Raw genomic sequence first — 59,527 nt, forward strand, 5'->3', positions numbered from 1 at the left:
GATATTAAAAAAAAAAAAAAAAAAAAAAAAAAAAAAGAGGTCTTTCGATAGGCAGAATCGGCGTGGCGACCAAATGCAAGGAAGGGGATTGATTGCCTTTGCTCCCCCGCCACTGGTTATGAGGATAAGCAACCAGCTAAAGTCTCAACCCACGGGGACCGAAGAAGAGGAATAAGATGAAGACGAAGAAGTAGAAGAAGAAGCAAAGAACAAGAAGAACGAGACCCCTAAATCAGAATTCGGGCTGTAACAAAACGGCGACTAAAGTTCTATGTTGACGATTTCTAGAGGCGGTGACGTTCTTGTATTTACTTTCGGTTGCCTTGACAGTACGTCACCGACACTTGATTGACCATTGGTTGTAAGGAATAAGCACCACCCTGGGTTATTAATTAGTAAAGTAGTACACCGCAGTAACTACATATGTATCTTAAGTATACTGTTACGGTATTTCAAGGGAGTAATAAAACGATGAATGAAGAACAAAAGCTCTTAGATGTATTACCAATATAGAATAAATCATTTGCACCAAGCAATAATTATAAAGAGTGATTCTGTTCTAAAAAATCTGGATGAGAGATGAGCAGTCAGGAATAAGTAGATATCACCATCTAAGTATTTCACAATGCAAGTAGAACATTTGTCATACATAACGGCAGCTCAGGAATTAGGTAGTTATGCATCGATTAAATAGTAGACCGGATTTAGAGTTTCATAGTTGACTTTAGGTTAACACATTCAATGGAAATAATTAGATGACGACCAATCGGCGCATCACGAGGTCTTCCCAGTCAAGGTTCATCGAACCCACCATCAGGGCAGTGTCTTCCATTTCCATTACAATTTCATTTCGTTTTTCCTCTGGCCATCTTCTTCGTTTTAATCTAACTACTCTAGGCGGGATGCTACATTAGTAACGAATTTGGGCTTTTCCTGTTCTGGCCTACCATTTCATTTGATACCATATTACCATTACCAGTAAATGACTGCCCTATCGTCGACGGTAGAAAAGACACTCATTGAATACACCCCAACTCGCTGTATCATACCTCTCACACTGGTATTAAACTCTCAACCATCCCTTTGCGGGCCAGGAATCGCAACCATGTTCTTATAGCTGGCCCGTAATCGTACCTCCTCCCCGCCGCATAGTCGTCATCCGCGCGCTGGGTTTGCTGCTCGTCCCGAATCGCTGCTTGCAACACCTGCTGTTCATTGCACAGCTTCTGTTGCAACTCGACGATTTCTTGCGCGGACAACAAATTGTACCTCTCCAATACCACCGGAACAATTGCCTGGTCGATAGACTCCCTTGTTATATCAAAGGACTTTTCCGGCCCCAGAATAGTGTTTTCAAGGATAGAGCTTGCAAGGGGCAATTCTGGGTGGGCCACTGCAGAAGCTTGGGTAGTTAAACGCTGATTAAGCATCTCCAGACACTTTATATTGACGGCTAGTTTACCAATAAGGTCTACAAGCGGGTCCCTAACGAGACTGAGGATTGAGAATTCAATCTGATCTTCTTCATATTCAGTCATCCTGGTGATAAGGTGCGGTTTTACCATGCCCAACCAATCCTCATTGGGGGTACAGGGTCCTGTGACTCACGTCAGCGATTTGTTCCGTAGGCTTCTCATGCCGTCCTTCACGTACCCAGTGCCTGGGGCTGGCGTTCCAGGCCATCGAACTTCCAGACTTTCCCCAACGCAGGGACATACGCGATAAAGTGGAACCCTGCGTCTATTTCAGTTTCATCGTGATTGCCCTTACTTGAACGAGAACACCTAGATGTCGCCTCATGTTTTAGTTGAAAATCTGAATTGAGCATATCCATCTTCCTATACTTAAGGTCAGATACACCCCTCGTGGCGAAAAGAAACGATGAAAGGCTTGTTAGCGAAATCCAACCTTGCAAATGAATTATGTATTCGTTTGACAAAATCATAATTACTGATCGCATCTCCTCTAAGCGCAGGAGTAAACGGCATCGTAAAGTCCTTGAAATGCTGTAGGTTATCCCCGAGCTCGATGCCCTCTATATTATTGACGATGTTTAGTAGGGCCACACTAGCGCAAGCATTGCTGGCGGTCTAATTTAAAACTATCAGCAACGAATTCTTCAGTAGTGTTAGAGAAAGGCTGGAGGCAATGAGTCAAACCGACCTGATTTGCAAACCAAAGCCCTTCTGGGCAGCTCGCTTCTTGCTTTTCGGGGTCATCTTCCCGCCAACGAAACAGGAAGATCAAACCATAAACAGGCTTGCTATGCGGCCAAAGATGCTTCGGTTAGTAGAAAACGGCGACCATGCTCAATATTCCTTACTTTAAGAATGCCATCATCTCTTCATCTAGTGATACAACTTCTTGCACTTTGACACCTTTCACCCCGAACTCTCGCAGCATCACATTAAAAAGAGCCTTATAGAGGGTTAGCACAAACAGGGAAACCGATTACCAATAATAGCAATTACAGGCTCAGACTCCAGCTCACAAAAGCCATTCCAGCTTTCCTTCTCCTGTGCGGTTGCTGGCCGACATGGGTCGTTAGCGGCGTTATCTAAGTGGTTGGTCATGGTTGGCTGACTATTCAACCGTCGTCGTTTAAAACCCAAAGCCATCCGTGTCATCAATGTCCTCGAGAGTATTGAGATGCAGAGATTCGAGAGATCGTAGATGCAATGCAAATATGAAGGACTAGGGTCTGGTATATGTTAGATATATTACCATCAAGTAGGCTAGGTTATCGTAAAAGAAGCGTTACTATACTGCCCGCCGTCATAAATGAGGGGCGGTTAAGGAGAGAACTTAGGTCATGAAGGGATCAAGACGACTAGATAGCTAAAGGGTAAGACGATATAAACCAACAACCAATGGCGCCAAAACAGAAAAAGGAAGAGAAAAGGAAGGGGGCTGGTGCTTGTAAATCCTGAGAACACTACCGAGGACAACGTGCGTCTATAGCTGACAGGTTAAAGTCGTGAAGTACTTCAAGTTAGCATTTGATAGGTATGTACTACTAAAGCGTTGCTACCCATAAGCTGGCCTGACCGCCCATACCGGTGGTTCCGTTTCCCCATTGGCTGAAGCTACCTCGCACGCGACTCCACGCGTTGAAGATTATTGTCGGACCTGCGTCCTTGCACAGTGATCTTTTTTTCCCCCTTCTGCTTTCTCTTTTTATTTGCGCTTTAGCCGACTTAGCCTTTCAAGTCGGTTTTGAGATCGATTTTCAGTGGGTGGCGACAGGTAAAAAAAGGTCTTTGTACGGTATCTGTACCTAACACAAGGTATCACAAGAGTGCAAGGACCTTCCAGACCGGCTAAAAGATAGAGGACCTCTTTTCTACTGAAGGTACGCTTGTATCGGCGCTTAGACCTATAATAGTGAAGAGTAGTTTGTTATTTTGTGCATTCCCAGATATGCTGACTGATTGTATAGGTGATATCAGTAGACCGTGGGTGCCCCGCGATCACAGCATGCCATGAATGACACTCCTCGACTTCGGTCTGCTTTCCCTCAGACTCCCCAGACGTCGCAGAAATCGCGAGCCTTCTACACCTCTCCTTCTAAATCCAAGCAGCGTGATACAGGACTGCGACAGTCCTCAAAGGCATCGCCGACAGCCCAAGATGCGACTTTGCCACTTATCCCAGTTGAGCTGATAGATGCACCATCTCAACGACTCTATATAGTGGCTTTTTATGTCGCGCTCAATGCTTGGCGGCTTTATGAATCTTGGAAAGCCTCGGATGATTTAGATGCAACCTGGCTATTTCTGAAGTGGGCTTGTATTGATGGAGTGTTCCTTTTTGGGCTTCAGGCCTTGCGCATACCCTGGCTAGAATGGGCTTTTCCTACAACCCTTGCAATTTTCCTGATACATGTCGTCGGCAATGTATTCCTCATGTTTCGGATTCCGGTGTGTGGAGGCCCCTCCCATAACAATGGTCAGACTAACTAACGTTGACTAGATCCCAATTGGTGCCTGGGTATCAGGAATAGTCAAATTAGCCTACGATAGAGAGTTGTCGATATCAGAACGGAGTGTTAAGCCAGGTGATATCATTCATAATGCCTCACTCATACTGGGAAAACAAATAGTTCATATACTGCCTGAAGGGTGCGATTCCCGCAAATTTTTGCTTTTCAGTCCAAAGTACTAATGATCTTAGATCTGCCGTGCTGAATCCAGACCAGACACCTCTCTGTATAGATTCAGAGAAAACCGCTGTCAATTTGCCCATTCGAATCAACCAGACCGACCCTATCTTGATAGAGCTATTCCGCTTGGATTTTACTAGCGGCGGCAATGAAACGATAACGATATCTTCAAAGCAGCTGAAGCAGATGAAACGCCAGGCAGGCAAGAATCACCATGGTTCTGACACTGATTTGCACCGTGATCTTCTACTTCCGATTCGGCGGCCAGGTATATACCGTCTCCAAAGGGTAATAGATGAGTCCAATCTTGACGTTCGTATGCGAAGGTCAGATGCACTTGTTGTATCATGTCCTCGGGCATCAATTAAAAGTTCCCACACCCATAAGTGTAGAGGCGAGCTGTCTAATTTGGTCCTGACGGTCGAGGGCACACCGCCGCTGAAGATCAAGTACAGCAGACAAATAAATCGTCGTGACCGGGGCTTCTCTTTTCAAAATATCCAACCAGATTACTTACGGTCACCGTTACTGGGTCAGAGGAATATTGGCACCCTTTTTAGTTCGCCAGAGCCAGACGTTGCTTGGGCCCAGAGCCAAATCATTGAAGTACCGTTGAACGAGTCACTGAACCTCGGTGGGAAGTGGCTTTATGCGATTGAAGAAGTACATGATGGCTGTGGTAACGTTGCCAATTATACAGCATTTTTGGAAGAGGTCGATCGACTACCCACAAAATCCTTGTCCCAATGGCATCAGTTCTCTGTCCATGAAAGACCCCGGTTATCTTTGTCTGGATGCAATGACCAGCATTTCATAGAAGTTGCACGAGGGGACAGTGTGGATCTACCTGTCAAGTTTCACCAGTCGGGTCAAGGGTATGACGAAGATGGGCCTTTTTCTATCATATATTCTTTCAACAACGATCACGACACTGCTGGCGATATGCCTGGTAAAGTCCGAGAGCTGTCTTTGAAGAGTCTGAGCCAAAAACCTCAAATAAGAGATCCAGGGTGGTATGTTTTGGACGCTATTTCTAGCCAATTCTGCTCGGGCGAAATTTTGGAACCATCGTCCTGTTATTTACATAACCCTCCCGAACCTGAGCTGGCTATCAAGTATGAAAAGATTTTTGACAAATGCGCAAACAACCCGGTCGGCCTGTTGGTCGATTTAGATTTGACTGGATCCCCACCGTTCCGGCTCCGGTACGTCGTTGAACATTCCAAAGGCATTGAGACCAAGACTCAGTTGATTGAGGGGTTGCGGACTCAGCTGGACCTCACTCCGTCTGAAGCGGGTTTCTACCGCTATCGCTTCTTAGATATCGCAGACACAGTGTACGCTCCGCGACCTCTCAAAGATAAAGCCCCCGTTCTGGAGCAACACGTTAAGCCTCCTGCTTCTGCTCATTTCCTTGGGTCTAGAGAGGTGCGGAAGGCTTGCTTCGGTGAACCTGTGTCTGTGGATGTAGCCTTGCTTGGTGAAGCGCCATGGACTTTGCAGTACGAACTTGTTCATAATGGCAAGAAAACCAAGTACGTTTTGGAAACAGAGAGGGAGGTGTCGAGCATCGTGACCGAAAAGCTCGTCAATGGCGGCGAATACAACCTTGTGTTAACGAGTGTCAAAGACCGGTCAAACTGCAAACGAATTCTGAAGGATAGTATCCAGATCGACGCTCGACCAAAACCGCCACAAGTATCTTTCGGGGAGATCGAGAAAAGTAGGAAATATTCTGCCTTGCAGGGCTCTAAAGTCGATATTCCCCTCAGGTTGAGCGGTGAGCGACCATGGACTTTGAAGTACAAAACAAGCTATGATTCTCTAGTTGTTGAGAAGACATTCTGGCAGGAGAACAGCGCTTTGGCTGTGGGACACGAGGGGCGTTATGAACTCCTCGGAGTGACTGATGCTTCCTGTCCTGGATCTGTTGACCAAGCTGCTAAGGTATTTGAGATTTCCTGGATACCTCGCCCGCGGATTACTGCCGTGGACGGTTCTCCGATAGGAGCAGGCGGGCACAAAGAGAAACGCGATGTTTGCCAAGGACAAAATGACAATCTCGAGCTTCGATTGTCAGGTAATCCGCCATACAGTATAAAATACGAACAACAACGCAAGATTACTCGTGGTTCGCCATCTGTCCGACTGCAAAATCTGAGGACAGTTCTTCATGCGGCTTCCATGGAAATGGATACCTCGGAGGCTGGACTGTACACGTATACATTTACGGAAATCGGTGACAATCTCTACGACCATGATCCCAGAAGCAACCCGGTGGTTGTGACGCAGAAGGTGAACCCTTTGCCATCGGCGCGATTTGATGCTCCTGGCCGTATCTACGGTTTCTGCAAGGAGGATGTCAGCGGCGAAGAATTGATTCCCATCACTTTGGATGGCGTCCCGCCATTCTCCCTTGAAATATCCATAAAACATCATTCGAAAGCAAAGCCGGAACTTGTGTCAATCTCGAATATCATTGCAAATAGACACATGCTTCCCATACCACGGCGTCATCTGGACCTAGGCCAGCATGTCATCAGCATTCACAAGGTCAGAGACGCACGTGGATGCCAGCGGGCCACTGAATATGGCGCCTCATCTGTGAGGGTTGCAGTCTCCGACGTGCCTACCATAATACCTCTCGAATCCAAGGCCGACTATTGTGTTGGTGAACGGCTTTCTTTCTCGCTTTCAGGACATGCACCATTTGAGGTATTCTATACTTTTAATGGAGTTGCCAGAAAAGCTACTTCCAGGACAACAACTTTCCGTCGCATCGCGGAGAGACCTGGTGAATTCACCATCACCGCTCTAAGCGATGGTGCCAGTGGCAAATGCAAAGCGCACAAAAACGTAACGAAAACCATCCACGAGATGCCAAGTGTTAGAATCAGCAGAGGCCAGACATCTATTGTTGATATACACGAAGGTGGAGAAGCAGAACTTCAGTTCGAGTTCTGGGGGACGCCACCGTTTGAGTTCACGTGCGTTTTGTCCCTACCCTTTTTTATCTACCACCAAGCATCTGAGTACTAATTATCTTGTAGATATATCCGTAGCTCAATCGCCCGCAGGGGGAAGAAAGCGGAAATACTTGACATTAAGCATGACATATCTTACGAACATATCAAGACCATTAAAACCTCGGACGAAGGAACTTACGAGGTTGTGGCAATTAAGGACAAGTTTTGCTCAGTTTCATCTCAGACACATTTAGAGAAGTCTGAGAAACCAACTGGGCCATAGGTTAAAAGCAAAGAACGATACGTGGTGTAATATTAAATGCTACAGGCGTCTCTGTTTCCATATTTTACGTTTTGTTTCATCCCTCTGTATGTTCGTGCGTACTCTTCCCCTTGCCGCTGCTTGTTTAGATCTCGAATGCTTGCATTGCAAAGACGCTCTTAATATTGTACACATGAGAATATACCGCCAATTTATGAGCTCTACTCAGTGCCAAAGACTTCGATGCTATCGACTAGACCATGTCCTAACCTCCATATTTCGTTGAGGATAGCATCACGATTGATCGTAATTTCGCCATCTTCTTTTCTAGCACCATCCAATGTCGATGGGGATGACGAGTATGTCAATTTCAGGCTCCAGCTCTTCGGTTTGGTTGTCTGTGGGTTCCAGAGCCCTGCAACTACATCACAACGTTCATCGCCATGGAAGAAGAGGATATTTGGGCTGAAGCAAGCCTGCAAATCGCGGACAAAGGGCCTCAGGGCATTGAGTTCGGCAGCCTGGCCTTTCTTGTCGGGCTCATTCAAGTTCTTGTACTTTAATAATGACGTTGGTCGATCATGCAGGCTTTTCGAGCGCAAATTGATGATGAAATCATAAGGTGCCAATGATGTATGGAATAAGTCGGAAACATCAAGGGTAGGCCCGTTTTCCTGTACCAACCTTACAGACCCCTTCGCCAACATGGACATCCGAGCTGCGACTACCTTCGGAGGCATTTCGTAATGTGTCCAGGTTACTCCGTCGGGATCTATGTCAGAAGCCACAAACAAAGCAACAGTATTCATCGCAGGGTCGATACTTCGCCATCCAGAAAAGCGAGTACGTATTGCTGTAATTGTATCCTGATCAAGCTCTCCACCCAGATCGACAATTAATGGATCTTGCTGCCAGTCCCAGCGCGAAAGGAAATGGAGAGTCCTTAAAAAGCCGACCATAACACTGGAAGGAGTGTCCCACGGGTATGGTTGAGTGAAAACCCGAGCCACCACCAACTCGACTAGCTCTTCATTAACGTGGCCAGTAAATAGGTGGCAATTAAACCAATGTTTGACAAGGCGAATCGTAGGTGATAATAAGGGAAATCGAGTGCATAGGGTACGAATTGCTTGGGTCAGACGAGGAGATTGGATGAAAAGTCGTTTGTACGCCGATAGGGTGTATGCAGCTTCTTGCTTTATCTGCAGGCTCGCCCCTTTCTCCTTCAGCTGGCGTTCTAGCAATAACTGCTCCCGATCATGATGAATCCTTAGCCGGAAGATCACACCCGACGTGTGGGATATGTCCAAAAAAGCCTTGTTTAGCGTTCGACTTAATTCGTTCTCTAGGCCAACTTTACATGACGAAGCGTTTCCAGATGACACCAACGAATCACCTATCTTAATTAAAAATGCCACTTTTGTCATCTGGATAGCCAATAAATCATCCGGCCACCTCGAGGAACTTTCGAACTGAAGAACAATATCCACCGGATCGCGAATGAGGCCAGAAGCACTCTGGACACGAAGAGCAGAGTATCGACCAAGCGGACTAGCCAGAGCCAGCTGCCTAACAGTCAACGGCACTTCCTCCAATGTTTGAAAAGACCTCTCCAAAGAGTTAAAAGCATCAGTGACCAACTGGAATGCAGGGTTAGAATACAAGAATATTCCATCCCCGCTATTGCATAGTTTTTTATCGAATTCGTCGCCGATATAACCGATCTCGTCTTCTGCATAATTGAAATGACGATGGAGGATGTACACCAAAAGTTGATATACTATAGAGGGAGAGGACGGCTGGTCAGACCAGACTAAGCTCTCTCGAATAGTACCGTCTCTGAAACGTCTTAACTCGGCCTTTTCCCCCCAGAAAGACCGAAAAGTTGCCGCTTCCTCTTTCTGTTCAGCGAATGGACCATGGTCAACGACTCGCGTAGCATTTTCAGGATTCAAGTTCAGCCCAACATGAATGGTTGCACTCGCTGATTTGCGCGAGAATTTTCTTTCCACAGACCAAGGTTCGGCGCCATGACTGTACAGATAAATAAGCTCCGCTCTGTCGCCTAATCCTGTCTTAAGAACCTCATATATGGCATTGTGATTACGAATGGTTTGATGGACAGTGCCTGAATCAGGCACTGGAAGTTCAATGAGTCGATCAAACCTAAGCATGGGTTCGTTCACCTTGTAAATGAAGACTTTGTCAAAGTTATCATCACGAGACTCGTTCAACATCCTGAGAGTAATGTTTGCTTCATGGCGAAGGAGTGAATAGGACCATGGTGCCATTTTATAAAGTACGTTCAGCCCCCTTTTCCCATCATACAACATAGGCGTACCGGTAGGGGAGGGAATATCAGAGGCGAAAAGTAGGAGCGGATTTAGCAGATTCCTTCCTGCAAGAAACTGAATGGTCGCTTTGAATAGCTGATAGCTACTATACGATTTCAGAAGTATTGGCTTGCCGTTGAAGCCGCCTCCTTCAAATAAAAGAGACATTAAAACAGTCCACTCGAATCCTCCAAACCCACCTTTTTGGAAAGAAGATCCAAATCCACGTTGACGAAGCCATATCCGTCCAAGGATACATGCATCCTTAAAAGAGTCACATATTTGGGCTGTCGAGTGCAGGAGTTTGTGAAAGGGTGCCACTGTAGCTTCGGAACGGAGAGCTGCATTGTAAAAAGGAGTAGGCGCACGAGGTTCAGGCTGGTCCGGTGAAACTTGACGCACGTTATTCTTCATAGGGAGAGTACGAACAATGGGAAACAAAGTGTCTTCAATCGCGGTGAAGATGCGAACTTGCGCTCTCGTGGATTGGGAGCCATTCTTAGTCGAGTCTGTAGGTTCTAGGAGAATAAGCGGGCGAAGATTGTCTCCGTCCTGCTGTGCAAACTTGACATCAAAGTTCAAATTTTCAATATCTTTAATTCCAGCAGCAAGGCATGCGATATAGTATGCCCTCTTATGGAAAAACCGATGATTGACATAATCCTTCTCCTGGAAAACGGTGCTTGGCATCGTGACTGCCAAATCAACAGTGTAAGGCTCAGAAGTTCTGACACCTGTCCTAAGAGCAAAACTCCCTACCACATTGACGTTTGTTGGCTTGCTATATGACACAGTGTATTTTGTATCTTTCCCTGGACGTGGCTCGGGGTATGGAACGATAATGCCATGTGAGCTGCGGAATTCCTTCTCGGCTTCAAAGACGGGCTTCGGGGGTCTTTCGGGAATGTGTTCAATGACTTTCTTCAGCTTATGGAGAGTATCCTGAAGCTTTGACACATGCTTGTCATAGTTTGGTCTTGATTCAGTGAGAAGTTCGTCTAACTGTAACTTGAAGAAATTAGACTTGTAGACACCACTAGCCAGCGCAAGCTCCGCAGAGTGGTCAATTTTTTTGCGTCTAGTCAAACCATCGATACTTGAAGGCTCATCTCTAGCTATGTTTGAGCAATCATTCAAATTTGACGCATTTGATTGCTCAGCTCTCTGGGTTATTTGCGGAGATGGGCTGAGCTTTCTCCTCTTTGCTGTATGAGCCGACATGCCCAAAGATACAGGCTGCAAAAGAGTGAGCGATAAGAAGCGGACTAGCTAGAGAGAGGGAAGGGGGGAAAGGGACGAAGAGGCGCCTCCAGTATTTGCGGATGAAGAAAAGCAAAACTAAATAAATGTCTGGGATACAGTGTGTAATTTTTGATTTTTTTTTTTTCTTAAAACATAACGGCAAGGCTCCGTTATAATCACGTGATATGTAACTTAATCACCATATACGATACACATACAGTTGGGGGTAATTAAACTTTGGATCATCTCGCGATAGTGCAGTGGCATGTGCATCACTGTTAACACCTGGGTAAGAACCAATAACCTGCGATGTAAAGATTTTATACCAACAGACATTTCTTATAACAGTGGGTGGTTGTCTAGAAAATACGGAGTACACTATATCATATTGGAAGTATTCCAATTTCGAAACCCCCCAAAAAATTGTAAGTACAATGTACTGATACAAAAATACCAGTACTGTGACAGTGTACAACTTCATAGTATTACCGGGAACTTAACAAGCACTATACATGGATGAAGGAACATCTTATGTCCAAGAAGGCACATAATATAGCTAAGACAATACTTCTATATATAGATCCTCAATACCATCTCCTCATGTTGATGCTGGAGCATAGTATTTAGGGCATACATCCAGTACCAGGGTAGTGTATCTCCAGTCCGGTCCACTGTATGCAAAAACATGATCATTTAGTAGCGCGCTTTTAAGCTTGACTACTAGTATTCATTAGAAATGATGTACCGGTCTCAGTACAGAGTACAGGCATTTCTATCGTATTACTGGTGTATCGACTTGTCTTATCATAGGCAGTTGCGTTGGATGAGCTGTATATCTTAATTGTAATCTAGTAGTAAAAAATTAAAAACTTGAATAAAAGAATAATTAGGTTCTAAGCTTGGTATCTCTTATATGTAACTGTTTCAATATATGTTTGTAAGATTGTATTACTTAGGCGGTGTACGTCAAGCCATTGCAGCCAACGCGCATTAATTCATTTCTCTATATTTTTCAGGTCTTTTTTGTCCCTTTTCCGTCGCTCTTTCACCGCTTAGCCGACCGCCGTTGATTAGCTAGTACCAAATCTGAATTTTAATTGGTCAATAGCCCATGGTCATGTGACCAAATAATTAGAACCAAGTACTACGTAGTCTAAGCCGACTACACAGACTAAGAAGACTAAGCAGACTAAGTAGTTAAGTAATTCAAGTAGGCTCAGTATAGTAGACTATTCTGCCGGCATAAACAAGTAAAAAATATAGAAAAATGAATTAAAGCACATTGACCGCAATGGCTTGCCGTAGGCGGTGAGCTTCTCTCTGCTTTGAAATTTCCAATATCTAAGAAATATGCCACCAGAGAACAACCAAGTTTCCTAGCGGACGGGGTTCCATCAGAATGGAATGTTATTGGCCAGCTTCTTCTTAGACATCGCCGAAGTCGCTCGTAAGTGGGTATGATTCATACCTTTAATACCTTTAACAGAAGGCTTTCGCGACCATGAAACATTCTTAACGTCTGTTTCTTATATCGTGCTGTTGTTACCTTCTCTTCACAGTTGCCTTAATTATCTGAAAAAAAGACTTTTACCCCTTAATCTTCGATCAACCTCCACGCTCATAATGCTCCAAGACATCGGGGGCCCTGTACCTCCTAATACTGACCATGTATGTTTTACCCCGCGGCCTTTTCCCTACCCCGGCTAGCCTTTGCCGTTCTCAAAATGAAGTACACCATCATAAGTATCCTTATAATATACTCCTCACACCACGATACCTAGGCCTGCGCACAATATGGCTTGTATCACTAATGGAAGCAAAGGCAGTCAGTGTATCACTTCCAACATGGAAAGCCAATGTCGGTTATGAAGAAGGAGAGCCGTGGGTTATAAGTAAGATGCAATGCGGTTACCCTCGATTCTTCGTACACCCGACCATTCAAGAACTTGCGAAAGAGGTCGTGCAATGCTACGGAAATCCAAACACGGAGTCCGCCATGCTGTTTCCTTCCGCCAAAACTGCGCATATTTGTCGTTCATTTATCCTGTCGAGATCACTTGCAGACGTCTCGCATAGCGTGCGTGTTGTAGATTTTATTCCTTCACCACATACAAAAGTCGAGTCAGCACACGTCACTTCGTTCTTGTCAAGTGTGATATATCCAAAGGAACTTGGATCAGTTGCAAAGCAAGTATGGCAGCATACGGGCAATGGTGTGTCAAGCCGTCGAGGTGAATTCTGTCACAGTGCATTGAGAGACGGTTTCCTTGTGGAAAAGAAATCTACTACGACAGAACCTGTAGCCCAGCGGATATGTAAGGGCCCGCGAAGATATCAGGGAAAAGACACAGTAAATAGTGCTTTCCGGGCAGGTGGGGCACATCCCTCACCGACAGAGTCGCCGATGGCCACGGATGGTGTTCGGGATGGGCGAGAACACATCCAATTCATCGAAGAGCGTTTTGGCCGGAACTTGAATACTTCCCTAGCGGACCAAGCAAAAAGAGCTGTGCGCAGACGCATAGCAGGTGTCCTAAAAGCGGATGTGGAATTGAGTGAGGCCCTCAAAAAGACGTCTGGGGAGGGAAGAGTAGCGGGGTTAACAGAATCTGATGTGTTCCTTTTTCCCACTGGTATGAGCTCGATTTTCAACTCGCATCAGACGTTGTTAGCCGCCAGAGGTGCCATGAAGAGCATATGTTTTGGTTTTCCTTACATCGACACGTTGAAAACTCTTGAAAAATGGGGGCCTGGTTGTTTATTCTATGGAAATGGCTCGTCCGAGGACATAGATGACTTAGAGGCGCGATTAGACTCTGGGGAGAAGTTCCTCGCAGTCTTCACTGAGTTCCCTGGCAATCCATTGCTTAAGTCCCCAGATCTCAAGCGTATCCGTTCTCTTGCAGACAAATACGATTTTGCAGTGGTTGTGGACGAGACAGTGGGGAATTTCCTCAACATCAATGTGCTGCCATATGCCGATATTGTGGTCAGCAGTCTAACAAAAATCTTCAGCGGAGACAGTAACGTCATGGGGGGTAGTGCTGTGCTCAATCCCCATGGACGCTACTATTCATCTCTCAAAGACACTTTTGCCCGCGACTATGAGGATAATCTTTGGGCTGAAGACGCAATTTTCTTGGAAAGGAATAGCCGCGATTTTGTGTCAAGGATCGAGAAGATCAATAGCGCCACCGAAGAAATTACAGAAATGTTGAAGGGTTCATCACTTGGTAGGTGTTCTTCGGTCTTTCCAGTTTTAATACCATGCGTCTGACTTGGGACATAGTGAAAAACGTCTTCTACCCCAAATGCAACCCTTCAAGGCCCTTATACGAAGCCTTTCGTCACCCCAATGGTGGCTATGGCGGTCTTTTCTCTGTTACTTTCTACTCAACAGCCCAAGCTGTTGCATTCTTTGATCACCTGGAAGTCCTCAAAGGCCCCAGTCTCGGTACCAATTTTACTTTGAGGTTAGTATTACTGCGCGAATCCTTCAGCCTGGATGGAATTGTGTTAACTTAAACTCAGCTCTCCCTACACCTTATTAGCCCACTACGGTGAGCTAGGATGGGTATGTCGATGTCATTCTGTTCAATTTTCTCTCCTGTTATCACCCTCGTCCATCTCTAACACCCCTTCCTAGGCAAGCTCTTTTGGCGTAGAATTTGACCTGGTAAGGATAAGCGTTGGCTTAGAGGATGTGGCTGATCTCCGCTGTCGGTTTCAACGGGCATTGGAGGCCGTAGCAAAGGTCAAAACGTAGAGAGGAGGGGACAATGACTCAATACTAGTATCCTTCCGGGCTGCATCTGCTAGGTTCTCGATAACGCATGAATAATGCTTCGGATCAATCCAACGAAAGATGGGGAGTCAGTGGTCTTGTCACTTTCAACCGAGTTGAAACATGCTATGCCTAAGGCACTGACGTCGCAGCCAGAACAAGGACGCTATGTTTGAAAGACGTTTGCTAGCATCATGCCTAGCATGCTATTGGATAATAGTTAAACCACTGAGGTTCCATCATAGGCCCTCTTTACGTTCATCTCTCCATGTTTCAATTTTCCCCTACAAAGTCAATGTACATAAGACAAAATGTGAGATAGCGATAACTTAGGTTGATTTGGCAAGTCGTGTGAGAACGATAATGGACCTGACCTAGTGATAGTAAGACATGTGCGAGGGATCGATATATTAAGTAGATCGACGCTGGGTCTCTAAGCGGCACACGGAGGGGTCATTCCGCGCATAGATACAGTGGGAGGTAATAAGTTTTTGGCACACCCGCTTAAGGTTTAGCTGCCAATTTAGGGACCGCCTACTAAATTAGGTATATTCTGCCAGCCCGAAACCTCAAATTCCTACCCTAGTATTTAGTATACCAGCCCTGGGTCTCAATAACAGCCTTTACACAGTGAGACATAGTTGGGGATAAATATACTAGAATCCTCTGTTCTTTAGTCTGCTATACCTCCTTAGCTGCCTGTTCAAGGAGCTGATATATTGACTCAGTATTATCAGTGTGTTCTAAGTCTACGCGCGCGTATACGTGCCTCTGTCCCGCTTACCATAGTAAAGATGATAGGCGGTAGGACAGGTGCACGGGCCCCCCTGGGGTGTGCCAAAAACTTATTACCTCCCACTGTACTCTGTAGTTCGGCGGATAATCAAACCTCATCATGATATATATATATGTTATTTATGTATGGTACTTACGCAAAGCCTAGTACAATGGCACTATTACATAACGATCCTATTGACTTCATATATCATTATATCAAGTTCAGGCCCGAAACAGCAATTCAATTACAACAAAAGTCATCGACCACAGGACTTGATCGATACTACCTGGCCTATCTTGCGTAACCAGACTTCTTACCATCAGTTCTCGCGAGCAGCTGTATCATTGTTCCCCTGCCGATATTGATAATTTGGTGCTTGGCAACGTACCCAAGAAATAAAAAATATTCAAGCCGCTTGTTTCACACCAATAGTGTTACAAGACGAGGATGAATCGATAATTCCATGGTGGGAAACTTAAGCCCGGCGACAATGGAGAGCTATCTAGGGACACCACAACCGCATAGTTGAACCTTTACACCGTAGCTGGCTGAAGGGCGCAAGTTAACGATATCTCAGTGTTATCTGCATGTCCAGCATTAGCCGTATCAGCAAGTGGGATGAAGCCAAGGTGTCGCACATCAATTGTCATAGAATTTTTGTCTGGGAAGACGAGAATCTCTGAATTGCCCAAGCAATGCAGTGTCTCCTAGTAGAGGCGAGGATAACAATCGCTCTGTGTTTGTTGCACGAAAACGCCGCTTGCAATATAGGTGTACACTATGATTGAAAAATTGATGCAACCTAGATTAATACAATCGACTATATTTGTCACAGACGAGGCCTCCAGAAAAGGGGGCATAAGGTCAGTCGTTATAGGGTCAAATAGTATCTTCTTGAACATCTCTTTCAAAGATCAGCGAGGAAATTGCTAGGGTTACTCGTAGTGGATGAGTTAAGCGCTCAGAGAACGACATTGATCAATAGAGGCTGGTAGATAAGGCAAAACAAGTATAGTGATCAGCGGAACTTTCGAGTCGAGAAGAGCAATAGGGGGTGTCACTGAAGAGCCAAGGATGACTACCAATAATTGACGTGCATCATCTGCTAATATACGCCTGCGGTTCCAACACAGCCACATGGAGCCTATGTCGGTTTGCGCTTCTTTCCTTGTTTGAACTCCAGAGTAGATCACCGTCGATTAGGCTATGGTCGACAATAAATACGGCAACCAGATGACTTGTTAGCTTTTTGTATCTCGTACGTAAAACATGGTTCGAAGCCACTCCTTTCATCCGCGAATTTGCCGAAGTAGGATTTAGATGTCTAAACAGTGAGCGTATGTTAGTAGTTGATGGAAAAGATTATGCAACCCCTTCTTTGGATTGCATTTATTGTTAGAATCGATCCCATCATCTGTCTAGTTGGTCCAAGCACATGCACAATGGCACATTCCTAACTATTCGTACCTGTCAGAGAAGCAATGTGTGGAGTTACTGGGGCATGCTCCAGGGATTAAGTAACCGAGGAGAAGAAGAAAAACAGGGGTAAAAAAAGGGAAGAAGGAAATAAAATTGGGGAGAGATGATTGATGTGAGCAGTAGATCTACATACACTTAAAGTTATCGTGTAGTCTATTAACGATGATTGGGCCATGTACAGAGCCTATTACAGGAAAGCGGACGATCAGTCTAGATACCCAATATTCCTTTCACCCGATGTTCCCGTTGGGCTTTTAATGCAGTGATGGTCCTAAGGATAGCTTAATGGTATCAATTGGTTTACAACCAAAGTTACTTGAACTTCAACCGAGACGCTGACAGCCGTGGAGTCTTTCCTAACCCACTATCCTCACAATTAGACATTTTTATCGGGGCACCTTGCGCATATACGGAGTACATTGCTGGAAATGTTTGTTGCATTGCGTTAGTCGGAGAGTTTCTAATGACACCACGTCAAGAATGAACTTTAGTTCTGGTGATACAGAGAGTACAACTAATATATATAAATTTGTACGGTATATGGATACATAGGTTGGACTTTATGCACACTTCATGATGTAAAAGTATGTACTTCTTGCAGCCAGTGCATATCAGGTAACATATCTATGGGACGTACGGAGTATAGTACAGCACAAAAAAATATCCATGTGATGTACTCCGCAGTCATTGACTTGATTTATTGACTCTAGGAGTGGTACAGTACCTGGATTGAAACGGATCGTAATTACGCTACATAATATCTCGTAAGATACAACTCGATTAGGCTAGGCTGTGTCTAATGCAGATCAGCCCCAGTCACGGGACTTGCTGCTCGGAGGAAAAAGTTAATGTTCGAATCTCCAAGAGTTTCTCCCTTTGTAGAAACGTCGAACCTGGCTTCAACGCGGCTAGAAGATAATGCTATAGCCTTAACTTGCGACAGTATGTTCTCAGGCATTTGCGCATATTCTGCACCGCCCATGATGCTATTAAGTTCAGAGAGTTGGTTGCTAACACTCGCTTTTTGGTTCTAGTTTACCCTGGATTGAGATTAGCCTACACCGGTAATCTAGGGCTCCTTTAGCATAACTTCAAATCAAATCCGAGGTCCTAGATAGGAAGGGAAAAGAAAATGGCAACGTGTCTCACTGCCCCCAAACGGTCGTTTTTAGCACTGCCGTTTCTTTTTCCGTCTTCGTGTGAGTCGACCACGTTGCAAACACGCCGACATCAATCCTCGTATAGACGCACGAAACAACGCCTACGTGTCAAACCAGATGCGTCGTTTGGTGTTTCATCCACCCAATTTCATGACCAAATCATCCACAACCCGCCTTCGAGCGCCCCCTCGGTATACCATACACCCACGAAATTCCTCCCTCTCGATGATGTTCGGAGAACCCTCCGTGGCGCTTCCATGAACAATGAAAATTCCACTCAACTCCCCTCTGTATTCAAAAAATCTGTGGAGAAGAGGTATCATTTGAATCCTTCAGACATAGAGGAGATCCGCAGACTGCGACTAAGCGACCCGATGACTTGGAGCCGTTGGAAATTGGCTAAGCGCTTTGACTGCTCCCCAATGTTCATTGCTATGGTATGTGAAGCTGGCCCACAAAAGAAAGAAATCCAGAAACAAGTCTTGGAAGCGGTACAATCAAGATGGGGTACAAAACGTCGGATGGCTAGAGAAGACCGACAATTGCGAAAAGAGTCATGGGGAAGAGACGAATGAGGGAGGAGAGTCCCGTCTTGACTCAGCTCTAGCCAATTGATCTTTCTTTCTCTGGTTGTTTGAAGGGTCAAATTAATTTGACGCTTGCTGTTTCTCTTGTTAATGTCCATGGCTTTTGGGAAGCCCACAGAGGTTGTATCAAAACATGTATTCTAGCTCTAGCGTTACTGTATTGGATTCCATACTGTATTAACTATGTTAGAACCTCATTGGGTTCCAGTAAGTTCTTCCTCAGGTACTCCGTACCTACTAGTGATACGAGATAGTGCAGTGTCGCTTAGTTGCGGCATAGAGGTCGCGTGTTACCTTTTAGCGCTTCAATTATTAAATTGTTAGGTAAACGTCCCCTCCCAACTAGCAAATCGTGTCACTTCGATTTTCTTCCGCACGCACCCAAATGCCCCTCCTCCGTCGCGTCGCAACGTCACTGAGGGAATATAAGCCTTGTTTATCCTCCTCGGGTTCCACTAAAGATTGGACACCGTATTTCTCATTCCTAAGAACAAATTACTTCTCCTGTCGCCGCTCTTTTTACGGACTTATTAGTGATCGAAAAATGGCACCACATCTTGACCCATTCTTTAAACAGTAAGTTTCCTTTGGTTTTCTATTGTTTCTTTTGTCTCTCTATTTCTCCATTATCATCTTTCCCCAGTACCCAAAAGGGTGGCCATATGTTAAAGGCCTGGTGCCACATCTGTCTAGGGTTGACGGCCTTGCCGAATCTTTCATTGAGCGTAAGTCAAGTGTTACCTTTTCTATCTACCTATGCAGCACGCTGACAGAACTCAAGGTCTGCGAAAGGCTGTTGCGATCCCTTCTGTTTCTGCACAAGATGAGAACAGGCAAGACGTTTTCAGAGTACGTGATGCTCTATTACTCCTTACGAATAGAATTAACCCATAACCCATCCCTGTAAAGATGGCTCAGTTTCTTGCTTCGGAGTTGGAGGCTCTTGGAGCTGAGGTGCATCAAAGGCCGTTGGGAAAACAGCCTGGGAAGGAACACCTTGACCTACCCCCGGTTGTCATCGCTCGGTATGGCAATGATAAAAGCAAGCGAACCATCCTGGTTTACGGTCATTATGATGTCCAGCCAGCGCTGAAGGAAGACGGGTGGGCCACAGAGCCTTTCCAGTTGACGGTTGACAACCAAGGAAGGATGTACGGCCGCGGAAGTACAGACGACAAAGGCCCCGTTTTGGGATGGTTGAATGTGATCGAAGCTCACAAAAAAGCTGGTGTTGAGCTGCCAGTCAACCTTCTTTGCTGCTTTGAGGGAATGGAAGAGTATGGCTCAGAAGGATTGGAGGAGTTTATTCAAGCTGAGAGCAAAGGCTTTTTCAAGGATGCGGATGCCGTCTGCATATCGGATAATTATTGGCTCGGAACAGAGAAGCCTTGTCTAACCTATGGCCTGCGTGGCTGCAACTATTACTCTGTCAGTGTCGCAGGGCCCGCTCAGGATCTTCATAGCGGAGTTTTCGGTGGATCTGCCCATGAGCCTATGACAGATTTAGTCCATGTGATGTCTAAACTTGTTGATACTCATGGCAACATCTTGATACCCGGCATTATGGACCTTGTCGAGCCATTGTCAGAGGAAGAAAAAGCCCTCTATCCCAATATCAGCTACACGATGGACGACCTCCATCAATCTCTGGGAAGCAAAACTAGCATTCACCCAACGAAAGAAAGAACGCTCATGGCTAGATGGAGGTATCCATCTTTGTCCCTTCATGGCATCGAAGGCGCATATTCGGCTCCTGGCGCCAAAACAGTGATACCCGCGAAAGTCATTGGTAAATTCTCGATACGGACAGTCCCTAATATGGAAAGCAAAGATGTGAATAAACTCGTCTTTGATTACATCAAGGCAGAATTTGCAAAGCTGAACAGCAAGAATACTTTGGATGTGTGGTTGCAGCATGATGGGAAATGGTGGGTTGCTAGTCCAAAACACTGGAACTTCACTGCTGCAAGCAAGGCAGTGAAGCAGGTATTTGGTGTTGAGCCAGATATGACACGTGAAGGTGGCAGGTATGTTTTTTTTTAGCAAGTTCTTGATGCTACGCCATGACCAAAGCTAACGCAAACAGCATTCCTGTCACCCTGAGCTTCGAACAAGCGACAGGCAAGAATGTTTTGCTTTTGCCAATGGGCAGCTCAACTGATGCAGCTCATTCCATCAACGAGAAGCTTGACAAGAGGAACTACATTGAAGGGGTAAAATTGCTTGGTGCTTACCTCCACTATGTTGCAGAAGAGCCCATGGTGGCGGCATAATTGTACATCAGTAGCTCTTTCTTATAAAAGACTCAGTTAGCTGTTTTATTGATCACCGCGTCTATACATCAAAAAGTGATTTTGTTTCACTGCTCATTATGTCAATAGCCCGTGAAGTGAAATGAATATTTCGATGTACCAGCCGTCATGAGCAGATATTCTGCCACTTTATTCACCGCTCTCCGCCCCTGATGAGCTATCGAGAGTGCACACCATTCAATAAGGTACAGGGAGGGGTATTTCAATGAAATTAGAGTATAGTTTGTAACCTTGGTGACCACCTACTGTTATAGGCGGCTTCTGCCTGTATAAAGTCCTCACATCGCTGGACTGTACGGAGCAACAGGTCCATCAAGCATCTTCCCTAGACATCCCCTAAACGACCCGAGATACTACCGAAGCATCCTACTAGTATCTAGGTAGAATATCTATGAAAGTTGATCCTTCGCTTACCAATGCTTAGTACGGGATTCTAAGAGATTGCTTAAAAGATGATTGATAAAAGTAGAATATCGTGTATTGACCATTTGATGTAATTAATACTGTGGGATGCAAAAAGTTTGAAACCGTCCATTTATTGCCTAGTATAACTGCCATCCTGATTATGATATTCTGCACGGCAGAAAACCTCCAAATTGTGTATCTAGGCCTTGATACCTAGTATATCATCTATCTACCCTAGTAATTAATGTCTTGCTCCTATCTAGGAGCTGTACTTTAATATGTAAATAGACATTATATAGGTCTAAACACTGGATTTGGTGAGATATGAAAAAGGCGGTAGTAGGTGCCATTTAGGCGGTCAAGCGGACGGTTTCAAACTTTTGAGTCTTGACATCCCACAGTAAATACAGTTTTTAATCAGATAATAGAAATTTTTAAAAAAATATTTAATATAAAGTTTCTAGTCTTTCTAAAATTACGTATACTATATATAAAAATATAAATTAGTGTATTATAGATAGAAAGGTCAAAGATAATAAAAAATAAGAAGATAGTAGATAAAATATACGGAGTACCGTATTTTAAGATATATAATTATCTTTTACTAGTATTTTATATATAAAATAAAACTACGGAGTATAGTTTCAGATATAGAATTGGTAGAGGAATCGGATAATTAACTTTATTTTAGTAATTTTATAGATATTTAGTAGTAATAATATAAGATTTTTTTATTTTTTTTTATACTAAAATTTCTTTTAGGCCGCTGAATACCCATCAGCGGAAGGCAGTGGGTGTTCGGAATCACCACTGATACATGTTCCATATTACACAGGGTAAAGCTATGGCTGCGTACGGAAACCCAATTCGGGCCATTTACGCGACTCAATACGCGTTTCAAGCTTACTTCGTATAGGGTAAGCATGACCTACTTTCGCATTCAATGAGTTTTTATTCGAATTGATCGGAAGGCTGCTAGATATTGTGTGATGGCTTTCAAACCCTTGTTACTTCTAGTATGAATAATTACTGTTTATCTGTATGATCCAGTTGTGTTTTACCGATGTCATCGTTAAAGCGTCAGCAGAGACCCTTGGGGCCGGGAGAATGGGATGAAGGGGAGGACAACAAGTCAAGGTCATCATCCAGCGCGTGCCATTTGGTGTGTATTCTTTGTGTTTTGTTTTATAAACTAACTAACACTCACGGGAAGCACAAACGTATTCGCACCAAATCTCCCTTGTACGAAGGCACCGATGTGAGCGACAGTGAGAGTGGAGAAAGAATTCATCGTTCTATCAACCAGGCTTTGGAATATGATGAGGACGAGCTTGAATTACGTGCAACGCAACTGATCCAGGAGAAATATTCTTTCGCTAGTGATGAACCCAATGTTCCCGCTGAACATGGCATTCTTGAACGTGTTGAATGCTACAACTTTATGTGTCACGACCACTTCTTTGTCGAACTAGGGCCATTGATTAATTTTATCGTCGGGAAAAATGGCAGCGGCAAGAGCGCAGTGCTAACAGCTATAACTCTCTGTCTGGGTGGCAAAGCATCTGCTACAAATCGCGGTCAGAGTCTTAAGAGTTTCATCAAAGAAGGCAAAGAGTACGTGCGTTTATCACTATACAGGTCACATGATTACTAATTGATATTCTGTAGGAGTGCAACTATTGTTGTGCGCATTAAAAATCAGGGAGATGGTGCCTATATGCCGGATGATTATGGAAAATCCATTGTTATTGAACGCCATTTCACAAAAACTGGAACGAGTTGCTTCAAAATCAAGGCAGAGAATGGACGTCTAGTTTCCACCAAAAAAACCGAACTGGATGCTATTATTGACTTTTTCACATTACAATTTGACAACCCGATGAATGTTCTCTCACAAGACATGGCCCGCCAATTTTTGAGCAGCTCAAGTCCTGCTGAGAAATACAAGTTCTTTGTGAAGGGTGTTCAGTTGGAGCAACTTGATCAGGACTACCGACTGATCGAAGAATCTGCTGATCAGATTGAGGAGAAGCTCAGGGGGCGAGAGCAAGATATTATGACCCTAAACAACCGCAAAGTTGCAGCAAACCAGAAACTGGACATGTCTGATCAACACGAATCCCTAAGGAACAGGGTCAGAAATGTCCGGAGTCAAATGGCTTGGGCTCAGGTTGAGGAACAGGAAAGAGTAAGCACAGACATTAATTGTTTGCAGGCCGGTGTTTCTGATGAACCGTAGATGAGGAGCTCTTTAGAGATTGAACTAGCCAAAGCCAATGAGAAGATTGCAACCGCTGAAGCTGAGCTGGGCAGCTTCGACGCTGCTATACGAGAAGCTGAGGAGGAAACCGAAGCCATTGCCGAATGTGTGAGACAAGTTGCTGCTAGGCTCGAGCAAGCACAAAGTGAGAAGGTGGATATTAAAGCTAGGTGGGACGAACAAATGACTGAACGTCATGATTTGCAGGTAATCCTCCACCACAGAACTCCCGGGCTTTTTACTGATGGTCATTGCAGGCACAGCAACGTCAGATACGAGATTATCTAAAAGCAGCAGAAGCTAGGATAAACGAAACGCAACAAAAGATTGAAGAAGAAAATCAACGTTTGGCTGACTTAAGCGGAGGAAGCTATACTAGGAAACAGGAAAAACTCGAGCAAGCGAAAGCAGAAGCTGCACATGCCAGCACACAGTACGAGGAGCACCAACGCAATACAGATCGCCTATACCGAGAGTTGGAAGTGGCTGGAAAAGAAGTGGATTCATTAGTGGCGCCACTTGGCAGAACGAAGACCGATGTTGAGCAAGCCGAGAAACTTTTACGAAGCCTGAGCAAAGAAGGCGGATCCAAAACCTCAGGATTCCACGACAAAATGCCGGCTCTCCTGAGGGCCGTTCAACAAGAACAGGGCTTCACCGAGAAGCCTGTCGGTCCCATCGGTCGTCATGTGACCTTGCTGAAACCAGAATGGTCATCTATTTTGGAGAACTCGTTTGGCACGACGTTGAACAGCTTCATCGTAACATCCAAAAGAGACATGGAAATTCTTTCTCGTATTATGCACAATGTCAACTGGTATGTTCCCACTGCCCATGGTTTACGAACCATACCTTTTTAACAATACTGGAAGCATATGCCCAATCTTTATAGGAAACGATGGGTACATTGATACATCAGAACACGAGCCTGATCTTAAATTTGATACGGCTCTACGGGTGCTTCAGGTAGGTGCCTTTGATTCGCAGAGCCAGCTACATTAGGTTGATATACTCGAACCTGCAGATTGACAACGAACTCGTCCGTCGACAGTTGATCATTAACCATGGTATTGAGCAAATGCTTCTAATCGAAAAGCTAGAAGAAGCATCTTCAGTACTCTTTGATGGACAGAAGCCTAGGAATGTGAAGCGGTGTTACTGCATTGACCAAACGGACAGGCGCCGGGGCATCCATCTATCTTACAATCGTGTGGGAGAGCCAAGCCAGGCGCCGGTTCCTGTATACAGTGGCAGCCCACGAATGAAATCAGATCTAGCTTCACAAATCAGGTGATCCTTAAATGTATCTAAAGCCTCGCTTATCCACTGACATTTACTCCCGCAGGGTTCAACGTGATGTAGTGGCAGACCTCAGGCATCAGCTCGGCGATCAGGAAGAGCAATTTCGATCTGCTCGGTCTCGCTTGGAGGGCTGCAAACAAGCTCTTATGAGGCATGAAAAGAGTACAAATGAGTTGCGAATCGCATTGCAGAGGAAGGAAGACCATGTGGAAGAACTCACAGATGTACTCGACAAAGAACCTGTGGAAGACGATCATCTTGATGTGCTGCGAGCCACGCTCCAGGAGGCTAAGGAAGAGAAACACATCAACGAAGGGTCTTTGGAAGACAGTATGGAGGCCATGGAGGCCATGATGAATGAGCTTAAAGCCATTAAACAACAACTCGCTTCTAAGGATGCCGATATAGCTGCGTCAACGGAAGAGCTCCGTGTAACTCGAAGTGAGGAACTCATGGGGCAAGAAAAACGCCGAAAGATCATTAATGATAAAAACATTGCGGTTGAACGAATCGATGATAGCAGACGAGAAAAAGAAAGGATAAATGAGAAAAGAGAAGAGGTTTCTGCACGTGTTATCGACTTCAGCGAGAAAGCTAGTCTAGTCTCACCGCGGGTTCCAATTCCTGAAGGTGAGACTGCTGCTAGTTTGGACAAAAAGCTGGACAGACTTAATAGGGATATTCAACGCTATAACCAACAGTCAGATACTTCAAACACACATTGCCATGATACTTGAACTAACTAACCACTAGATTGGGCGCATCTCGGGATGAGATCGCCGCTGAAGCCGCCAGAGCATCCACAGCCTATGATCGGGCCCTTAAGCAAGTGGAGGAATTTAGGTTACTTGCGGATGTACATTTTGACCTTCCCCCTCCTCTCTTTTATGCTTTTGCCCTTGTACAGAGGACTTAAGTTTTGACTGTATCTACAGATCCTCATTGAAACACTCAAACATCGCAAGAAACGTTGGGTAATTTTCAGATCTCACATTTCATCCCGGGCCAAGGCACAATTCACGTACTTATTAAGTGAGAGAAGTTTTCGTGGTCGACTTCTAACGGACCATGAGAGCAAGCTGCTGGATTTACAAGTACGTTACATGATGCTGTTTTCTTCTCACAGAATCTAACAAGACTTGCTAGGTTGAACCTGATATAACAAAAGACAGCACTGGACGGGGTGCAAAGACACTTTCCGGTGGTGAAAAGTCTTTTTCTCAAGTTTGTCTTCTATTGGCACTTTGGGAGGCTATGGGATCTCCTGTCCGCTGCTTGGATGAATTGTAAGTTAGCGATCATCAGGGGCATTAACTATCACTAACCTTAGCCCAATAGCGACGTGTATATGGACCACATCAATAGGAAGATGGCAATTGATATGCTTGTATATCCCTCCCTTCTCTTCTCTTCTTTTTAACTCCTGTTCCATTGTTTTTGCTAACAGAACAATCAATAGATGCTGGCCGCTAGGCGGTCAGTAGGTGTGCAATTTATACTAATCACACCTGGCTCAAGGGCGGAGATTAGTTTAGCTCCTGATGTCCGTGTGAAGGAGTGAGTATAAGTTTCCAGACCAGGTATAGTTATCAGCATTGCAACTAACAAGTGTCTTCCTTGTAGATTGGCAGAACCTGAACGAGGGCAGACCAGATTAGCATTTCGCCAGTAATCAGAATAGGTAAAGTCTGTTTTATACAGAACATTCAATAAATTGACGAAATATTTCATATCGGCTGATGTCTACGAATAATGTCTCATTAATTGGACAAGAAGAATTACCTCAAAGCGGTCTTCAACAACAACAACAAGAAGAAGAAGAAGAAGAAGAAGAAGAAGAACGTATAAAATATAATAAGCATGCCGCTAAATTATTGAGAAAGATGGAGTAGCATAAAATAAACTATAAGTCCGAGTGTCAGGCTCATTTGTTTTATTGATCCAACTAGTGCGGATCAACTGAAGGAGGACTTCTAAAACAATCGCCTTGGGCTAGAGATGTCGTGGATGACCCTTCATCTCAAAAGCGTGTGATATGCGCCTGGTAAGCTGTCAGGACCTGGGCAAGGAACTAAAAGAGAGCTTCGTGAGCGGCTATAGCTCTCCTGATAGCCTAGCATCGACAAATGACAGAGCCGATCAGTAATTGAGAAAATCACATAAATCCATGCGCTTCCCTGTTTGTTCATGAAATAATCTACTCCAGAAGCTGATTTAGGATATCTCTATGGTATTTCGATGTTTATCAGTTGGGTCAGACCGAAAACACTTGCACCATGATGGAAGATGCAGCAGTTGCCTAGCGGTCCTGCCAAGCAAGGTACTTTATCATCTAGCACAATTGACAGTGCATTAAAATGCGATACAATAGGTCTACGAAGACGGGCAGGAGCATGTTGCCGGAATACGAGAGTTGTTATAGATTTAGTAGCTGACTACTGTATATTAATACTGTTACATGTCACAATAGACATGGCCCTTATGCTATAAGCCACGCACCCATTTCTTCAGCTTCAGCTATATTGCTATCCTCATGTCAACCGCGATATAGCACGATAGCCTCAGCGCTGCCACTTCATATCTGTTAACCCTGTCACGTGGGATATGATGTACCTAAAAGCGGCGTTGTTTCTAGTTGTAACTTGATGGTACTGGTAACAGTGGAGAAAAACACTGAGCTCATTGGAGTTTGATCTTCTTGCGGCTAGCCGGTACTACTAGTACTCCAGGGCTAGAGGTCAGTAAAGGCGGCGAGGCTACACAGTACTGCCCACTCAACACAGAAGTTTTCACTCATAATCTTTTGCCTTTATCGTACTTCACACTACAGGGTTACTCATCTTTTGTATCCGCGAAATACCACAGACACGACTCTCACAACATTCAATATATTGTTTGAGATCTTGGGGGGTTTGGTGCTATCTCACCTGTCGTCATTGGTGCCTCTAATTTACACTAACCAGTGTCTCTCCCTTTACACCTGAAACTAGGTCACAGCCAACTTTACCTTGGCACTTACAAGCAATCATCCAACCCACACGCAAAGACACCCGATATTGTCTGTTCGCCGTGCTCTTTTCCCATATACTACCTCACTACCCAAGAGAATCACCCGTTTTCCGAGTCTGCCAAAGACCAAGTCCACCTTCTATACCTTCGGCCCCCTCTTACATTCATTGGAACCGGCCACACGGTTCAGGACAGCAGAAGCCCATCATTTGTCTTCTTTGACCCTTTCGACTTCATTGTGTACGATTTCGTGAGGCCCATTCTTACGAACACCTTCGAAATCTAAGACTTCGTTCTCTATTATCCTCTATCTGGGCAAGCGATTATCACCATGGCCGAAGCTCTTGCCTCACAACTTAACAACACAACCCTAGGGTATGTGGGCTTACACGTATTCTGCTAGGCTTAGCCAAAAGTTACTCAGTACTGTCGTTATAGGGAAGCAAACTCAGACACAAGGTGGAAGGACCAACTAAAAGCCCCTGCAAAAGATGCACGGCCACAAACCGAGGTTTGCCACGTCTAATGCCTACGCTTACCTCTTGGAAGTCTAACTCCAATCTAGGACGTGACGGCCACTAAAGGCCTTGAGTTTGAAGATTTTTATATCAAACGCGAACTTATGATGGGCATCTTCGAAGCTGGTTTCGAAAAACCCTCTCCTATCCAAGAAGAAACAATACCAGTTGCTCTTACTGGTAGGGATATTTTGGCTCGAGCAAAGAATGGCACCGGAAAGACAGCGGCCTTCGTCATCCCCACATTAGAACGCATAAATCCTAAAAGCACCAAAACGCAAGCACTGATCCTTGTCCCAACCAGAGAGCTTGCGCTCCAAACATCTCATGTTTGTAAAACTCTCGGGAAACATCTGGGGATCAACGTAATGGTCACCACTGGAGGAACTGGATTGATGGATGACATTATCAGGTTGAACGACGCTGTCCATATCCTTGTCGGAACTCCAGGCCGTGTTCTAGATCTGGCTAGCAAGGGCGTTGCTGACCTTTCTGAATGTCCTACATTCGTCATGGATGAAGCCGACAAATTACTGTCGCCTGAATTCACTCCTGTAATTGAACAGCTATTGTCATTTCATCCTAAAGACCGTCAGGTCATGCTTTTCAGTGCGACTTTTCCATTGATCGTGAAGTCGTTCAAGGTACGTCTCATCTGATTCCTTTTCATTACTCTTAGGCTGACGCCCTTGTTAGGATAAACACATGCGCAACCCTTACGAGATCAACCTTATGGATGAGCTCACCCTCCGAGGAATCACTCAGTATTATGCTTTTGTGGAAGAAAAGCAGAAAGTCCATTGCCTTAATACTCTTTTTTCCAAACTTCAAATTAATCAATCAATCATCTTCTGCAATTCGACAAATCGCGTTGAACTTCTCGCAAAGAAGATCACGGAATTAGGCTATTCGTGCTTCTACTCACATGCAAGGATGCTTCAACAACATCGGAATCGAGTCTTCCATGATTTCCGGAACGGCGTATGCCGCAACCTTGTTTGCTCCGATTTGCTAACTCGAGGTATTGATATTCAAGCGGTGAACGTCGTGATCAACTTTGACTTTCCCAAGAACGCTGAAACCTACCTCCACCGAATAGGCCGATCTGGTCGTTTTGGTCATCTGGGTCTAGCAATCAATCTTATCAACTGGGATGATCGTTTTAATCTGTATAAGATTGAGCAGGAGTTGGGAACCGAAATACAACCTATCCCTCAAAATATCGACAAGAAGTTATACGTATATGAATCGCCGGAAACCATTCCCCGCCCAATCGCGAATGCGTCACAAGCACAGCTCGCAACGAGTGGGAACCAAAACCAGAACTTTGGAGAACGCCGCCACAACAATCACTCGAATGGGGGACATTATCAGTTCAGCCGGGGTCGAGGTTCATATCGTGGAGGTCGAGGCCAAGGTCAGCGCCGCAACATACAGAATGATATGAATAAATTTAGTACTTCCCAGAATCAACAGCAGAGTGGCAAGAGCCAACCTGCGCAGGTGTCGCCAAATTGACATCAGTTTGGTAAGAACATTGTTATTTTTCTATCTTTTGTTTCTTCCTTCTCCTCTCCTTTTTGCCTTGCTCGTTATTATAAATTCTCTCAATCTTAAACGACCTTGGCCAAGTTACCTGACAGTGCACAATCAATGTCTTTTACTTTTTCTCTTTCTTATTATCAATGCAAACTTTACAGTGTGTGTTATGAATTCCCTTGTTTGTTTTCGACAATGGTGATTTGATAACGGTGACCACATCTGTATCATATTTTTCTGCTACCTTTTTGTTCCAGTCTCCTCAAGGTTTTATATTCGCCTTCACTATCCTCAGCTCTTTCTTCGTCGTCGTTCTCCCCTTCAAGAGTCAGAAAGGCGCTTAGTTTTATGTACATATTGATGCTGCATTCTTTGGTTTTTGAGCAAAAATGGCGGCGTTTATCGGTTATCACCCAGCAGTTTGTCATGTTTTCGGCGTTTGTGGATGGCTCTCAGATAACCCATCGCCCCAAGTACCTCGTCTCATTGACTAGGCTCTTTTCCCTACTCTTCTGCCTCCCCTTTCCCTTTTTAACTATACCCTCGCCGGCGCTTATCATGCAGCTTTGGATGGTCTAAGCTATTGTCCGGCATCATAGGCCGGCGCAGTGTATTGGGGCAGTACACATCGGTGTTTGGGTTCTTTACTTTTTTCGCTCTCTTTATTTCCCAGGTTTCCGCACGGTCATTGGGTGTTCTGTGTTGCATTCGGCGTTGTGGCTATGCAGCCTTTTTTTTTCTTGTTTGCCAACACATTGAGAGATTGGCTTTGTTTGCGGGTGGTGTTCAAACCCGCTCTATGGCTCATGTCCCTTTTCACCCTGACGAAAGATAGTGCATCTTGCTATCCGTCAGATAAGGACAACTTTAAGTTGGTGCAGTCCCAATCTGTGGCCATACCCAGGAGAGGATTATCTGGATCTATGTTACGGGGTACGAGATGATGACGATAGCAGATTCTGAAAATATTGGGAGAAACTTGTGAGGCGGGGGAAATATCTATGAAAGCTTTCTAACGAAATGAAGGACCAAAAAACAAAGAAAGAAAGAAAGCAAGCAAAAAGGGGGGGGAAAGGGAAAAAAAGGGGGAAATAAAGAGGGGAAAAAAAAAACAAAACAAGAATTTAATTAGGCATGTTTGTCCCAACAGGTTAGAGAGAATCCGTTACCATCCAGTAAGGTTATCAACAATAAGTAAATAAGATTGAAAAAAACAAAAAAAAAAGAGGGGAAAAAAAAAAAAAAAAAAATTGAAAACCAAATAAAGCCAGCAAAGAGGAGGGTTACCGTCAGATGTTTGTTTCACGCCTGTAGCCAACGGTCAAACTCACTCAGGTAGCATCTACGAAATGACAATTTACCCTCCGAGATGTAGAAGCTTCGAGATTCCACACAATATGTGGTAATAATACTAGTACCAGTGCTGTACAGTTAGATAGAGCCTTGGTACAAACTTGGTGGTTTGCTCTGGTGGGCGCAGGTGGGAGCATTTTATTCTGATATTGCGTGCCCTGTCCTCCCCGGCGCCCGTACTATAAATTGTGTTTGTTCTATATTAGTCTTAAGCCACTTTGCGTAAGTTGGTTCACACCCATTACTGCAGTGGTGGCCGAGCTCTTGGTAATCCTTTTTCAAAACGAAAAACATTCCAAAAAATAAAAAAATAAAATAAAATAAAATAACAACGAAATGAGTGCTACAGAGAAGGATCACAACCGAAAGGTGCGTTGCCCTTCACCGTCCATAGTACCTAATACTAATACGCATACCCAGCCCAGCAGTTTGCGGTCTATCATTGCGGGCTCAACAGCAGGTGCCATTGAAATCGGTAATGCTTGCCCACATCGAGGCACATATACTCTTATAGCCAAAGACTTTTGCTAATTATACTAGCAATCACTTATCCGGCTGAATGTATGGTACATGCCTTTGGCTACTCTAAGTCAGCTTACTCAACGTGTCCAGTTGCAAAAACTCGGTCGCAACTCAATCGCAAACTCCCGGACGGAAAAAAGCTGCCATGGCCCCCGTTTGGAAAGCAGTGGTACGCCGGCTGCACAACTTTGATTATAGGAAATTCGCTCAAGGCAGGCATCCGTGAGTCCCAACCTGTGCCCGAGTGTTCGATGTACTTACGTTAGGATCTGTCTGCAGGGTTCGTCGCTTTCGACAGATTCAAGTCACTTCTTCAGGATGAGAATGGCAAGATCTCGGGTCCAAGAACGGTAATTGCTGGCTTTGGAGCTGGCTTCACTGAATCTCTTTTAGCAGTGACACCATTCGAGAGCATTAAAACGCAATTGTCCGTTGCCTTAAAGCCCCAGCCCTTGCCACATACCCTTGACTACTTCATGCAACGATGCATGGTGAAGCTGATGTACAAAACACCCGCAGGATTGACGATCGCAAATCCGCAAACCCTCGTATGCGGGGGTTCTTGCATGGTAGTAAACTGATATTCCAGGAGCGAGGCATTCGAGGTTTTTTCCAGGGGTTCGTTCCTACAACTGCCAGACAAGCCGCCAACTCCGCGACCAGATTCTCAAGTTATACTATGTTAAAGCAACTAGCTGAAAGCTATGTCGCACCTGGAGAGAAGCTGGGAACTGCAAGCACCTTCGCTATCGGCGGTATGGCAGGCTTTATAACAGTGTGAGTTAACACAACGCTCGAAAAGCTGCTGCTTCTCCATGGCTATAAGAAATAACCACGACTAATACATCATTTCTGCACAGATATGTCACACAACCTCTTGATACTGTCAAAACCAGGTTTGCTAATGGCCACACTATGTGTGATTTGCTTTTTACGGTACTAATTCGATAGCAGAATGCAATCGCTGGAAGCTTCTAAGAACTATAGGAACAGTTTTGTCTGTGCAGCAAGGATATTCCAAGATGAGGGATTACTTACATTCTGGTCCGGGGCCGTTCCGCGACTTGCCAGATTGATATTAAGCGGGGGCATAGTGTTCACAATGTTTGTTTACACTTAGTTCAACCATCGTTTATAGCCTAGGCTTGATAACTAACCACTTTCAAATTAACAGGTACGAGAAGACGATGGACACTCTCGATTCTCTAGACCCGAAGAGACAATATATCTGATGCTGAGGAAGCGATGAACGCAGGGCAGCAATTGGTCTCTTGAACGCTATATTGCAGAACCACAATTAATATGCTTCGGTTGTATCTTAATACATAGCACTGACAAAGAAGAACCGCATTTTCTATATCTACAGCACTCGACTGAGGAATAGTACTAGTACAGAAAAGAAAAGTCAGCGCCTTGTTGACATTTTGACTCGTTTTTATGGGCGTGAAGCTTCCTTGTTCTTTGCTAGCTCATCAGCAACCAGCGCTGCCACTTCTTGGTCAACGAGCCAGGCCCGTACACTCTCCATGACAGTTTCGAGGCCTTCACCACCATCCAAGACATCATTCAAATTATGTATGGTGATGCCACTCCGATGGTCTGTGCAACGACTCTGGCCATAATTGTACGTGCGAATTTTGTCCCCGCGGCCCATACGAGCAACACCCCCCAACACCCCTCGTCTGAGTTCCACGAGTTTCTGTTCGCGAGCTTCTTGCCTTGCCTCGGCTAATCTGGCGCGTAAGATCTGCCAGGCTTTTTTGCGGTTTGCGTGTTGAGATCGAGAATCCTGCATGGAGACAACGATACCTGTGGGCATGTGAGTCAAACGAATAGCTGACTCTGTCTTGTTCACGTGTTGTCCCCCTGCACCACCAGCTCGCATCTTCTCGCTACGAACCTCCTGGGGATCAACGTAGTAGTCGCTGCTCGGATCATCAAAGTTGAGCGCGTTATCCATGCTACCTCCTGTCTCTGGGAAGCTAGGAAGAACCATCACGCTCACAGCACTGGTGTGCGTACGTCCCTTAGTCTCTGTTGCTGGAACTCTCTGCACACGGTGTACCCCCGACTCGGTTCTGAGTATCTCATAGGCCCCATCCGCCTCAACTTCCATTATTGCTTCACTTAGCCGATCCTCCGCAGGGCCATCTCCAACGTCCAGCTTAACAATATTGGACCGAAAACCACGACGAGAGCAGAATGCAGTATACATCCTCAGGAGTTCGAAGGCGAAAAGTCCCGCCTCATCTCCACCTGCGCCAGGCCGTATCTCGAGGAGGCAAGGAAGCGCTGCAAAAGGGTGGCGGGGGACAAGGGTCTGTTTCAAGTTTTCCGATATAGTCGGCAAAGCAGCCTTGACGGTTTCCAAATCTTCAATGGCCAGAGATTTGAGCTCAATATCTGTATCCGGGTCAACAAGCAGGGCATTGAGCTCTGATATAGACTACGAAAGAGATGAAAGCCGCTCCATTAGCAAGTTATCCCATCCAAAGTGAAAAAGCTTGAGAGGTGTGGACATACTTCATTGGTCCTGTCCCATTCTTCCAAGACATTTGCAATCGGTGCTAGCTCGCCCACCCGCTTTGCTATTCTTCCGTCAAAGGAATCCGCTAAATGAGCAGAAAGTTTAGAATGCTCGGCTGCCAAAGAGCGAGCGCGGGAGAGCAGCGATGAAGAAAGGTCAGGGCCTAACTGACTTGTCAGTCATTCGGCACCTCCACAGAGTATTAAACATGCATGGAGAGATAATAAACTAATTGTCTCTCAACTACCCGTACTTGTATTCAGTCCCCGCCATTGCAAAGTCGACCACGGCCTTTTAATAGCAGCTCTAGTCCCAAACCGCGTCAGGCATCGAGAGCATATCCAAGGGACATTAAGCATGCTTTGTTCTCAAAATAGGAGAATACGTCAGTCTCACAAAAAGTCCATGAGCTTCACATTCACTTAGCCAAGAACGATTCAATGGGCGTGCACATGCAGTATCTACTTATACTAGTCACGCTTCCCTTCAATCAGATACCAAATCACATGACTTTAACACATACGTACATACTATAACAAAAAAAAACCACCTAATAAATCGAGGAAAGAAAGGGCTCCAGTTCTTGAGGTGGGTCTGAGGTCAAGGTAGGATGTTGCATTGAACTAAACGTTGTGGGAGTACTCGTCCAGGAATGGTTGCAGGTCAGCTAGACCCTACTTCTCGGTGGCGCCACCCTTGAGGCGCTTAATAATCAGGTCTTAGTCCCGTGATTGTCAGTAACAAAATACAAATATTTCCAACTGTATAATCTATTACCACAAAAAATATATATTTTATATAGTATTATTTACTACTTTAATTTTAAGTACTTAGTATATATATATATTAGTTGATTTTAATTTTTAATTTTTATATAATTAATAATTAATAATTAATAATCTTATTTTTTAAATAATAAAAATCTACGCCTTATAAAGTTTTAATAAAAATTATAGAATATTTTAAAAAATAATAAGTACTTTGTAAGTACTTAAAATTAAAATAGTAAGTAATATTATAAAGAAATGGTATTACAGTTAAACTTACAATCTGATCTGTTCTGTTCTGCTTATTAATCGTCTTGGTATCACGTGATTTGAGGGTAAGGGTCCATCCCACCTCGCAGTGGAGCTCAGATGACCTGTCGACACCATCAGGGAAGATGCTATGGATGCGGGCGTGCTGACTAATTTTGATACACCGCCTGAAAACTGCCTCCCCAATACTCAACATTTCACCACTTGTAATTTACCATCTGTAACTGAGTTGTAAAGGCCAGACTGGAGTCTTGGCATACATTTCTCCCTCTGGCTGCTGTTATTAACTTCACTTATCGCCATAGATTTGATCATGTAAATATGTCTTCTGCCTTTTCAAAGGGCATTCATTCTGCTCCTGCAATTGCAATTTTTGGACTTCTTCTACCCTTTCTTTGAATATTCGCATAATTTCAGATAGTTGACCAGGCCCGTGAGACCAACTAACCCGTCCGAGCCAGATTGCCCTTTGCGTCGGTATAAGCATGATGCTCCTTTCCTTGGAGTCTCTTACGATCTTCCTGGCCGTTTCATCAGCCAGTTATGGTCTTCAATCTTCACAAGTTCCTTCAGACACCCCTCTGTCGTCGTTGATCACATCGGCGAAGACTCATCTCGCTGGTGGTTCTCCTCGCAATGCATTACTCTACTTCGACGCGGCTGTATCGAAGGATCCTACGAATTACATCACTATCTTCCAGCGGGGTGCGGCTTATTTGTCACTGGGTAAAAGTTCTCAGGCATTAGAAGATTTCGACCGAGTTCTGCAGTTAAAACCAGATTTTGAGAGTGCGCTCCTGCAACGAGCTCGCCTTCGAGCTAACACTGCTGACTGGGAAGGCGCGTTGAAGGATCTGGAAAAGGCCGGCAAGAAGTCATCTTTGGAATACAATGAGGTTCAAGAAGCACGGGATGCTGCAGCTCTTGCGCAGAATGCTGAGCAACACGGCGCCTGGGAGGCCTGCGTAAACCAAGCGAATGTGGCTGTACTTAAGGCGAGCGCCTCCCTAAGTCTACGACAAACTCGTGCACACTGCCGCTTCGAAAAAGGTGATGTAGAAGAAGGCATAAGTGACCTTGCCCATGTCCTACATATCTCCCCAAGTCTGGTGGACCCCCACTTACAAATGTCCTCCATGCTGTTCTACGCTTTGGGAGACCAAGAACGGGGCATTTCACAAATTCGGAGATGTCTTCATTTTGACCCCGACTCAAAACCGTGCAACGCCCTTTATCGGAAAGAGAAGAAACTCCTCAAACAGCTGCGGAAACTACAGGATACAATGTCTTCGCGGAAATTTAGCAATGCCATCAACTTGCTTGTAGGTGTAGGTGATGAAAGCGGACTTCTTGACGATGTGAAAGGCGAGGTGAGGGAAGCGAAGGAAGCAGGCCATATCCACCCCGCGGCCCCCAACAATCTTTATGGTTTACTGGTGGAGCGCACCTGCGAGGCTTACCGCGAGGTTTGTGCCCTTAGGAAGGCGTCCAGTTGACATGGCTCCCATTGGCTAATGCATTTATTTCTCAGGCGCATATGCCCAAGCGAGCTTCTCCGTACTGCTCCGAGACCCTTGACATGAACCCTTATTCTCTGCCAGCATTACTCTTTCAGAGTCAAGCGGCTCTTGATGAAGAGCGTTTTCATGACGCTATAAACATGTTAAATACAGCCAAAGAGCATCACCCCGGATCCAGAGATGTGCAATCACTTTTACAGAAGGCACATGTCTTACTGAAGCGCTCAAAGCAGAAGGACTACTACAAAGTTTTGGGTGTCAGCCGAGATGCTGATGACCGGACAATCAAAAGAGCCTACCGTCAACTTACTAAACAGCATCACCCCGATAAAGCTAAGTCCCAGGGTGTGACGAAAGAGGAAGCTGAGAAGAAGATGGCTGCTATTAATGAAGCTTATGAAATCCTTTCTGACTCCGAACTCAAGGCGCGTTACGACAGTGGTGATGACCCCAATGACCTGGAATCTCACAGGGGCAACCCGTTTCAAGGAAGCCCATTCGGGCCAGGAGGCGGTCAACAGTTTTTCTTCCAGCAAGGCGGACCACAGTTTAAATTCTCAGGTCAAGGATTCAACTTTCCAGGAGGTTTCCCTTTTCGCTGATGTTGACAGCTAGTCTGTATACTCAAGATAAAGATTTTGTATAACTTTTATTCACTAAACTCAAGACTTCAAAGGAATCAGGTCATAACTATTGCTATAATCTCGGCGAAATTGACCTGAACTTTTGTGATACTATCCATGTAAACTCCAACGCCGGCAGTCTTCCACATAGTTCACTCAGGGTCCCTTAATGTCGAATGCTATAACGACATTATGTCCAACGGTTTGTTTACTTCTTTGGCGGGTCGGTCAGCGGAACATAGCTAACCTGGAACACCTTTTCCTTGTGGATTGACCCGTCCTCCCTCTTGTCCACTACCCAAATATATTGGCCGCCGCCAAAAAGAGCACTCCCGTCACACTCAGTGTCAACGGGAATAAACATTCGGCCTGGGGCATGGAGTTGCGCGATTAGTACAGGATGGAGCTTTTCCGCCGCTGCACCAACGTGGATAGCATCATACGGTGCTCCCTCTTGCCATCCTAAACGGCCGTCAGCAGTAATAAACTTCACCCTTCCTGTATCTAATAATTTGCGCCCTTGATCCGACTTGTGCATATTTTTACCAGCCAAGTCAACAAGTTCTGGTATATGATCAATTCCAATAACATGGCCATTTGAATCATCAGGTATGGAGGGATCTGTAACAAGATTTGCGAGGACATGGGTCAGATAGCCAGAACCCGAGCCAATATCAAGTACCCGCGAACCTGGCCTGAGGAAATTGATGAGGTACTCGCATGCATGACCGTGCATGTGAGGAGCGGAGATTGTCGCACCATACCCAATAGGTTGTGGGGAGTCCGAGTAAGGCCTGGAAGGTGCATAATGGGCTCGATCAACCTTGCACCTTAATGTCAGACACACGTCTTGGGTAGGGAAGTGCACGTGCAGCCAATGCTCTCTCACCCACACCTCTCTCTTTACCTCACTGTTACATCCCCGGCCCTACTGTAAGATCCAGAGCCCCGCCATTTTGCGCAGGGTCAGGGTAAGGAGATGGCATGGCACATGAGATGTTAAAAACTTGAGGAGCCACTCACCCCCAACATAGCCTTTTTTACTCTTTCATTCTTCACTAATCCCGCCTTGAAGAGATTATCAACCAGTTCCGCATTGGTTGAGCCAGAGCAATACCACGCCATAGAGATGCACTTCGTGGTGGCCTTGCGCAGTACTGGGTGTGCATTTAGATAACTCTGGATCATGCGAGGGAGCTATGCTCTACCTAACATAAGAGGAAGGCGATCCAGGGAAACTTAGTATTTAGATAAGATAAAGCGACGATTATCGCAAGAAGACCCTGGGGCTTGCAGGCAGGCTATACCGTCGTCTTATGCTGCTTAACGCCCAGTTTATTATTCAAGGTCCGTACTGGGCTCGTCAGAATATCATTTAGAAGAGGCTCGGACTCTTCACTTCGACCTTAAAAAGGAATTGTGGCTACTACCGCCCAGTATGACGCCATTCTAACATCGATGGTCACGTGCGGAGTCTGTCCAGTAATATCTCACCGCCTTTGACTCGTAGCAAGGTTGACTCTTTATTGTTATTTCCCGACCCAACTAAAGTGACATTACCACGGTTCAGAGAACTTGAATGATTTCGTTAAGAACCACAAGATTGCATAACAATAATGCACAATGGAAGCAGGCTCCGATATTCAGTCTGATGTAGACCTATTAATATTGGACTACCTACTTTGCACCTCTATATACAGATTGGTATACACCAGCGGAGTGGAGCAGCCCAACGAATGCAACCTCGATTGGCATATTCATACAATACACGGTATGTCTCAAAATAGTTTAACATGTCATTTCAAGGGACACGTTGACTTACTTTTGATTAATCTTTAGCTTTTGAGTCAGTTCTTCCACACTCTGGACTACTTCCTGATGACATTCGAGTCAAGGTCCAATTATTTAAATTTGCCAATGCCCTCCGATGTTATCCAGATACACGTAATACTTCTCAAGCTCGCGAATCCCGATTAAGTTCTAGTAGATATTGGCCAGAAGAAAAATCAATTTCGCTTTCTGAGTTGGCGGGGGCCTTCATCACTCTCTGCTACATTATTGGTGCCAGGCTATCAGAAGCGACGTGGGCTGATACTGCAGCACAATTTGTCATGCAGGCTGCAGTCGAAGAGTACCAAAAGTCCGAGTCCTCGGCTTCTCTCAGCAAGCATATCACCTGGGCCAAGAACATCTCAGATCAGATGGCAAGCAAGAACAAAGCGTTTACAGACTGCATGAGCTATCTTCAGCCACCAGATGGGACATCTGTCAATGTTCACATGCGTACTGTTTCCGCGAAGTTCCCCATTAATAAGTTTAAGTGTGCGGTTTTCGACACGTTGGTTAAAATCATGAAGGTCCTTGAACCACCTGTACTGATTCAGCTCGAACGTGGGCAGCTCTGGGGGTTGAGCCGCGCAGAGACGAAGCAATTGAAGGATAGGGTAGGGCTCGAATAACAAAACCCCCACCAAGCCATGCACACTAGTGAAAGCGGGTCCTTGGTTTGAAAAGGTACGGTAAAAACAGCGGGGCAAAAGTCCTACGACCTAGGAAAGCTACAATGCTTAAGGTTACTTGATTAACATGGAATTGATAATATATATCTTGCACACAAGGTGGTTAATCTACAAAATAAACATCTAAGCCACGGGGCAGGTGTTGGGAGTAGAAGCATAGTTAGCAGAGCTATTGGGCGAATGAGCAGAGCACAGACGCTTAGCCGAGAAGCATGCGGCGAGGATCTTCAATGTACTCCTTGACCTGCATTGAATTGCGCTTAGTGATGCGTTCAAAAGCCTCAATTTGAGGGGTAGGGAACAAACCTTGACAAGGAAAGTAACAGCCTCCCGGCCATCCAAAAGGCGATGGTCATAAGTCAGAGCAAGATACATCATCTATCAGAGCATCAGTAACCAAAGTCCACGGGCAGAGGCAAAGTGAGGGGGTCGCAAAGGAGACATACAGGGCGTATCTCGATTTTGCCATTCACAGCAACTGGTTTTTCTTTAATAGCGTGGAGACCAAGAACAGCTTTCGATAGTTAGATGAGCTCCTCAAACAAAGAGCGCTGTTAAACATACCTGTCTGTGGTAGGTTGATGATCGGTGTACCCATGAGGGATCCAAAGACGCCACCCTATATCAAAGTTAACACAAACACACAATGCCAGGCGCGTGCATGTACTCACGTTACTAATGGTGAAAGAACCCCCCGCCATGTCCTCAATGGTCAGCTTATTGTCACGAGCCTGCCGAATTCGATGGTCAGAAAAGCCACGGAACAAAAATGAAAGTCTGCTGCAACTTACCTTCTTTCCGAGGTCCGCAATGGCCTTTTCAATACCAACAAGATCCATGGTTTCGGCGTTGCGCACCACTGGTGTTACGAGGCCCTTCTCAGTAGCGACAGCGACACTTATATCGACATAATCACGGTAGACAATAGTATCGCCACCATTGGGCCCCTCAATCGACGCATTAACAGCCGGGATGTCTTTCATAGCTAGTACGCAAGCACGAGAAAACGCGCTCATGAAGCCGAGCTTAACACCGGTCTTTTTAAGCACATCGTCCTTGTATAACTTCCGAAGGTCCATGAGAGAAGACATATCCACCTCATTGAACGTAGTCAGGGAAGCAGCCGTGTTCTGAGATTGCTTCAAACGCTCAGCTATCCTCAGTCTCATTCTATTCATTTTCACCTAATAGTCGATCAGCCTAAGACCAGAAGAAGACGAACAGAAACAGACAAGGATACGGTACGAAAAGAGAACATACCCTTCGCTCTTCGCGATTTCCAGGGCCGGGCTTAGCATCATCGCTAATTTCTGGCTTAGAGGCAGCGGGCTGTGGCTGCTTGGAAGGTCCAGGCTCAGGTACGGAAGGCTTTTCAGAAGCTGGAGAAGCCTTTGCGGCCTTGGACTGTTCTGGCTCGGGGGCTTTAGGTTCTTCTGTAGGTGCGGGCTCCTTTGGCTTCTCGGTTCCCTCCTCCGTTTTGGTCTCAGGTGCACCTCCCAGCTCTAACTTTGCCAGCTCCTGTCCGACAGTGACGGTGTCTTCCTCGTTTACGAGAAGCTCTTTGATGGTTCCCGCTTCAGGAGCATTTACCGACACATCGATCTAAAACGAGCGGGCGTCAACAGAAAAATCTCTCTTTGCGCATTAAGATGTAGGTCTCGTTTACCTTATCGGTCTCGATTGTCGCTATTTCCTCGTCTCTCTCAACATAATCTCCGACCTCTTTTGCAAGAGTGAGCGCAAGCTAGTAAGGAAGTATTGGCGAACATACGTTTGGAGAACTGTTTCAAAGTACCCTCGGTGATAGACTCTGCCATTTGAGGAACCTTAACTATGGTGTCCGCTGAAAAAGTTGTTAGTGCGAGATTCCGAAAGAAATAGAGACCATATTACCGTAAGTGCGAATCTGATAGCCCCCAAGGGGAGCGAAACTAGAGCGAAAAACATTGGCCCTGCAGGATTGTAAGCTGGTTTGTAAAGATGAAATGAGTGGGCGACTTTACCCCAGAACCAGTGGTACACCAGAAGCAGGCCGGCTAGAGTTCCTGACACAGTTGCGGAGCGCAGCTGAGGTAAGGTTCCTGCGGGTGCCCAAGCTGATGTTACGAGAGCTTTGGGCAAATCGAGGTATGACCCGCAGATTTTGTTCGGGGAGACGGTGAAGAGGTAAGCGAAAAGCCATGATGACCTAGATTTGGAGGAAGTTGGGCAAGACAATAATGGAGTTCGCCAATTGAGGGAATCAATGCAGAGAATTAAGTCGTAAATGTTAGAAATGTGCAAGTATGGATAGGGAGAGTACGGATTTCTTTTTTCTTCGTTTTTCTCCCCCAGAACTTGCTAGAGCTAAGGGTTCATCTACCTACAAGTAGGGATAAAGTGAGTGACGAAACTTAAGCGGCCAAAGGGTGCGACTAGAGCAAGGCCGGGCCGAGACAACCGGAATTTCCCTCAAAGCGGCCCTCCAATCCTTGTGACCGGCAAATGAACGGAGTATTATTATTACGCTTCTTCGGCAATCCATAAGCACCATCTGGGAAGTTTCCGCATTTAGGACTTTACCGGGAGAAAGACGAAGCTAAACTTGTGTAGCAAACCGGGTGAGCATCGAAGCACACTGCATCAATATTCGGTGGAAAGACTCTTTCCAGCTCAGACGGATCCCTTTCCAGCTATACTGACCAGCTTTAAGTCTTTCAATTCCCCATTGCGTGACACACCATGGCCCTTCACCCTGTTGCGTAAGTTGGTCGCGGTTGAAGCAATGATCATGAGGGAGCCATATTAAACCTACCTCGCAGGTCGCTTTATCGACGTTCCCTAAAGCTTGCTCTTGACTGGGCTGTGCACAGACAGATATGGCGCGGGCAAGCAGTGTATATACGGTCCCTTTTCGATGCGAATAAGAATGTCCGCGACCCGCGTCAACAGAAGGTATATGCGGCTCGGTTTTCTCAGTTACATGGTTTTTACATACAGTAACTCACAAACTAGCAGGTGCTGCTGCGGGAAACTGAAAAGCTATTAGAAACTTGGAAACACCCGGACCCGTACCGAGCACCCACTGCCCCGGGAGGTATGTATAATTTAAATCACAAAGCCTGCTCCTTCTATATGAATCGAATGACTGACTTTCCTAAAGGTAACAAATATGAAAGGAATCTACCTGCTCGTCAATTACCTTGTATGTCAACCATGGTGATGTCCACCCAATATTTTAGCCCACTAATATTGAATCAGATGCTTCGGGCAGCCACTAGAGAGAAGATACAAGGAGGTTGTGATAGGTGTACTTTTCAGATAGAAAATGGAAATCATAAATATAACACCACTACCAATATAGCAATCAGCACACAAGTTTGAGATTATTTGGTTGCAGAAAGCCGAGGTTCTACGTTGGAAACCAAGATACTCGTGGATTACATAGTATGTCGGATCAAAATGCATAACTTATCATTGGGGACATGCGTATCCCTTAAAGCTAATGTGTCGAAAGCTCATGTCCTTTGAAAGCTGCCGGTATCATTCCATGTCCGTAGACATAATGTACAACCATAAAATTAAATCAGAAAAAACGCAGAGCCATAAACGTGCCCAGTCCAGAACCCCGTTATCACATCAATAAGAGAACCAAACCACGCCGAATGAGAAAACCCAAATAAAAACAAATAATTCACAGCTCCTGGCTAGGACCCTTTCCGCTCTTAGGGGTCTTCTTGGGAAGAAGGTCTAGTTACATGTTAGAATCAATCCAATACTGGGGTACCCGGTACGCTTACTTTGGTGGATGTTGGGCAGAACACCGCCCTGGGCGATGGTGACGTGACCAAGCAGCTTGTTCAACTCCTCATCGTTACGAATGGCGAGCTGGAGATGGCGGGGGATAATACGGGTCTTCTTGTTATCACGGGCAGCATTGCCGGCCAACTCAAGAATTTCGGCAGCGAGATACTCCAGGACGGCCGCGAGGTAAACAGGTGCGCCTGTGGCGTGTAAGTATAGATACGGTATGGGGTGTGAGAGTGGACTCACCAGCACCAACACGCTGAGCGTAGTTGCCCTTGCGGAGCAAACGGTGAACACGTCCGACAGGGAACGCGAGACCAGCCTTAGACGAACGGCTACAAATATATATTAGTTGGAATGATTGACGCGATGACAGAATTCATTCATACGATTGCGCGTTCTTGCTGCCGCTGGCTTTGCCTCCAGACTTGCCTCCAGTCATTTTTGCGATTGAAAATGGTTCGACGAAGTTTAAAGATGTAAATAGAAGAGGTTATTTAAGGTCGTCGATGAAATGCGGTGGCAATGATTTGGGTACGGTGTCAAAAGCAAATGGCCAGCGCGAGGAAGCGGCGGACATTTATAACGACGCGGTGAGGGTGACGTTGGGCCGCCTAGACGCCCTTCAGATCACCCTCTCGCTTAGCGGGGTTGGCCAATCACAGCGGAGATCATCATCGGAGGCACCCATAGCTTGGCCAGATGCGCCTGCCATGATTCTGTGTGTAGTTGTTATGGTATCGTTCCCAATATGGTTAAGCGCTGTAATTTATGGATATATCTTTCAATACTGTCATATTGGCGTGATCTTAGTCAGTTATCCACGGCTGGAGACGCGTTTCCCCTCATCTAATCATACAGATCATACACACCTGTGACGGTATTGAAATTCTGCTTCCTTTGCGCACCCAGGATCAACTGCACTTTCGCGGGCTAGTATAAGTAGCGCGCCTCCCTCGTCACCGCGTCTCCATCATTTCTGTTCTCCTCCTCATTCCACGTCTACATTTATCAACGATTCCAACGCCTGCGCTTTCGCCATTCTTTGATAATATCGACTTTTAGTTTTTAACAAATTTTATTTCCTGATTCACTTGAACAAAATGGCACCCAAAGCTGCTGAAAAGAAGCCCAGCACTGGCGGCAAGGCCCCGGCTGGCGGCAAGGCCCCCGCTGAGAAGAAGGAAGCTGGCAAGAAGACTGCGGCTGCTACCTCTGGTGACAAGAAGAAGCGCGGAAAGACCAGGAAGGAGACCTACTCTTCTTACATCTACAAGGGTATGTGGTAGCGTTGTCCTAGTTCTGAGGTCAAAGCTAACGCCAAGTATAGTCCTGAAGCAGGTTCATCCGGATACTGGAATTTCCACCCGTGCCATGTCTATTCTGAACTCCTTTGTCAACGGTATTTCATCCTCTGGGTTAGTGAGCGAGTAGTTCTCTAATCTGCCTGCAGACATCTTCGAGCGTGTCGCAACCGAGGCCTCCAAACTGGCCGCTTATAACAAGAAGTCCACTATCTCGTCAAGGGAGATTCAGACCTCGTATGTCATATCAATATTGATTCAACACTATTCGGCTAACTCTTTCTCCAGTGTCAGACTTATCCTGCCTGGTGAACTGGCGAAGCATGCCGTGTCGGAAGGCACCAAGGCCGTGACGAAGTACTCCTCTTCTGCCAAATAAGCTGTTTTCTTTTTTGTTGTTTGTTTCTTTTATGCAGGATTGTCTTTTACTACCTCGTTATCTGTTATGGTTTGAGGTGGTTGGTACAGGGTGTTCGCGGGATTTTTAATGCGTCACGGGATGGCTTTGTTTTTCCCCATTGGGCCAAATGTTTTTCATGGTTTTATTTGAGACGTGGATGCGTTGTAACATAACTCGGTGCTCCTGGGTATGGTTGCGCAGTAGCAACTTTCAAACTAGGGTTCGAAATTTGAATTACTCTGACACATTCTGTTCTTCACTGTTTTGAAGCTAAAAGAGTGGCGCCTCCATTATAGCGGGCGTTTGGTTCTATCTATTCGGCGTCATCCAGTACCTCAACTTCATCGAGTGCCTCCCTTCTGCCTTGGTTGTAGGTAGTTTCCACTCCTTTGAACACATGTATGATTCTCTTCCCCGCTATTGAGCCTATACGCCCCTTCCAATCCTCCCAATCATCTTCGTTCTTCACAAGGAATCCTATTAACATACTTGGGTCCATATCTTGTATATGAATGCGTCTGAGTCGGCGAGTGTGGTAGGTACTGGTTTCCTCTTTGGAGAGGAATCTACCATCAATGCTGTATGGGAGTGCGGGGCGCGTGGTATGGGGATCAAGATAGAAGAGATGCGAGCCTTGCGTGCCGATGAAGTAATGAGACGCGGAAGGACGACCTCTGGTGCATGTCAGGGGTATCAGTATGCTTCGGTTGCTAGCTATGGTCAGGCGCTGGTGGTGTAGACATACCCTGCGATACCTATTGATTGTGGCAATTGCAAAACGGCTTTGAGTCCATCCCAGTACACTGGCGTGACGTTGTCAATTCCCAGCCGAGTCCCTAGAAGTATCAATGTGGGTTGAATACTACCCGAGCCATTGCGAGCCACACGCAGGAAACTATCTTCGTAGACGTCTGAGGTATCGTTTGTGACATATACTCTAGGTGCTATATTCCCACATTGTGCTGAGAGCGCCCTGTTTACTGGTAAGTCTCATGCTCTGGGGGGCGTAGTGGTATTGGGCGCATACTCTATACATCTAGCGGTTGCTGACGGCCCGAACCACTCCCCGGGGAATTTACCGCATGACTCGGCGCCATGTTTAACGAATCGATGTATCGAGAGGGGTGCATCGGGGTGATCAGCAAACAGAGATAGTAGGTGGGCCTCTTCTTCTGCTTTGTCCCCACGGCGCCAGGCTAGGATGTGTTAGCATGGTGACTACATGAAACAAGAGGGTTGTATCGGAGGTATTATGTGTATATGTAAGGTTAAGGGAGTGCCATACCACGACCTAGGCACAATGTAAGCATTGCATTTGCTAGCAAACTCTGCCCGGATCTAATCATGCAACCCCATCCTGTGTCTGAGGTGAAGCCTTGCGGGTCCATTAGCTGGGTTCTCAGGCGTACAGTTAGCGTCATCGAATGATTCGCTTCGTCGTTGTCCGGTCTTGGTATTGGGGGGAAATCAGATCGATACGTCATCCAGATCTTCGACTCGAAGTCCGAGACGAATGCCTCTGGCCAGCCATATGCCGTTACATCGTCTATTGTGCTTGTTCCAGTGTCAAGTTCATCCCGCTCTATTCGCTCACATATATCAGTGACCTTCCGCCCTTGTGAATAATAATGGTAAAACGGTTCCCTGGCTTACCGGAAGTTTTGTTTGCTGTAGGTTTTGGAAGCTGCGAGGCATACTCTACTCCCAGGCACCAAATAGAGGCATCTGGCTCTTCATCATTCTTGGGCTCGGGATCCCATAGATATTGTACGATGCGTTTTCTGCACCGCCCTATATCTACACTGTTCATTTTTAGGTGTAGTCAGTGTGTGTCTGGGTGTTTGGTTGTTCGATGACATTCACTGGCAGGTTATGGTTAGCTGGGTGGTGAAGTACGGTTGGTTAAATACATACATATATATGTGAGAGTAAATTATATATACATGCACTGGGACATATGTATATACGACTAGCTCCCAGTTCAAGGCGGCAGCATAAAACAACCCCAAAGCAAACACAACAGAAAATATCAGATAAGAAAAGTATCGCACTTGAACAATAATTATTGGCGACAGTTACCCAAAGAAACCTCTATCCTATGATGGGCCGAGGAGGGGCCATAATTGCACCAGTCACGAGATACCTACACATACTATTTTACCTCCTATATCAAGTCATGTAAACGTCATTGCTTCACCATAATAAACACATGTACATGCTGGTTTGAGGCGCTGCACTCGCCCATGGGACATCGAAAGACTAATCATGCCCGAATCTTTTATTATTATTTGATATATTACTCCGTACTCTTATTACCTTTGTTGTTTCTTCACTCCCCCAAAAGCGGGGCGTCAAGGGTACCCCAGTACTTAGTAAGCTCTGAGTGACTAAGTCCCATCAGAAACTAAATCAACAATAATCGGCGACCAGCCCGCCACGGACATAGTTAAAATACACCCGCTTATTAAGTGCCCAAGACTTTATGAACCAATTGTACCCAAGTTCAGAGAAGAACGTCGGCATATCTAGAGCCAACCAAATACTAAAGACTATTCGAAATGACTCGTCACAGTAAGGCGAAAGCGCGGATCAAGAGGCAGAAGCCGACGATGAAGTCCAGTACAGGTATTGTTACAGGAATAATCAGCGTTAGGTTATTTATTAGCTGACTGCTTGAAGACCACCAACCAGAATACTTGACGATGCAGCAAGAAGCAAGGAACACAGAAGGCCGTAATTTGTGGCGTACTGGCTCCAATTTGCGCCACCAAGGAGTCCGTTTTGTGAGCGCAGGTAACTCCCAGCGAAATGAAAACATCGGGGGAGAGGCTCGTGAAGGAGACGCCCCCTGGCCAGAAGAAAACAATAAGCAACCGCTCACAACGAGGGTTGAGTCGAAGGAGGATGCACAAGGGTTGAAAAACGAACGCGCAAAGCGCAACGCGTCATTCTTCGTCGACCTATCAGGCGAAAGTGGTGCACACACTGGGCTTGCAGACCCCGTTACCACAGTCTCATTATCTGAGAGTGGCAACTCCAGCGAAGATGAAATAGTGTTTCATGGGCGGCGTAGATTCGAAGAAAGACCTCGTATCATTGTTGAAGGCCATGCGATGAAGGCTGCTGAAACAAATTACCACTCACCAAAAGAACCCGAATCGCCACCCGAGACAAGGCCACCCGCACCGGGCTATAAGTTGTGTCCGGTATCCGATGGCATATTAACATATGAGCTGCCACATAGAAATCCACGAACAGCGGAGAGTATCGAGCAGACGAAGACTGTGATGCAATACGCGGGGAAAGTTACCCAGGAGGTATCGGAAAATGAAGATGACGATATACTAGCTGACTATATAGCAAATATGGCCGAACATTACTACGCCGACCTGCATAGCTCACTAGCTGGTGATATGACGCATGAGCCCGAGCATGGGGTAGAGATGCCGCCGCAAAACTCTACGATCCATGCGCCCATGGGCGATTCTATTCGTCGTTCCGGCAAAGGGGAATATTCGCGTAGGGATATCTTATCGGAACGTAAGCGCAAAATGATTCCGCCGTCAAAGTTCATGCTGAAATTAATAGATGGCGAGAGTGAAGTGAATTTTACCAACGATGCAGGATCGTACGCGCTCGACGATGCTGCCTCGGCGAGTAACCATGATCTACACAGCTCTCAAGTCAACGACTCCGACGAAGGGGACACTCTTGATACTGACCTAGACATCGAGAGACTTCAGGCACTGGAGTGCGAAGTGCAAGGACGCACCGCCCTTCCCCAACAGAACCGCAAAGACTCACAATGCGGTATATTCGCCTCGGCCACTGCCTTCGCCGACGCATTGGAAATTGACCCCTACTACGGCTTAGATATCATGGATTTCAACAGGCCAAGTCTTCGGAAAAAGCAAAGAGGAAAGCATCGCAATCCAGACTTGGTCCTATCGGACAGTGAACTGGAATTGGAACTGGAGAACGCCTGGCGGAATGACCGAGAGAAGAAGAAGGCCCGAAAGCAGAAACGAGAAGAACTTCGCTCTCAAGGTCTCCTAGGTCGAGGGGCACATGACCCAGATCTGAGAAACAAATATACAAACGGCATGGGGTTTAGTGATTTGAAGACGGAGATACGCATTTTCCTACTGTCGTCAAGAACCAGGTATGTTTTTTGCTCAATTAACTCAGCAATTAGTGCTTACTGATTAACCTGCGCGTCTAGTTTGGCTCTTCCGCCTATGACGAAGCATCGTAGGAAACTGATTCATGATCTAGCAAATGCGCTGTCTTTAAATTCACAATCACGAGGCAAGGGGTCCTCTAGATTTCCTATACTGCACAAGACTTCCCGGACTCCGAGGTACACGCAAAAGACCATTTCCTATATCGACCAGATATTCTCAAAAGGAAGGTTTAACCACGCAGCCACCAAATCATGGGATCATAAGATTACAAAGTCTGCTAAATCACCTCGTGGTCGCCCAAATAGTTCTGTCTCATACATGGATGGAGATATTGTCGGCGCATCTGCCCCGGAGATTGGAGCAGGAAACAAAGGAAGAGCAATACTGGAAAGAATGGGTTGGAGTACGGGAACAGCTCTTGGTGCTACTAACAATAAGGGTATCCTGTTACCAGTCGCGCATGTTGTGAAAAATACCAAGGCTGGCCTAGGGTAGGCTTACCTCGTCGAGTAATAAGTGTGGCCTCACATCAAAGTATATCCGTACCGCTTCTAGCAATGTATGCTAACTGTACATGTCCAAAAAAAAAATCAAACATGTCTGGGTTTTGGACGGCACAATGATGCCCCTAGTGTACCTGATCCCGACCATAGAAGCCTGCAAAGGTAATGAAACTTTGGCACGGATGAGGAAGGCAACAAGCAAGCTTCTTTGCTTTGTCTATTGCCTCTCTTTTTGCGTATCGGCCATGGATGAGTGTTGAGCGTGACCAAACTCGTGGATATGAATAAACAATTGAGACCTTGAGGGAAAAATAGCGTAGCAAGTGGCACATTTAATATTCTGGGGTTGGTTCATTGCACGCTGGGCCTTTTTCGCACGTTTTTGCTTAACCTTTCCCATTTTTGGTGGAAGATATTGCGAGTCCTCTATTTCAGTTGTTGAGAACTGCTGCGACAGGTTATCTAGTGATTCCACCTCTGCCGTTTGTTGGTTTAGCGTGGTATGGCAACCTAATCGCTGTTCAACACACTCCCTAGGTACATAATCGGCCCCGCTGAGATCTGGTATAGAGCTTCCATGGCCACCTGTGTCCGCCGAAGAACCTTCATCGGGTTTAATATCAACTCTAGTATTAGAAGAGGTATATTTGGCTGTTCCGGTACTGCTTCTTGTCGCGTTATCCCGTGGTTGTTGGGCTGATGACGCCATATTGTGCGCTGGGCCGTCCTGTAGATTTTTATGGGCAGAATTATCCCATTGGGGCTCTTCGGGGTTAGAGACGTTTCCTTTCAGCCCCAGCTCTTCATTCTGTGCTCTCATCTCCCAGCGTAGCTGCTTCACAGCTTTTATATGCTTCTTGCTGCGTTCGTGGGCCTCGAATTGATTATGACTTTTAAAGGTTTTGTGACATGCAACGCACTCAAAGTACTCAACCTCGTCCTCGTTTGTATCGCTGGATTCCTCACCCGGACTTTCCGCTTTTGCCCAATCTTGTATAACATGATCACGCAGTTTCGCCTGATTTGCTGCTCGTGATCTGGCTGCCTGTGCAGCTGTTGATTGACGAAGAATTTCCTGCCGCTGTGATTCACTATATGCGTTAGACTTGTACCGGGGATCGCGCTTCTTCACAAAAGCCACAAGCGACCTAACAGCCTCGTTGAATTCCCGAATGGCATCTTCCCTGAGACGCTTGTTTTCCTTCTCCATCAGTCTGCGAACGCGACGATCTGGTGCTTCAGAGTAACGGTACACATCTTTCCAGGCGAAGGACTTTTTCGTAGAAAAACTACCCCAGGCAGCATAGAATGGACGTACAACCTCTTCAGGGTCGGCGTTGCAGCTTCCAAATGTAGGATACTTTATGCACGCAGCATTCTCCCAGCGGCAGGCCATTGTCTCCTCTAGGGCAAGCCGTGCAAATGTTTCACGCAAGGCACCGTAAAATCCGGTTGGCGCGTCTGTAAATTCCATCCGAGGACTGAATTTTGAGAACAATTTTAGGATGTCGTCGGAGGTTGTCATCCGCGTATTGTATGAATAATCGGCCCCCTCTGGCTTGCCATCGTTTCCTAGGAAAACATCACGGTGCGAGTCATACCACGCACGCTCCTGAGCGTCTGAGAGGACTTCGTATGCAGATTGAATTTCGGCGAACAGCCTGGTAGCAGCCTCCACATTGCCATAGTTTCTATCCGGGTGTAGCTCCAGAGCCCTTCTTCTGTAGGCCTTTTTTATCCTGACATAGCATATCAATTAAACATCCCCCCAGTACATACTGTCTGATATACTTGAACTTACTCCTCGCCAGATGCATTTCGTTCGACCTGGAGCAGCTCGTAGTAATCTACCTTCTTCTCCTCTGGTTGATTTGTGTCTGAGCCTGCTCCATCGTGGCTGTTCGAGTGCGTCTGTCCCATGGATGATTGACCACAGCAGGATATGGTGTTAAATTCGGAGTGAGGGGCATGGGACAGTGACGGATTGCGGGAATTACGACCTTGTCTAGGTTTATCATGTGTGGTCTAAGGAAAGTGGCGGGGCGGCTATATTTATATAAAGTGTGCGTGCGCGTGTGCGCGCATATCTCTCACAAACCATCCCCTATTTAGAGCTATGCTTGATTGCAGACTAGATGATCTATAGACAGGGGAAAATTGCCTACACGTGAATGTAAATCCCGAGAGGATATAGGCGTGAGCCCTATAATCAACAGATTGAACAAAGCGCCCATATGCATACCTTCGTTTTCAGCCAAGGCCAATGGTAGCCCCCTCCTAGCGGAATTCAATCTTGATTAAATGCTACTCCATACTCCGTACTCAGTACGTACCCATAACCCACCTTTCCCCACCCCCAGGGGTTAAGCTCACATCGATTCAATTCCGGTTGATACATTCCAGCGGGATGGTGTTATCTCTCGACAATCTTCCTGAAGAGATACTCCACACTATCCTATGCTACTGCCGCCCCTGCTCCGCGGCTGCTTTACAGCAGACAGCCCATCGATTCGAACATTCTACCAACGAGCCTTTACTGTGGCGGTTTTACTGCCAAGCGTATTTTAAGTACTGGGACAGCAAACATGATATACTACAAAAATTGTCGGCTCCCGTCTGCGCAGTAGACTGGAAGGCCTTATACGTATCTAGACACCTGACCGAATGCACTGCTAGCCATCTCCTAGATAGTATCCTTGCGGGACAAACGGGGAGAATCGAAAAGTTCCGCGCACTTATCGACCTTGGTTACGATGTTAAAGATACACTTATAAGGAATATTTCATCAGAATTAGAGACAGATGACCATCTAGCAAGAAGGTTGGTTTGAATTACCTGTTTTTCCCCGGGCTTCATTGACAGAACTGTGGTGACCACTGAAAGGTATTATGGCAAGGTGCTCCTGACCTGTTTACACCGGAGTATTGCATTACCAGTATGGGCTAGACTAAGGAATGGTGGGAACGTAGCCCTAGAACGAGCACTCGGCGCCTTCGACCTTTTCATACCAGAAAGCGGATATGGAAGTCTTGCCGAAGTACGTACACTTGCTAGAAATGGGCAGTGGCCTTGCTAATCGAGCTCTAGATAACTAACAAGCTGGATGAAATCGTTGGACGACTTTCCTCGTTATACCCTAGCATAAATATGTTCACACCTCGCGATAAGGCGAGGACTATTGCAGTATATTTGAAGTCAAACAACCTGACGGGTATTCAACCGGATAGGGAGTACCACTGCTTAGAGCACAATTTCCTGGGTGTTGCACTGAATGACCCAAACCATAATTCGCTTCCCCTAGTGTCTGCGGCTATATATTGCTACGTTGCCCAGAGGTTTGGTCTAAATGCCCGACCTTGTGGGTTCCCTTTCCATGTCCATGTTATTGTCAAACCTCCACTGGGGCTCGATGTAGATGGCAATGTGCTAGGGCCGGGAGTTTATGGAGATCCTATTTATATGGACCCATTTCGCTCGGATAGAGAGACTCCAGTCACGAATCTACAACGCCAGCTGAACTATCTGGGAGCATCTAGTGTCGAGCAGTCAACCTTTCTAGATGAATCTCGGACCTCGGAGATCGTTTTAAGGTGCAGCAAGAATATACTGAATTCGGTCCAGCGCATGTCTCAGTATCCAGATGTGCATTTGGAGCCAGTGGATACTGTTAGTGCGAAGTATGCTGCCCTTTGGTCGACGATGCTTCTTTCTGACCCCTCTCGACCCGCCGAGTTTCGACACCACCTACCTTGGCTGATGGAGTTATTTGCTACGGAATTTCCATCCGATATATACCTTGTCGAACAGTATGTAGTCCCAATCTTTCGTGGGTTGCTCGAATATGAGCATATCCTAGAGAGTCTCCACGTCATGCGGGCCGTGGACGAGATTCCAAAGCAGGTGAAGAGACGTTATCCTGGTCGATGCGACGTGAAGTACCGCATCGGTCAGGTTTTCCGACATCGTCGGTATAGCTACATAGCTATCATAACTGGTTGGGACACTGAATGCGATGCAGGCGAGCAGTGGATGAGGAGGATGGGGATTGATCGTTTGCAGGGGGGGAGGCATCAAAGCTTCTACCACGTTCTGTATGTTTAATTACGATTGGCGATGTGCTGCCAGGCTGACCCATACTCCAGTGTCCAGGATAGAAGTGTGCGATATGTAGCAGAGGAGAATATCGAGCTTCTGGTCTCTAATATCTCTGATCTGCCTACAACCCTTACTGCAATCGCAGGGAAGCATTTCAAGCGATGGGACGAAGAAACTCAATCCTTTGTGAGCAACATCAAAGACGAGTATCCGGATGATTAAAGGATCTTGACAACATGGGTTTGAGGGGCTGTGCCTTTATCCTCTAGTGGGCCATTACAGTACGGCCGCGAATGTCTGTCATCATGCTCTGATACGGATGCTTCGAATTCTTATATATCAGCAATGAATCTACTGACTATAGTTGTCTCTTTGTAGTATACAAACCGTGTAGGGGTTATATACATTGTAGAGAAGGCCCTCGGATATGACGGTTACAGAAATAATACATAAGGAGGCTGAAAGTTGTCATTCTCACATAGCAAAGGACCTGCTAGAGTCCCCCCTGTGTGGGCTCATGTGTACCCGGGGGGGAGGGGGGGTATATCCATATTGGTTGTTGGCTTAGACTTAGGAACTTCAAACCTCGACTGAAGAACGCAAGCTGCCGTTGCAGAAGCCGTAGATATATTCAGCTGATTAGCTACTTGCTACGGTGGTTCACTACACTTAACACCTCCTGTGTTATCTGTAACTGCTGTGGATAACAGGTCAAGCCTAGTAGAATTAGTATCTTTACTGCTTGCTCAGAGTGCTCTATATAAATTGCAATCCTACCCTTGCCACACTTCCTATCTCGATCTTCTCTACTAGGGTAGTATAACGAGCTAGCCCAGTTAGACAAAACCAGTTATCTGTACTCGCCTCCTCTACCTCACCCCCAAACTCTTTTCTTTTCATATCACATCGCTACTGAGCCAGACTTACTGTTTGCTAGCAAAGGTAGAGGGAGGGGAGAAAGATAGTCAGGATAATGTAAGATGGTGGATAAGTATTACGTTTGAAGCACTGGCCTCTCCCAGTTTATTGCTTCTTTTACATGATACCCAAACACAAGGCGATAAAGGTCGCATAGCCAAGGTAACTTTCCACGTTGCATCGTTTCTTGGACAGCCCTTGATATATCCACTGCACTCGCCTGGGCCTGCGGGCCAGCATTTTGGAACACTGGGTCAAATCCAACGAATCTTTTGTAATTTTCAAGAAGGGACATTTGCCAGGGCAACGAGCCGAATGCGTCCGATGAAAGAGATTTAACAAAGGATGATAGACTCTGTGGTCCGTTGCGTTGGTAACCGCTATTCACTGCGGCCTTCGTCACTAAGATCCTGAGACTTGAGGAGTTTGGATCATCAGTCGGAATCATGACCGTGTTGGTCGAAGATGTCTGTTCAGAAGAGTGAGTTTGTGTCGAGTTACTAGACGAATGAGACGACAATTTCACATAGGAGTTGTGAGCTGACGATCTCCGACCTAAAACAAAGATGTTTGGAATTGGCCCTTCGTCGGGAGAAATGGTGGCTGCGTCCTCAAAGATAGTTGTTGGCGTTTCAGGATGTCGATGTGGCTCAGACAACTCGCCTCCGAGGCTGTGCCTGGGTTGGCTGGTCTGCTGCTCAATTTGATTAAATATCGCTTGGCTCGGCCGCGGCGTTCCACGATCAGAATCGCGGAGGCTCCGTTGCGTCCATCCTTCCCGAAATATATCGCAAAGCTCCCAGCAAGCCTGAACAGCATGGCCGAGTAATACCTCGCTCAAACGACCTCCCTCTTTCTTACTCTGGCGTATGCTGAACAACATCTCCGCTAGTGACCAGCATGCGCTTAACAAAGAGTCCATTTCTGTCACTAGGGCTCTTTGCTTCATGAGACGATGACACAGTGTAATATAAAAATCTAATGTCCTCTCCCTAAAGGCGTCGGGCAAATCTCGATCGTGCGTGTTATATAGATGATTGTTAAGTTCGAAGCTGACGCGAAAAACCGAATCTGTCAGTTCATTCTCGTGAACTCGACTGTCAAACAGTGTTTGACAAAAGTTTCGGCAGAGATCAAGTGTAAAGCTGATTTGATAGGTGTAGTTTTCATTCTGGCAGCTGTAAAGTTCCTGGCACAGCCGCCAGCATGATTTCCAGGCCTCTTCTTGCATGCCAGCGCCGATATTGGACCGCTGCCGGTTAATATAGCTTAAACTGGCTAAAGTATTGCAAAGGGACCAACATTCAGCCAAAGCAATCTTCAATGTCTTCAGTTCGGCTTCTCCATCGGAGAAGTTCTCTACGGCCAAGTTGAATGTGCCTGTCTCACCCACTTGCCGGCCGACCTTCTCGGGGCCAGTCCCTTCTGGTATATCTACACTAATCTTAGTGATGGGTCTCGCGATCGTTGCCCCATGGGACAGGCAGGAGGACTACCTTACCCTTAAGATTGCTTGAGTGCGGTCTTTCGTCGATCTCATCATCAAAGTCTCGCATTGTCTGCGCTCGAGGAGTCGCTCGCTCAGACCAGTCTTTCGTAGGCTCAATCGCAGTAGCCAGCGATGGCAGCGATAATGGATGGTTAGAAGATTTCTAACAAGTTTAGTTTACTCAGCGGTGATGTTAAGAGCAATTGGGTACCTTTTCTGTTCCTTCGGAAATAGTTGGAGACGCATGGTGTCTTTCCCTCTCGGAATCTGAGAAAGCGTCTGATTGAAGTGTAGTCATGCCACTAGATGACTCTTGTGTGTATATAATCTACGTTCGGTAAGTTTTAGCAAGGCACTTTGCATGGGTGTCAAAACATATATGCGGGGAACACCCACGAAGTCATTGAAGCCAGGAGGTACATGTATAACAGATTGTGGGGGCTCGTCATCATCATCCTCTTCCAAGCTTCCTCCAACGTTACCGTGGCTTGAGTTTGCTATTCGTATCTGTTATAGAGCTCTTGTTAATCTGCTATTCTCTCTATATTGCTTTCGATGGCTTTCCGCTACCCCTCCATACATACAGCAAATTCTGGTCTACTGATATTGTCAGGCTGCGGTGAATAAGAGGTAATTGTAGACGTGACCGCCAGCCCAGTTTCATTGTCATCAGTGTTTTGAGTTTCAGGTTTTCTTGTCCCAGCGGGCATAGATGACAAGGGAAGGGGGTGAGGATAGCTCATTGATCTGATGTTTGATATAGAAAGATGGCTATCGGTAGACCTGCATTGGTTAACCCATAAGCAAACAATATATCAGACATCACTTACATTCTGATAGTGCTGGGGTTACAGAGTCGATGGATACGAGCCGGGATTCAAAAGCTAGAAGATGGTGAACAAGTAGGTATCATATTGTAGCAGCCCCCGATGTCGAATGATCGACAAGATCACACCAACATATTCTGGGCGGGAGTCTCGATATCAAAGTTGTAGACTTGGTGGAAGTATGATATTCCTATTTATATGGCTGTACCCGCCCTGTGTACTGGTTGCAAAGGCATTCGCCTGCCATTGAATTGTGGGGGAAGCCCCGCGCGCTACTTAAAGGCGTAGGCGTCTGAGTAAATCCTTGTCTGCTACTCGTAGCTCAGACCTCATTCCAGGCATCCCTGCTACTCCTTAAATAAAGCCTTTAGAAACAACAGTAGGGTTGTTAACCTTGAGGGGATGTATTTAGAGATTATACAAAATCAGAGAGTAATACTAGTACTCAATATATAGTTATAACTTATGGGCATTTAGTGGAACCAATAAACTATAGGTATCTATATTATGTATATGATCATATGACCACAACACTATAAGCTACCCGTCTCACCGCCGACCCCCATTTCAGTAAGGGGTCGGCTCCAGCTTAACATCATTCCCAGCTTAATATTACTTTTTTAATATAGCTCAATTAAAATACTATAAACTTAGTATTTTTATATAAATGAAGCTATAAAAGGATCTCTCTATATATTTACAGTATATAGATTTTGAGATACCCTATTTTTCTAGCTTAATAAAACCGGTATTAGAGTACTATTAAATTTCTTATTAAGCTATTTTATAAGAGCTCTATTTTTCTGAGAATATGTTCTAATTATAGAATATTAATAAGTTGTCATATATCAGTGGCAGTTCCGAACACCCACTGCCTTCCGTCGGTGGGTATTCGGCAGCCTAAAGGAATTTTCGGTCTAAAGGAATTTTATTAATTTCCTATTTTTTTGAAGCTATACAAACTATAAAAAATATCTAAAATATTTAAAATTTTAGATTTATACATAGGTAAGACTATTAAAACTATCTATTTTTTTAAAAAAAACTCTAATTTTATAAAAATTATATATAAATTTAATATTTTATATTATATACCCTACAGCTATATCTATAATAGAAGAAAATCTTATATAGTTTAAAATATATTAAATAAAATATTAAATTAGTATGAAGAGATTATTTTAAAATAATAAATTATTAAAATATATACTATTTATTTTCTAGTAATTATATTATTATTTCTAAAATAAATAAATCTTACTATACAGTATAATAATTCTATATAAAATATTAGTTAATTATAAATATATTTTTTTTTAAAAAAAGCTTTTTCTAATTTTAAATTAAGTTCTATAATTTAAAAACTAAAAAAAATATTTAAATATAGAGAATATTAAATAATTGTTATGTGGAAGTAAGTTGCCTTTCATTAGGTTTGCCGTATCGGCGAGGATATATCGCGGAGGGCGGTCAGTAGCTATAGCAGAATAGATATATAATATTAGCCTATTTTCTACTAAAACCAGTACTTTTATAGTTATTAAAGAATAACTATTATAAAATTATAATTATTAAAATTATAAAAAAATATATTATAAAAAAGTATATTATAAAAAATATATATATAATATAAAAGATTTTTAATACTCAAACTAATTCTTATTACTGATAATAGTATATAAATTATCTATAGTATTGTCAGAGACAGTATTATTATTATATTTATTATTAATAGTATTATCAGTATATTTATTATTGGTTTAGTACTTACAAATAGTATTCTTATTATTATTATTATTTTTAAGAGATATAGTCAATATAC

The 59,527-nt window shown here is 45.3% G+C and overlaps 23 protein-coding genes across 23 annotated transcripts; 13 read left to right on the forward strand and 10 right to left on the reverse strand.

The window, feature by feature from the left end:
• Positions 1 to 1,052: 1,052 nt before the first annotated feature.
• Positions 1,053 to 2,618, reverse strand: BDV38DRAFT_276194 (ubiquitin C-terminal hydrolase 37; the record flags this gene model as incomplete). The annotated part of the gene is made up of 4 exons (XM_032058170.1): positions 1,053 to 1,597; positions 1,654 to 1,838; positions 1,909 to 2,082; positions 2,437 to 2,618. 4 exons carry the CDS (start codon positions 2,616 to 2,618, stop codon positions 1,053 to 1,055), a joined length of 1,086 nt encoding a protein of 361 aa, XP_031907192.1.
• An 864-nt stretch (positions 2,619 to 3,482) lies between these two features.
• On the forward strand, positions 3,483 to 7,411 carry BDV38DRAFT_288961 (putative nuclear envelope pore membrane protein; the record flags this gene model as incomplete). Its single annotated transcript, XM_032061144.1, has 4 exons — positions 3,483 to 3,920; positions 3,973 to 4,121; positions 4,174 to 7,149; positions 7,213 to 7,411. 4 exons carry the CDS (start codon positions 3,483 to 3,485, stop codon positions 7,409 to 7,411), a joined length of 3,762 nt encoding a protein of 1,253 aa, XP_031907193.1.
• BDV38DRAFT_31361 (rRNA-processing protein UTP22) lies at positions 7,407 to 11,074 on the reverse strand. The gene has a single exon (XM_032063160.1). The coding sequence runs from the start codon at positions 10,942 to 10,944 to the stop codon at positions 7,612 to 7,614; it is 3,333 nt and encodes a 1,110-aa protein (XP_031907194.1). The 5' UTR covers positions 10,945 to 11,074; the 3' UTR covers positions 7,407 to 7,611.
• A 1,272-nt stretch (positions 11,075 to 12,346) lies between these two features.
• Positions 12,347 to 15,174, forward strand: BDV38DRAFT_265350 (cystathionine gamma-synthase). Its single transcript, XM_032056349.1, has 5 exons — positions 12,347 to 12,633; positions 12,788 to 14,198; positions 14,255 to 14,438; positions 14,497 to 14,539; positions 14,612 to 15,174. Exons 1-5 carry the CDS (start codon positions 12,589 to 12,591, stop codon positions 14,729 to 14,731), a joined length of 1,803 nt encoding a protein of 600 aa, XP_031907195.1. The 5' UTR covers positions 12,347 to 12,588; the 3' UTR covers positions 14,732 to 15,174.
• Positions 15,175 to 15,686: 512 nt separating this feature from the next.
• On the reverse strand, positions 15,687 to 16,644 carry BDV38DRAFT_265351 (uncharacterized protein). Its single transcript, XM_032056350.1, has one exon. The coding sequence runs from the start codon at positions 16,427 to 16,429 to the stop codon at positions 16,235 to 16,237; it is 195 nt and encodes a 64-aa protein (XP_031907196.1). The 5' UTR covers positions 16,430 to 16,644; the 3' UTR covers positions 15,687 to 16,234.
• A 1,248-nt stretch (positions 16,645 to 17,892) lies between these two features.
• On the forward strand, positions 17,893 to 18,950 carry BDV38DRAFT_265353 (mitochondrial 54S ribosomal protein mL58). The gene is made up of 2 exons (XM_032056351.1): positions 17,893 to 17,948; positions 18,041 to 18,950. Exon 2 carries the CDS (start codon positions 18,139 to 18,141, stop codon positions 18,739 to 18,741), a length of 603 nt encoding a protein of 200 aa, XP_031907197.1. The 5' UTR covers positions 17,893 to 17,948; positions 18,041 to 18,138; the 3' UTR covers positions 18,742 to 18,950.
• Positions 18,951 to 19,297: 347 nt separating this feature from the next.
• BDV38DRAFT_288964 (M20 family dipeptidase) lies at positions 19,298 to 21,026 on the forward strand (the record flags this gene model as incomplete). The annotated part of the gene is made up of 5 exons (XM_032061145.1): positions 19,298 to 19,329; positions 19,447 to 19,478; positions 19,535 to 19,602; positions 19,663 to 20,780; positions 20,840 to 21,026. The coding sequence occupies 5 exons, from the start codon at positions 19,298 to 19,300 to the stop codon at positions 21,024 to 21,026; spliced, it is 1,437 nt and encodes a 478-aa protein (XP_031907198.1).
• A 1,885-nt stretch (positions 21,027 to 22,911) lies between these two features.
• BDV38DRAFT_276200 (DNA repair protein SMC6) lies at positions 22,912 to 30,077 on the forward strand (the record flags this gene model as incomplete). Its single annotated transcript, XM_032058171.1, has 15 exons — positions 22,912 to 23,084; positions 23,139 to 23,658; positions 23,710 to 23,937; positions 23,988 to 24,547; positions 24,603 to 24,696; positions 24,755 to 25,020; positions 25,076 to 25,732; positions 25,786 to 25,888; positions 25,968 to 26,042; positions 26,179 to 26,318; positions 26,371 to 26,419; positions 26,492 to 26,589; positions 28,480 to 28,552; positions 28,607 to 29,203; positions 29,256 to 30,077. The coding sequence occupies 15 exons, from the start codon at positions 22,912 to 22,914 to the stop codon at positions 30,075 to 30,077; spliced, it is 4,455 nt and encodes a 1,484-aa protein (XP_031907199.1).
• A 1,623-nt stretch (positions 30,078 to 31,700) lies between these two features.
• BDV38DRAFT_265367 (putative mitochondrial tricarboxylate transporter (Ctp)) lies at positions 31,701 to 33,170 on the forward strand. Its single transcript, XM_032056352.1, has 6 exons — positions 31,701 to 31,820; positions 31,872 to 32,195; positions 32,253 to 32,400; positions 32,493 to 32,750; positions 32,834 to 33,077; positions 33,148 to 33,170. The coding sequence occupies exons 2-5, from the start codon at positions 32,015 to 32,017 to the stop codon at positions 32,922 to 32,924; spliced, it is 678 nt and encodes a 225-aa protein (XP_031907200.1). The 5' UTR covers positions 31,701 to 31,820; positions 31,872 to 32,014; the 3' UTR covers positions 32,925 to 33,077; positions 33,148 to 33,170.
• Positions 33,171 to 33,408: 238 nt separating this feature from the next.
• On the reverse strand, positions 33,409 to 35,733 carry BDV38DRAFT_290651 (putative mitochondrial translation release factor (RF-1); the record flags this gene model as incomplete). Its single annotated transcript, XM_032061528.1, has 4 exons — positions 33,409 to 34,419; positions 34,497 to 34,585; positions 35,028 to 35,094; positions 35,548 to 35,733. 4 exons carry the CDS (start codon positions 35,731 to 35,733, stop codon positions 33,409 to 33,411), a joined length of 1,353 nt encoding a protein of 450 aa, XP_031907201.1.
• An 82-nt stretch (positions 35,734 to 35,815) lies between these two features.
• Positions 35,816 to 37,774, forward strand: BDV38DRAFT_31604 (DnaJ and TPR domain protein). The gene is made up of 2 exons (XM_032063161.1): positions 35,816 to 37,003; positions 37,069 to 37,774. Exons 1-2 carry the CDS (start codon positions 36,023 to 36,025, stop codon positions 37,657 to 37,659), a joined length of 1,572 nt encoding a protein of 523 aa, XP_031907202.1. The 5' UTR covers positions 35,816 to 36,022; the 3' UTR covers positions 37,660 to 37,774.
• Positions 37,775 to 37,888: 114 nt separating this feature from the next.
• Positions 37,889 to 38,805, reverse strand: BDV38DRAFT_276205 (protein-L-isoaspartate O-methyltransferase; the record flags this gene model as incomplete). Its single annotated transcript, XM_032058172.1, has 2 exons — positions 37,889 to 38,503; positions 38,704 to 38,805. 2 exons carry the CDS (start codon positions 38,803 to 38,805, stop codon positions 37,889 to 37,891), a joined length of 717 nt encoding a protein of 238 aa, XP_031907203.1.
• A 498-nt stretch (positions 38,806 to 39,303) lies between these two features.
• On the forward strand, positions 39,304 to 40,139 carry BDV38DRAFT_288971 (uncharacterized protein; the record flags this gene model as incomplete). The annotated part of the gene is made up of 2 exons (XM_032061146.1): positions 39,304 to 39,451; positions 39,520 to 40,139. 2 exons carry the CDS (start codon positions 39,304 to 39,306, stop codon positions 40,137 to 40,139), a joined length of 768 nt encoding a protein of 255 aa, XP_031907204.1.
• A 129-nt stretch (positions 40,140 to 40,268) lies between these two features.
• BDV38DRAFT_31714 (putative dihydrolipoamide succinyltransferase) lies at positions 40,269 to 42,829 on the reverse strand. Its single transcript, XM_032063164.1, has 11 exons — positions 42,203 to 42,829; positions 42,093 to 42,151; positions 41,971 to 42,042; positions 41,866 to 41,921; positions 41,460 to 41,801; positions 40,991 to 41,383; positions 40,871 to 40,930; positions 40,764 to 40,818; positions 40,646 to 40,713; positions 40,506 to 40,577; positions 40,269 to 40,443 (listed from the first exon to the last, which is right to left on the reverse strand). Exons 1-11 carry the CDS (start codon positions 42,379 to 42,381, stop codon positions 40,399 to 40,401), a joined length of 1,401 nt encoding a protein of 466 aa, XP_031907205.1. The 5' UTR covers positions 42,382 to 42,829; the 3' UTR covers positions 40,269 to 40,398.
• A 91-nt stretch (positions 42,830 to 42,920) lies between these two features.
• BDV38DRAFT_288973 (NADH dehydrogenase [ubiquinone] 1 beta subcomplex subunit 9) lies at positions 42,921 to 43,459 on the forward strand (the record flags this gene model as incomplete). The annotated part of the gene is made up of 5 exons (XM_032061147.1): positions 42,921 to 42,940; positions 43,001 to 43,133; positions 43,197 to 43,275; positions 43,342 to 43,383; positions 43,440 to 43,459. The coding sequence occupies 5 exons, from the start codon at positions 42,921 to 42,923 to the stop codon at positions 43,457 to 43,459; spliced, it is 294 nt and encodes a 97-aa protein (XP_031907206.1).
• Positions 43,460 to 43,872: 413 nt separating this feature from the next.
• Positions 43,873 to 44,427, reverse strand: BDV38DRAFT_276209 (histone H2A; the record flags this gene model as incomplete). The annotated part of the gene is made up of 4 exons (XM_032058173.1): positions 43,873 to 43,928; positions 43,979 to 44,182; positions 44,232 to 44,320; positions 44,375 to 44,427. The coding sequence occupies 4 exons, from the start codon at positions 44,425 to 44,427 to the stop codon at positions 43,873 to 43,875; spliced, it is 402 nt and encodes a 133-aa protein (XP_031907207.1).
• Positions 44,428 to 44,667: 240 nt separating this feature from the next.
• Positions 44,668 to 44,973, forward strand: BDV38DRAFT_265415 (uncharacterized protein). Its single transcript, XM_032056353.1, has 2 exons — positions 44,668 to 44,797; positions 44,847 to 44,973. Exons 1-2 carry the CDS (start codon positions 44,699 to 44,701, stop codon positions 44,925 to 44,927), a joined length of 180 nt encoding a protein of 59 aa, XP_031907208.1. The 5' UTR covers positions 44,668 to 44,698; the 3' UTR covers positions 44,928 to 44,973.
• Positions 44,974 to 45,088: 115 nt separating this feature from the next.
• Positions 45,089 to 45,668, forward strand: BDV38DRAFT_276210 (histone H2B family protein; the record flags this gene model as incomplete). Its single annotated transcript, XM_032058175.1, has 4 exons — positions 45,089 to 45,263; positions 45,316 to 45,387; positions 45,439 to 45,526; positions 45,578 to 45,668. The coding sequence occupies 4 exons, from the start codon at positions 45,089 to 45,091 to the stop codon at positions 45,666 to 45,668; spliced, it is 426 nt and encodes a 141-aa protein (XP_031907209.1).
• Positions 45,669 to 46,002: 334 nt separating this feature from the next.
• BDV38DRAFT_276211 (cysteine protease ATG4) lies at positions 46,003 to 47,499 on the reverse strand (the record flags this gene model as incomplete). Its single annotated transcript, XM_032058176.1, has 5 exons — positions 46,003 to 46,363; positions 46,435 to 46,662; positions 46,717 to 46,885; positions 46,975 to 47,271; positions 47,343 to 47,499. 5 exons carry the CDS (start codon positions 47,497 to 47,499, stop codon positions 46,003 to 46,005), a joined length of 1,212 nt encoding a protein of 403 aa, XP_031907210.1.
• Positions 47,500 to 47,779: 280 nt separating this feature from the next.
• Positions 47,780 to 50,481, forward strand: BDV38DRAFT_32193 (putative R3H and G-patch domain protein). The gene is made up of 4 exons (XM_032063167.1): positions 47,780 to 48,314; positions 48,369 to 49,229; positions 49,293 to 49,851; positions 49,912 to 50,481. Exons 1-4 carry the CDS (start codon positions 48,248 to 48,250, stop codon positions 50,366 to 50,368), a joined length of 1,944 nt encoding a protein of 647 aa, XP_031907211.1. The 5' UTR covers positions 47,780 to 48,247; the 3' UTR covers positions 50,369 to 50,481.
• BDV38DRAFT_31625 (putative C2H2 finger domain protein) lies at positions 50,244 to 52,539 on the reverse strand. Its single transcript, XM_032063162.1, has 2 exons — positions 52,178 to 52,539; positions 50,244 to 52,115 (listed from the first exon to the last, which is right to left on the reverse strand). Exons 1-2 carry the CDS (start codon positions 52,294 to 52,296, stop codon positions 50,594 to 50,596), a joined length of 1,641 nt encoding a protein of 546 aa, XP_031907212.1. The 5' UTR covers positions 52,297 to 52,539; the 3' UTR covers positions 50,244 to 50,593.
• On the forward strand, positions 52,343 to 54,715 carry BDV38DRAFT_32160 (Hemimethylated DNA-binding protein YccV like-domain-containing protein). The gene is made up of 4 exons (XM_032063166.1): positions 52,343 to 53,196; positions 53,260 to 53,413; positions 53,464 to 54,467; positions 54,519 to 54,715. The coding sequence occupies exons 1-4, from the start codon at positions 52,784 to 52,786 to the stop codon at positions 54,691 to 54,693; spliced, it is 1,746 nt and encodes a 581-aa protein (XP_031907213.1). The 5' UTR covers positions 52,343 to 52,783; the 3' UTR covers positions 54,694 to 54,715.
• A 606-nt stretch (positions 54,716 to 55,321) lies between these two features.
• On the reverse strand, positions 55,322 to 57,059 carry BDV38DRAFT_32354 (uncharacterized protein). The gene is made up of 2 exons (XM_032063168.1): positions 56,891 to 57,059; positions 55,322 to 56,823 (listed from the first exon to the last, which is right to left on the reverse strand). Exons 1-2 carry the CDS (start codon positions 56,943 to 56,945, stop codon positions 55,466 to 55,468), a joined length of 1,413 nt encoding a protein of 470 aa, XP_031907214.1. The 5' UTR covers positions 56,946 to 57,059; the 3' UTR covers positions 55,322 to 55,465.
• Positions 57,060 to 59,527: the final 2,468 nt, after the last annotated feature.

This window comes from Aspergillus pseudotamarii (assembly GCF_009193445.1).
Source record: "Aspergillus pseudotamarii strain CBS 117625 unplaced genomic scaffold BDV38scaffold_124, whole genome shotgun sequence".
Classification (NCBI taxonomy): Eukaryota; Fungi; Ascomycota; class Eurotiomycetes; order Eurotiales; family Aspergillaceae; genus Aspergillus; species Aspergillus pseudotamarii.

Bases quoted from the DNA above. Each gene is read 5' to 3' on its own strand.
- BDV38DRAFT_31361 (XM_032063160.1), bottom strand. From the start codon at position 10,944: ATGTCGGCTCATACAGCAAAGAGGAGAAAGCTCAGCCCATCTCCGCAA.
- BDV38DRAFT_265350 (XM_032056349.1), top strand. From the start codon at position 12,589: ATGCTCCAAGACATCGGGGGCCCTGTACCTCCTAATACTGACCAT. The intron at 14,439-14,496 runs GTTAGTATTACT...ACTTAAACTCAG, and splicing joins GGTACCAATTTTACTTTGAG to CTCTCCCTACACCTTATTAG. The intron at 14,540-14,611 runs GTATGTCGATGT...ACCCCTTCCTAG, and splicing joins ACTACGGTGAGCTAGGATGG to GCAAGCTCTTTTGGCGTAGA.
- BDV38DRAFT_265351 (XM_032056350.1), bottom strand. From the start codon at position 16,429: ATGTTCAAGAAGATACTATTTGACCCTATAACGACTGACCTTATGCCC.
- BDV38DRAFT_265353 (XM_032056351.1), top strand. From the start codon at position 18,139: ATGGCAACGTGTCTCACTGCCCCCAAACGGTCGTTTTTAGCACTGCCG.
- BDV38DRAFT_265367 (XM_032056352.1), top strand. From the start codon at position 32,015: ATGGTACATGCCTTTGGCTACTCTAAGTCAGCTTACTCAACGTGTCCA. The intron at 32,196-32,252 runs GTGAGTCCCAAC...ATCTGTCTGCAG, and splicing joins TTCGCTCAAGGCAGGCATCC to GGTTCGTCGCTTTCGACAGA. The intron at 32,401-32,492 runs GTCCGTTGCCTT...AAACACCCGCAG, and splicing joins GAGAGCATTAAAACGCAATT to GATTGACGATCGCAAATCCG.
- BDV38DRAFT_31604 (XM_032063161.1), top strand. From the start codon at position 36,023: ATGATGCTCCTTTCCTTGGAGTCTCTTACGATCTTCCTGGCCGTTTCA. The intron at 37,004-37,068 runs GTTTGTGCCCTT...TTTATTTCTCAG, and splicing joins CCTGCGAGGCTTACCGCGAG to GCGCATATGCCCAAGCGAGC.
- BDV38DRAFT_31714 (XM_032063164.1), bottom strand. From the start codon at position 42,381: ATGGCTTTTCGCTTACCTCTTCACCGTCTCCCCGAACAAAATCTGCGG. The intron at 42,152-42,202 runs GTAAAGTCGCCC...ACAATCCTGCAG, and splicing joins GGTGTACCACTGGTTCTGGG to GGCCAATGTTTTTCGCTCTA. The intron at 41,384-41,459 runs GTATGTTCTCTT...ATCGACTATTAG, and splicing joins GAAATCGCGAAGAGCGAAGG to GTGAAAATGAATAGAATGAG.
- BDV38DRAFT_265415 (XM_032056353.1), top strand. From the start codon at position 44,699: ATGATTCTGTGTGTAGTTGTTATGGTATCGTTCCCAATATGGTTAAGC. The intron at 44,798-44,846 runs GTCAGTTATCCA...CTAATCATACAG, and splicing joins GTCATATTGGCGTGATCTTA to ATCATACACACCTGTGACGG.
- BDV38DRAFT_32193 (XM_032063167.1), top strand. From the start codon at position 48,248: ATGACTCGTCACAGTAAGGCGAAAGCGCGGATCAAGAGGCAGAAGCCG. The intron at 49,230-49,292 runs GTAAGCGCAAAA...GCGAGAGTGAAG, and splicing joins TAGGGATATCTTATCGGAAC to TGAATTTTACCAACGATGCA. The intron at 49,852-49,911 runs GTATGTTTTTTG...CTGCGCGTCTAG, and splicing joins CTACTGTCGTCAAGAACCAG to TTTGGCTCTTCCGCCTATGA.
- BDV38DRAFT_31625 (XM_032063162.1), bottom strand. From the start codon at position 52,296: ATGGGACAGACGCACTCGAACAGCCACGATGGAGCAGGCTCAGACACA. The intron at 52,116-52,177 runs GTAAGTTCAAGT...ATGCTATGTCAG, and splicing joins CGAAATGCATCTGGCGAGGA to GATAAAAAAGGCCTACAGAA.
- BDV38DRAFT_32160 (XM_032063166.1), top strand. From the start codon at position 52,784: ATGGTGTTATCTCTCGACAATCTTCCTGAAGAGATACTCCACACTATC. The intron at 53,197-53,259 runs GTTGGTTTGAAT...GACCACTGAAAG, and splicing joins GATGACCATCTAGCAAGAAG to GTATTATGGCAAGGTGCTCC. The intron at 54,468-54,518 runs GTATGTTTAATT...CCCATACTCCAG, and splicing joins CAAAGCTTCTACCACGTTCT to TGTCCAGGATAGAAGTGTGC.
- BDV38DRAFT_32354 (XM_032063168.1), bottom strand. From the start codon at position 56,945: ATGCGAGACTTTGATGATGAGATCGACGAAAGACCGCACTCAAGCAAT. The intron at 56,824-56,890 runs GTAAGGTAGTCC...AGATTAGTGTAG, and splicing joins GCACTCAAGCAATCTTAAGG to ATATACCAGAAGGGACTGGC.